We start from the raw sequence: 72,089 nt of genomic DNA, 5'->3' as shown, positions 1-72,089 counted from the left end.
TTAGCTCCATCATGGCCCTCATGCCGGGAGATAGTCTATAATAACTTTGAAACCTAGGATGCTGTAGTCCAGTCTGAATCCCCAGCAGTTGGAATTTGGTGAATGGCTCTTCCGTGACCGAAGAGATCCCAGCACAAGAGAGCTAGGACATGTGTACCTGTGCCATTAGGACATGTGCTGCCAGGGTTGCATTCTAAAGAAAGATCAAACTTAGAATCTCCGTCCCCTCACTTTTGTTTAAAGTTTATTTACTTTGAGAAAGTGAGCAAGAGCACAGGAAGGGCAGAAAGAGTGGGACAGAGAATACCAAGCAGGCTTTGTGCTGTCCGTGCTGAGCTGCATGTGGGACTTGAATTCACAAACCACAAGACTGTGACCGGAGTCGAAATCAAGAGTCGGATGCTTAACTGAGTGAGCCACTCGGACACCCCATTTCAATCCCCTCATTATGAAAGGCCTATGCAGTCAATGGGACATACTCCTTTAGAACATCTATCCGGGGGTTCATGCTCTCTATTTCTAGTGTTGAATTCACCCTCCCTCCTAGATGAGCCCCTTTTGTGACCCCTATTTTTAATGAAATATTAAGGCTCAAACCTGGGAACCATCTTTGCCTTCTGCCAATGTCTGTCTTGTATTGTGTCCTCCCTCCTGGACTTTCCTACTAGTTTTCTACTGGGTCCCTGATTCTCCTCTATCACACCTGAAAATACCTTACAGGTTAATCTTGCAAAAGTTCAATCCTGATCGTGTCATATTTCTTTAAAAAAAAAAAAAAAAGCCTTTGCTGCCTGATACATAAGCTTTAAACTCATCTGGGTCTCATTCTAATCTCCCTTTCTTAGATCAATGGTCTGTCAGTGGAAGGAAAAAAAAAATACTATCTCCAAAGTTGTGGATCTTCAGCTGACTCTTAACAGATGGTTAGAATTCAGCTTGGTCTGGTTGTCAGAGCTACAATGTAGATGTGAAGATTCTTTTTTCTTTTTCTTTAATATTTATTTTTGAGAGAGCAAGCAAACAAGGAAGGGGCAGAGAGGGAGACACAGAATCTAAAGCAGGCTCCAGGCTCCAAGCTGTCAGCATAGAGCCCAAATCAGGGCTCGAACCCACAAATTATAAGATCATGACCTGAGCTGAAGTCAGATGCCTGACTGAGCCACCCAAGTGCCCCTAGATGTGAAGATTCTTAACCACTTCTCTGTCACTTACCATTTGAGTAACCTGGACAGCCACTTCACTTCTCTAAATCTTAATTATCTTAATTAAAAACAAGAGTTCTGAAAATTTTCCTAGATTCTTTGGAACAGAAAAGCAGAGAAAAGCTCGCTTGTGATCTGACAGCACAAAGTCCTCGCCTTCGTGTAGCTAATGTATGTGGTCAACAAAATCTAGTATGATATACTTTGTTCAGATTTTTTTTCTCCCAAGAGAAATTCTGTATAGGTAGTAGCAGAAAGTCTCCTCAGAAGATTTGTCTTGTTATTGAGTTTCCTGGGTGGTTCTGCAGCTTACAAAAAAATGCAGGCCAAGTAGGGACCTATTAGGCTAAGGTTACATAATGTGGTATTTTGACTCTTGTTATAAGAGTTGCATCCAGCTATGCAGGACTTTGGGAAGGGGAGGTGTCCTTATTTGCAAACAAGTGTAGGATGTGCTGTGGGGGTACACATGCCCCTCCAAAGTGTGTTCAAGCCCTAACTCCCAGAACCTCAGACCGAGATTTTATTTGGAAATTGGGTCATTGCAGATGTAATTAGTTAAAAGGGGGTCCTCCTGGAATACAGTGGACCCTCAATCAGGTATGACTGGTGTCCTTCTAAGAGACACAGACACAGAAGGGGAGACCATCAGAAGATGGTGGAGGCAGAGACGGAAGTATTGCAGTCCAAGGAGTTCCAAGGATTTCCAGCAACCACCAGAAGCTAGGACGAGGCAAGGAAGGATTCCTCTCTCTGCATTTCAGAGAGAGCATGGCCCAGCCAACACCTGGCTTTTGGACTCCCAGCCTCTAGAACCACGGGAGAATCAAGGTCAGTTGTTTGAAGCCACCCAGTTTTTGTATTTTGTTATCGCAAACCTTGGAAGTGAATACAGGGACCTTCTGTCAGTAAAGGAACTTCACCTCTGCTCCCCAAGATTCCCTGTAGTTAATAAAAGTAAAAATATCCCAGAAATAAAATCCATTGAAGGAAGAAGATGTCAAGAAATGTGGTTCACCGTTCCACTGCTCCGGGGGAGGGCTGCCTCTGGTGCCACATGTGGTCTGGGCTGGAAACTCCTGTAGTTCCAGACACTTCTGCACAGTGTGGGTACTTTGAGGGGGAGGGGGGGAGAGCATGGGAATGGGAACTAAAAAGGACTGCTTCCCAGGACTAACAATTAGCTAGTACTCTCTGTAACTCTACCAGATATTTACGGCTAGAATTCATTCCAATTGTTCGACGCCCATGCTTTACCAATATTTAAATCCTTTGATACCCTACTTGCTGTAACTAGTAAGTTCAACATGAGACACAAATGTAGTCTGAGCAAGAGCCTGGCTTGGCCAGGGTGTCACTGTAGAGTGCATTAAAGGTCCACAGATCAACCCAACAAGTTTTTGAAAGTGACATCCTGCAGATGACAAGGATTCCAATCGTTCTCTCCCAGATATTTAGAAATACAATTGACACCTGGGGCGCCTGGGTGGTTCAGTCGGTTGAGCGTCAGACTTTCGCTCAGGCCATGATCTCATGGTTTGTGGGTTCAAGCCCCGCATCAGGCTCTGTGCTGACATCTAGCTCAGAGCCTGGAGCCGGTTTTGGATTCTGTGTCTCCCTGTCTCTCTGACCCTCCCCTGTTCATGCTGTCTCTCTCTCTCTCTCTCAGAAATAAACATTAAAAAATTAAAAAAAAAAATACAATTGACATCAGACCAACCAAGTAATCAATCTTCTGGATTCGGATTGAGGTCCAAAGAAGATACTGTACTTCCTACTGATGAGGGGAAGTGGAATTAATTAGAATAAGATCCCTTTTATATTTCTATCTGTTCTCCAAGTTGAAAAAGTGGGTCATAATGGCAAACACAGAACATCGTGAACAACAAAACTATCTACACACTTGGCTGTGAAGGATAAAGTGTTCCAGGCATAACAGAAGAGAAGGTCTATTATTGGAAGGTTTAAAAGAGATTTTTTCTTTTCCCTGAGACCTGTAGTCCGGTTTGTTGAACCAAATCTCTGAATGGACTTCAAATAAAATCTCTTTTCTACAGAAGTGAAGCTATTACTCAAAATCAACCAAGAGCAAAAGAGCCACATTACAGAAATGGAAATTGGTCAGCTGTTTCCATGCAGAACTGAATTCAGAAAAATATTCATTTTCTCAGCAATAGCTTGTCATTAGCTGTAAGTTCTGCTTGGAAAAAGTCAAGTGATGCTAACAGCGCCACACAACATGGATATAAAATGGATGCGGTAGCCACTCCTCCACAAGCGAAAGAGACAAGCCAGCAAAAAGTGGTTGAAAGAATCATTTGAATCCCCCGTGTACTCAAGATTGGCATGACAGTACTTAGCTATTCGTGCCACCTGCTTCAGCTAGGTTGCTGGTGGCATCTGCTGAGAATATTGGCACTGTGGATTTTCTGTATTAAAGCGGGAGCTGTGTGTGTACATAATGATATACACTCAGTAAGTGCTCAAAGAACACTGTTGATGTTACTGAGTGTACAAAGGGGGCTTGAAAGCAGCTATTATGAAGGATGGTAGGAAATGAAGATGATTGTCCTATGCACAAAAAGATTATAACTTTGGGGAGAGTGACAAAACTCGAAGAGTCACAAGCTGGGAGTCAGAATCCTGTAACGAGCACCTCACAGCTTCTGCTGTATTTCTATGCCATGTATCCTGTTTCCGTCATTGATGATCTGAGTTTCCCCATCCAGACAATGAGCACAGAGTAGCCTTTCTATATCCAGGGGCACTGGAACGGTTAAAAGTTCATGTCTCCTATGTGAATTTATCAAAACTAAGAGGCAAAAAAAGTGAACTGAATACAAAGTGAAAAATTATTACTTACCCTTTTTACCTTGTTGGATAGTACTGAAGTAAGAAAGAATGCTTTTCCTACATGTTATTCTTTTTTTTTTTTTTTAGAATTTTAATTTTTTTTTAAATGTTTTATTTATTTCTAGGAGAGAGAGAGAGAGACAGCGTGAGCAGGGGAGGGTCAGAGAGAGAGGGAGTCACAGACTGAAACAGGCTCCAGGCTCTGAGCTGGCAGTCAGCACAGAGCCCGACGCGGGGCTCTAACCCATGAACCGCGAGATCGTGACCTAAGCGAAAGTCGGACGCTTAACCGACTAAGCCACCCAGGTGCCCCGTCCTACATGTTATTCTTATTTGCCCTTTTCAGGGTTCTTTTCTCCTGATGTCTTTTACATGGATACTCACAAAAAACTGTATATTTTTTTTCTCCTTTTCGATAAGAACTCCTATAGATCCTTTTAGGGTAAGACTGTAGGAAAACAGATTTGTTTACCTATTCAACAAATGGCTACAAATTGCTTTCTATACATAAGGTTCTATGTAGCAACTATGGCAGATAGAAAGTTGTTTAGAACATCCTCAATAAGTTAGAAAAAAACTTCAAAAAAATTGGGGGCTCCTGGGTGGCTCAGTCGGTTAAGTATCCAACTTCTGCTCAGGTCATGATCTCGCAACTCGTGAGTTCAAGCCTTTCATTGGGCTATGTGATGACAGCTCAGAGCCTAAAGCCTGCTTCGGATACTGTGTCTCCCTCTCTCTCTCTACTCCTCGACTGCTCACACTCTGTCTCTCTCTCAAAAATATATAAACATTAAAAAAAATTTTAGAACATACTCTTTGCCTTCAAGAGCCAAAACTCCTTCCGGGCATATATGCATGAATACAAATAATGAAATCAAGCAAGTATTGTAATAAGAGCCCAGAAGATTTGTGCAACCAATTTCATAGGCTTTCAGGAAAAAGAAAGCTCTTGAAATTTGAGCTAGCTTTTAAAAGTTGATTATAGAAATCTACATAAAAAGGTGAGTCCATGGGAAGATTCTACCTTTTGTAGAAAAACATACTCGTATGCGCAAAGACTTGGAGGGGACTTGATTTCTGCGGTGACCACTATCTGGTTAAAAAAGTGGGTTGCCTGTAGCTGGCTAGTAGCATAGTAGGCTGGAAAGTCATTTAAGGTTGGTAGAAAAGGGCATTAAATGTAGAGCTAAGCTCGAAACTGTACTCTTAAAAATTATTTTTTACCTTAACAATTATGAAAATGGTAGCCAAGCTACTCTGGCTGAAGGGCTTTCTTCCACTACACTCCCCTACTTTGGTGCCTTTAAGGAGCTTCGTGGAATCCATGGACTCTACAGAGTACCCAGTATTTGATAGTGGGCCAAGGGAAGTCATTAAATGTTTGCAAGCATGGAGATGACACAATTAGAACAGCATATTCTGAATATATAACTGGCCCACTTTTGAATTAATTGGCAGGGTCACACAGGAAAACAAAACAAATGTGTCAGCAGAATGGCATATAGTAAGCACTCAATAAACACATGCTGAATGAATGAGTGACAATAGCAAGGAAAGACCTATAGAAAGATCCCGTTAAGGAATAATTGATAGTATTTGCTGATTAGCGGAGACCAGAGAGAAGTCAGAAGTGAGGCAGATTCTGGGAAATGATGACGTTTAGGGGAGGGGAAGAAAGAGGTATAAATTATAATGCAATGGTTGAAGAGGAAAGGATCATTCTATCATAGAACCCAACTGAAAGAGGCTTTAAAGGAGGGAATGACTAACACAGTCAAACGCTCCAAGAGCATAAGATGAACCGAAGAAAGGTCACTGCACTTGGTCAGCCTCAGAGAGGAGTTTTAAATAGTCCTGAACGGGGTCTGATTATCCTGGATTAAGGAATAAAAGGCTGGGGAAGAAGTGGAAATAACGATAGAGGCCAGGCCTTCGAGAATTCCAGCAATGAACGGAATAAGGGAATCAGACTGTAACCAGATTGTAAGATGCTATTTTCTTTGCGTTTTATAGCCTGAGAGAAGCCTGAGTATGTTTATAGGCAAATAGTTGAAGAGGAAAGAGTTGATGGAGGGGAAAACTGATGGTGAAGAACATTACAGTCCTGTTAAATTTTCTGAGGGATTGAAAAAGCCATACTTTTCAAAGTTGGAGATACAGTTAGTGAAAACAGAGTGGCTGAAATGTGAACCCAAGTCTTATAATTGGACAATTATTGCATATGAGGCTGCAGCTTAAGAAATCCCATGAAATATGCTTTACCTGGAAAAACGCTCCTGCGCACCCAATTAGTCATCTGGCAGCAGAGTGAGCAGCAAATCTTTCGGTTGGCACAGAAAACAGATGTTTACTACCTTGAAACACTGTTATGAGCCATCATAACATTAGGCTGTCTGTACAGGCGCTTGACAATATTGAGCTGTAATGCTTCAAGGAAACTATGCTAACGTCCTCAGACTCTGCATAGAGCAGATTAAAACTCCATCCTAGCCAAGAGGAGCCTAACAGACATGAACATCAAAAGTAATATAGGGGCTCGTGGCTTCCTGGAGCAGAGAAAGGTTAGGTTAAAAACTAAGAATCTGAGTAATATGCTTTAGTTAATAACCATGTATCGGAATTGGTTCATTAATTGTAACAAATGTGCCACACTGATGTAAGAAGCTAATAATGGTGGACTTTGGGTGTGCAGTACATGGGAACTCTCTGTACTGTTTTCCTCAATTTTTCTGTAAATCTAAAACTGTTCTAAAGAAAGAGAAGCTACTGAAAAAAAGCACAGAAACTCAGTCCTAACTGCAGAGCCTAGAAGCCCCACCTTAACTTTAGCTTTTTTTATTCTGTAAGACATGAGCATAAATGCACAAGCCACCTGGAAAAGGAGTGAAGTTTTCTTATACGTAAATACATGTGACCGAAGAATGTTCGACCTGACCCCCAATTTCTCTGCGTTGAGGCTTTCTTATTAAAGGGAGAACTGATCACCCTTTCTGGCTTGGCTACTGGAGAGCACAGAATCGGGTTTGTGGCCCACCTCTGCTAACGCTGATGGCACATGCATGCACTTAGTGCAGCGACTGAGAACACGGACCCTGGGTCAATGCTTAGGTTCAAATGCCACCTCCACCACATTTTTAGCTAGGAAATCAGGCCACTTGCTCAGCCTCTCTGGGTCCGTTCCTCATCTGTAAAATGGGATGATAATAGAGTCAGGAGGGGTGGGAGAAATGGGAGGGGGGTACAAATTTATTTAAAAAAATTTTTAAAGAATCCAACTGTGTTACAGGTATATGACACAATTTCATTGAAAGGAAGAGGGAAAATTGGCCCATGTACCTTAGATGATGAATAGGTACTACTGGACTGTAGTTAATAAAGTTGTTTCCCAGGAGAGTACAGGTGATCATTCTGCCACCACTTACCTGCGTACTGGGATTGAGCAAATAAGCAAATAGATGATAGATAGTGATTAAAAAAAGAGAAAATTAAAACAAAATAGAAATAAGTCCAACTTGAGCCCTTCCTTCATCCTGTGCCCAGCACAGGAGGGCAAACAAGACCCAGCTCTTCTGATGTCCCATTCTGCTCTAACTTTTTTACTTTCGTACTTGATCTTCTCTCTCTGCATATAGTATTCTTTTTGATCTACTGAATTAATTTGTACTCAGGAAATATAAAAAATACTTTCTGCCTCTGAGGTTGCTGTGAGGAGTAAAACCGGTAATATAGGTAAAGTGCTTAGGACCGGTACTTGGTCAGAGCTCAACAAATGTTAACTATTTACTTGTGATATTTTGTGATTAGTCTTATCCTTTGCTTTATGCATTTCTCAGCCCTCATTTTGCCTGTGCCCCAATGTCCTCATTTATTTACTCTACATTCCCTTATTGTGTCCTTTTGTATATATTTCATGAGGTCCCTTTGAGTCTTGAACCATGTTAATCTTTCCTCAGGTAATGGATCATTGATTGTGGAACTATTGATACTTTTCTCATTCTCATTAGTAAATTTTTCCAGTATTTTTTCCAGTATTTATTACTTTATATAATGTTATATATAACATTATAACATATATAATATATGTAACATTATATATAATGTTAACATATTACATATAAAATGTGCTTAATCACTTTCAAGTGTACAGCTCAGTGGTCATGAGTACATTCACAGTGTTGCACAGTCATCACCCATCTTTAGAAGGCGTTCAGCTGTAAAGTTGCAACTCAGTACCTGATCAATAATAACACCCTACTTTCCTCTCCCCTCAGCCCCTGGCAACCATTCTACTTTCTCTGTCTGATCTTGGCTATTCTAACTTCTTCAAGAAAGTAGAATACTACAGTATTTCTTTTGTGACCGGTTTATTTCACTGGCTTATGTCGTCAAGTTTCAGTCACATGGTAGCAAATGTCAGAGTTGTCTTATTTTTTAAGGTTGAATAGTGTTCCATTTCTGTATAACCACATTTCGTTCATCTCTTCATCTGTCAGTGGATCCTTGGATTGCTTCCATGTTTTAGCTATTGTGAATAATGGTGCCATGAATGTGGGTATGCAGATGCATACATATATAGTTCTATTTTCACTTTTGGAGGGAACTGCTATACTGTTTTCCATAGCATCTCTACCATTTTACATTCCCATCAATAGTGAACAAGAGATCCAATTTCTTTTCTTTTTCTTATTTAAAATTTCCTTAATTTTAAAAATATTATTTATTGTCAAACTGGCTAACCTACAATGTGCTCTTGGTTTTGGGGGTAGATTCCTGTGATTCCTTCCTTACAACACCCAGTGCTCATCCCAACAAGTGCCCTCCTTAGTACCCATCACCCATTTTCCCCTCCCCTCCACCCATCAACCCTCAGTTTGTTCTCTGTATTGAAGAGTCTCTTATGGTTTGCCACCCTCCCTCTCTGTTTGTAACTACTTTTTCCCCTTCCCTTCCCCCCACGGTCTTCTGTTAAGTTTCTCAAGTTCCACATATGAGTGAAAATATGATATCTGTCTCTGACTGACAAGGGATCCAGTTTCTGTATATCCTCACCAACACTTATTTTCTGCTTTTTCTTTTTCTTATTGTATCCATCCTAATTCATATGCAATTAATACCTCGTTGCAGTATGATTCACTTTTCCCTAATGATGAGCCCTGGGGAGCACCTATTCCTATGCCTACTGGCCATTTGTATGTCTTCTTCAGAGAAATGCCTGTTCCTTCCCTTACTCATTTATGAATTGTGTTATTTGGTTTTTTGTTGCTGACTTTTAGGAGTTCTCTATATATTCTAGATGTTAATCCCTTATTAAATACCTGATTTGCAAATATTTTCTCTCATTCTGGGGTTGACTTTTTAATCTGTTGATAGTGATTTTGGGGGCACAAAACTTTTAAATTCTCATTAAGTCTGGTCTGTCTTTTTTTTTTCTTTTGCTGCCTCTGCCTTTGTTGTCATATCCAAGAAATCATTATCAAATCACTAGTAATTTTTAAAAATTTTATTTTTAATTAATCTCCACACCCAACATGGGTCTCGAACTCACAACCCCAAGATCGAGTTGCATGCTCCAGTGACTGAGCCAGTCAGATGCCTCTAATTAGTAATTTCTGAACCACAAAAGTACAAATGTTTTATATATGGCTGGTGTTAGGATACAGTTTTGCGCCTTGACATTTAGGACTGAATTTTAATATAATTTGAATATGTGTTTGTATGTACATATTTTTTTCTAAGAAACTAAAATCAACCCGTTGAATAAAATAGTTCATTTCAATCAAAATCAAAATTCCCAATATAAACCACATCTTTTCGTTCAATAAATAAGTTTAATCATGAAAGTCTCCAAGAAGGTATACTCTACTAATTTTACTTTGTGCTAATGGATGTCGGAATTGGCTCAACGTTAACTGTGACCCCTATGCAAAGTACTACTAACCTCTTGATGCTTTAGGTGTAAGGTTTAGTTTTCATGGGGCCAAAAGGACTAGTCCACTTCTTTTTTTAAATATGAAGGGCTCCTACATTGAATGGAAGGGTTGAGTTCATCATTTGATAAACCAAGTCCCATAGTAACTAATGTTCTCTCAGGGAGTCAATGCAGAATTTATTAAAAATAAAATTATTTTTAAAATATGCTGTGGAAAAGCGGGTCTGCTTGACAGTTCTGCATCTTTTTTTTTAAGCTTATTTATTTATTTTGAGAGACAGAGTGCATGCAAGGGAGGGGCAAAGAGGGAGAGTGAGAATACCGAGCAGGCTCGTGTTGTCAGTGCAGAGCCCGAGTCAGGATTTGAACCCATGAACCATGAGACAATAACCTGAGCCAAAATTGAGAGTCAGATGCTTAACCACTGAGCCACCCAAGAGCCCTGACAGTTCTGCATCTTTATTTGATTAGTGGCACGGTTGGTTACAGCAGATACTCTAAAAAGTCGTTTTCAATATATTTAGTATATGCAGAAATCTTTTAGACATCTCTAATTTATTTAGTATAAGAACTGAGGTAGGAAATAAGCTTATTTATTTCTTTCCCAGTGACCAGCCAATTATCTCAATACCAATTATTGCATGATCAATTTTCTCCCACTGGTTCTCCATGTTACTTTTATTTTACTTTAAATTACTTTATTTGAGTCTGTTCCTGGACTTGATGTCTGCCTCACTGGTCTGCTGGCATATTTCTGTACCAGTTCTGATTTAATTATTGTAGCTTTGTAGCCTGTTTTAATATTTTGTATTTTCCATTACAGAAATTTGATTGAACATTTCTTAGGATTGGGGTCCTTTGGTGCACAACACTGGCAAGGATTTAGAAGGGTGGAGATGGGTTCAGGAATACATTTTAAACTTTAAAAAAAAATTTTAAATGTTTATTTTTGAGAGAGAGACAGAACGTGAGCAGAGGAGGGGCAAAGAGAGAGGGACACACTGAATCTGTAGCAGGCCCCAGGCTCTGAACTGGGAGCACAGACCCTGATGTGGGGCTCGAACTCACAAACCAAGAGATCATGACCTGAGTTGAAGTCGGAGGTTTAACCAAATGAGCCACCCAGGTGCTGCCATTTTAAATTTCTAATAGCACAAAGTTTCTCTTTAAATAAGACCGTTGTGATTTTGGAGAATGAATGGTAAGAAATCCTGAATGTTCTGCCAGTGATCTGCCTGCTTGCTCTTTCTCTAATTCTGTCTTCATAGTATCTTGACTGTATTAATGTTGAGCCTAAAATTCTTAATTGTTTGGAGGAGATGAGCAACCACTCCAGGAGGGTTCAGCACCTGCCCTGGTTTTATGTATCTTTGAATCTTCCCTTAACTGTACTCACAGCTCTGATTAGTCAGAAAGGATCAGAAAAGATCGATCTATAAATTTTATTCCATAGAAACATACATGAGTACAAATAATACCTGTTTTCTCTGATGTTGCTTTTCAAAAAATATGTCCTCTACATTATTGTTTTGTTTCCCTCTTTCCTCTTTTCTCCCCTTTTTTTATCCCTGTCAGTTTTTAATTAAGAATTAGGTATTTGGGGGCACCTGGGTGGGTCAGTCAGTTAAGCATCCAACTCTTGATTTTAGCTTAGGTCATGATCTCACCGTTTGGGAGATCGAGCCCTGTGTTGGGCTCTGTGCTGACTGCATACAGCCTGCTTGAGATTCCCTCTCCCTCCCCCTCTCCCTCTCCTTCCCCCTCCCCCCTCCCCCTCATGCGTGCTCTCTTTCTCTCAAAAAAAAACTTTAAAAAAAGAGAACCTAGGTATCTTTCCATTGCTCTTAGTATCTACCTAATTTTCATTCACTTTTATGATCAATTTTTAGCTTTTTACTTCATACAGTAAAAGGTAAGTGGTTTCCATGACTTTCCATTTCTGATAAAGAGGGAGAGACAGCAATCACTGCATAGTCAAAATAGGCTCTGAAGGTGCAGAGCCCAGAAAGAGGAAAGGAAGGAAGGGAGGAAGGAAGGAAGGAAATAAGGAAATATGTCTTTCCTGTTAAGCTGGTTGCCAGGAGAAGTTTCACATCTTTCCAGATGTCAGAGTCTATCTGCCACAGGAAGATGAGCTTTCCATCTGCTGTCTCCCTCTTGCTAGGAAAGATCTCTATGTCTTAAGGACAATTTTCCAGTACATGTCGTGCTCCAAACTGTGATTGTAAGAAAGAGAAGGAGAAAAGTAGGCCCGGCCAAAATGGAAACATCCATGGGCCCCTGGAGTCAGAAGCCCCTCTCAAGAAAACTGCTTTGTTGTAGCCCATTCCTTCCAATGAATGATCCAGTCTCTGAGTAGCTGATGGTGACGGTCCTTTCCTAGGAGCCCTGTTCCATGTTGGTGTAACCGCTCTGCAGAGAAGAACTGACAACTGTGGGTCCCTAAAGAGGGTCAGGCTGCAATGCCAATGAGTGGATGCGGAAAGATGCCTTAGAGAACTAGAGGGGCTCACCTAGGGTTTTTCCATCAGCTGGTAGCTCAAAGGCCGCTTTCTACAGGAAGCCGCCTCCATCCCAATGGGCATCCAGCTTCAGCAGGCCTCTTTTCCAGCTCTCCTCTGTGCTTCCCGGGTACAACTACATCTGTTTCACCTCAGGACCTGTTGGAACCTAGGTCCAGTGACCCTCTCATCCATTTCTCAAGTCCACAGGGGACTCTTTCCTTCTCCCATCCAAGTACTAGCCACTCCTGACCCTGCTTAGCTTCCAAGATCAGACAATGTTGGGCGCCCTCAGGGTGGTATGGACATAGACAGGGGCCCCTTTCTTTCTAATTTTTGCTGGTTGTGCACACACTATCTTCCTGTACTATATACCGTGCATTGCCTTCGGCAAGAGAGGAGTAGTCAGGGTGCAGTGCAGAGTATTATAAAAGATCAAACCAGTTAACAGTTGATACTGACATGCAGTCAAAAGAGAAGACCTATTAGAAAAAGAATCTGTTAGAAGCTCTTTATTAGACTAGCCAATTAGACCTGCAAGGTAATAAGGCATCAGAAGCTTGATGACAAGAAGTGAAGACTACTCAATACAAATTAGACATGTGCTCTAAATCCTGAGTTAGAAAAAGGAATAATTTCAAAGAAACCTCATATCAGCTGGACCGACTATATTTTTTGCAGGAGTAAGAAAGGAACCAAGGACTATTCCAAAGGTCCACAATTGTTGAAAATCTTACTTAACTGTGCTGCTTCCAAAATGAATACGTAGAAATGGAGGCTTGAGAAACAAAATAGAAGATCTGAGAAAGCGTAATCCAATACTTTTCCAAAGAAGGTCAACACCAAAGCAAGCTCTTTTGTCACATATGGCGAAAATAAATAATATAAAACCTCCCTATAATGGGTTTTGGAGCACATTCATGGAGTGGGATTTGGGAGTTTCACTGGATGTGGTACAATGAGTGCAATTGTTGACAAAGTTCTAAAAAGAACAAGAGCAGATTTACTCTACCAGATTCCTGCAGGAATAGAAACACAGAGGCCAGCACTTCAGCTATATCCTCACAGGGGTTTATATTGTACGTGAAGAGGAATCGGTGTTTGCATTTTTGTGATTCCTAGAGCTTCCAGCCTCTCGCACTGGTTTGGTTAGGCAGCACTCCCTGACACATCTCAGCATCTCCATCCCACCTGGGCCGCTGGAGATGTGGCTCCTGCTCTGAAACTCAGGTTCTCTAAATTCCTGTTGGAACCAGAAAGCTGGGGCCTGGGTGGGGCACACAAAGTTCAAACGGCACGAAGGCCACCCTTGATCTCCCATAAAATGTCTCTTCTAAGAGAAGGGACCTAGATGCCCAATGCCGTGTAACTCCTTTGTCTTTGGGTACTAGGTGATTCCAAAGAATCATTTGCTCTTTGACCCAAAGGAACATGACTGGAAAGGGAAGAATGAATGACAGTTGAGCTGAAAGCAGCAGTATTTATTTAAAGACCTGCACGCAATGGAGTAGGAAGAAGCCACTAGAACAGACGGCCCGGAGTATGCTGAGCAAATACCACCTGGCTATTTGTACACCAGTATATCACTCGATACTGAATCCCCTATTGTTATTCTGACTTGTTTCACTCAATTTGGGATTACTGCCAAAATTACAGTCGTTGCTCCTGGGTTGTTCGGAAGATCAAATGAGATAATGCGTCTGAAGTGCTGAATACTGAACCTGCATGTGGTGAGCACCCAACGAAGAAAGAGAAGTCATGGAGCATTCTGCAGCCATTAGAATCAATAGATTAGAAATACACACAACAACAAGCATAATCTTAAAAACCTAGTTGAGTGAATAAAGAAAGACTAAGATATATGACATAGCTGTATTATGTAGATATCACAGGTTTACACAATTTGCAAGAATACATGCAAATAAACAAATACACATGCATTAGACCAATTACCGGGGACAAGATGGCCAGGCGAGCAGTCAGTGAGAGAACAGCACGAGGAATAAATGCATGAAACCAAACCAGGGGCTGGAAAACCTTAACAACGTAAAATGTGCCATGAACTGAGGAGTGTAATTAACTCAACTTCCTGCATCTGAGGTTAAAAATAAAAAGATAATGATAGTTATTATTAATACTCCTAGATCTTCCACATCCTTTCAACTGTAAAATGTTGGAATACCCTTCAGAAGGCACTGTTCTTGAACCTGCCCAGGCAGGGGGGCATTTTCCTCCAGCTTTCTGGGTGATTTAACACATCAGGGAACCAGTATATAAAAAGGCACGGTGCTCTCCTGTGTAGCCATTCTGGACTTCAGAGCTAAATTGCAAAGTCGGTTCTGCACATGTGATTTCATCTATGAAATGAGGGCAAGGTGAGAAACTGACACAGAAAAAAAACGATGTATTATTGTTCCTATCCCTCACAAGCAGAGGGGCACGTGCCTCTTTTTGCCCATTAGTTTAAGGCAAGACCAACTTAACGTGGCTATTCTCACATCCCTTCAAGACCCCACTCTGGTCCAGGGTCTGCGGGGGCCGTTGCACATCGCCCATCTGCACAGGCAGCGTGAGTGACTGTGGCATCTTGGCCGTGCAAACTTGCACTTAGCTTGCTCAGTGCTGACGCAGCAGAAGACGATAGATCGAAAAATGTTTGGATTTCAAAGGTAACAGAAAGAAGCTGGAAAACAACCACTGGCCAAGCCTGAGAGGTTTGGTGGAGACAAGTGCAGAACTGTATTTTTCCGCTGACAGCTGAAAATGAGCCCGGCTTCAGGGCAGCGTTTTTCCTTCCTTCCTCAAGGTTACCTGCATTTCTAATGATCAGCTCTCTCGGGAAAGCAAGAAAATGGATACGGGGGTTTAGTTTGTTGTTGTTCACTGAAGATGTGTTCCCCCCACCAAGTTTTCTGCTTGTAACACTCCTTTCCTGGAGCTGCAGCAGACCCTGTCGTGTTAGTACTGAGCTGGGCATGGACTTGGCAGCACCCGGGGGGACCCTGTTCTGCCGCATCTGACAGTGAGGGCCACGCTCCCCTTGGACTGGACAGCTCACCTCTGGTGCTTTGCCTACAAAGTCCTGTCCCCATTCATCTCTCTCCATCTCTGCCAGCCGCTGCCTTTAACAGCTCATTCTGTTCAACTTTCTCCTCCCACCGGCCGCATCACAGATACCGTGTGTGTGTGTCGTCAGTCTGTGTATACATACGTGTCAGAATCTGGGAGAGGGCGTAGAACTTGAAACCAAAGCAGCACTTTGTCCCACAGCCTTGATTTCAGTCACAATATTTAATATGTCTTAAATTAGAAAGGACATTCAAGGGAGGACATAAAGTCTTGTGCTCATTAGAGGGGATGCGAGTTTTTAAGAGACTCTAAGAAACCTGTCTCTAATCTGTACATAATACTTGTAAGGGTTTAGCCCCCAGGCAGGGATGAGCTCACTGCCTCTGCTATTGGCATGTCTCTCCATGTCTCCTGCACTCCTTTCTGATTTCACCTGCTCTGACTGCTTTCATTTTTACTCCCGTGTGAACAAATCCAAATTTTCTAGTCGAGAAGTGTGCACGCACTCTCTGTCATCAGATGCCATGGTCTTCTGTGAGCATCGGTCTCATAATTAAGAGCACAGGCTCTACAGTCAGGCTGCCTGGGTTTGAATCCTAGCTCTGCACTAATTAGCTGTAACCTTAGGCCAACGACTTCGTTTCTGAGTCTCAGTGTCTTCTTCTGTCAGATGGGGACTATGGTATTGAACTTCCAGGGTTTCTGTGGAACTTAAATAGGTGTAACACAGTGCTGGGCATGGAGGAACTGCCCACTAAGGATTTGTTGGTTTTTCTTTTTTCTGTTTTTCTTTTCTTTTTTATTTTAGAGAGAGAGAGCATGCATGGGGGGGGAGGGGCCAAGAGAGACAGAAAGAGAATCTCAAGCAGGCTGCACACTCAGCGTGGAGCTGGTTGCAAGGCTCGATCCCACAACCCTAGGATCACAACCTGCACCCAAAATCAAAAGTTGGATGCTCAACTGACTGAGCCACCCAGGCACCCCAAATTTGTTGGTTTTCTGGTCTCTTTTGCACACACCCAACAAATATTGCAAATAACTTTAGAGGAGTTTCAACATTACTAATAAACTCAAGTTCTCCAAGTCCAATGGCTGCCTCTCTGCTGCTCTTGCTAGTTCCCTCAGCAGCACTGACCAGCCCCTCCTTGAAGTACTTTACCCTTCGATTCTTGGGATTCCATTATCCCTGGGCGTTCTTCCTACTACATTGGACTGACGTGGAATGACTGAAGACTCTGAAACTGTTTAGCTTCTCCATCTATGTGCTCCCTAAATGATGGCCTGATCCTAGCCCGTTGTTTTAAATACCTGTCATACACAAGAATCTCAGCTCTTCCACCCCATCTCTCTCTTGAGACTCAGCTGGCCACCAACTCATGAATATCTAACACTTCTCAAGTGTGTGCACAACACAGTCGTACTCTCCTCTGCATTTCCACACCAGTTTCTCCCCCAGTCTCTCCTCCGCCAGTTGTGCAGAGAACAGACTTGTGCAAGAGAGAGAAGGAAATTCCTGGCAGGAGTGCAGTCAAGACCTGTATGGAGCTTAGACTGAGTTGTGCAATGGAAAGATGAGCAACAAGGTTCCCAGATCCCCTAGCAAGCCATGGAGCAAGCAGGAAGGTTGCCCTCGAGCCACGTGCCAAAACAGAATGCTGGTGACACAGATAAGGTTAAGAGAGAAAGGCAGAGGGCATCAACGACTGCTAAGCAAACAACAGGGAACGTGTCCTGGGCATCCAAAAAAACATGTGTTTGGTTGCCTACCATTGAATAGGTGTGTGAGAAAGAAGTCTCTTCTTATAAAAGAGGTTTTAGAGAAGCCAAGTTCCAGTTAAAGTGAATAGAGTAAAGCAGGAAAAGGGAAGTCCTCTCAGATCCTTAGAGCCAGATGTGATTTCCCTGTTCTCTAAATCTCCGTGGTACTACATGCATATAGATCCCTTTGAAGATGTCTCATCTCCCCTCCCTTCCCCTCCCCTCCCTTCCCCTCGCCTCTCTGTAATCTCTATCTATACGCAACATGGGGCTTAAACTCAAGAGATCAAGAGGCATATGCTCTTCCAAATGAGTCAGTCAGGGGCCCCAAAATGTTTTTCAATTATAAGATATTTCAAACATGCAGAAAATTATTATAGACTAATGTTACAAATATGTTTACTGCTACACCCAGCTTTAATGTATGTCCTTTGTTCATGGTATGTGCTATGTCATAATCATGTTTTTATTCACTTTATTTCGTTGTATTATAGAAAAATGCTGTGAGGGCAGGGGTCATTCTCCCCTTTGTATCTTAGAAGCACCTTACACAGCACTTATACACAGTAGGTCCCCTTGATATTTGCTGAATTGAAAGATTTAATGTATTCTTGAAATATCTCAGAAACCTTCAGGAAAAAGAAACGTGTGGCAAGCAGGATACACCGTTCTTACAGATTTGAGGAGTTGCAGCTATTTTAAGGTATATTAATTCAGAAGGGATGACTGTAGGTGGAAATGGGACAGGGGCTGCGTCTCGTGGCATAGAATGGTGAGAACATATTTCGTTTGCTGATATCCTTGGCTAATGTTTCTGATTCTGGAATCAAAGCCCTGGGCAACCCAAATCCTAGCTCTCTCAGCAGGCAGTCCATTTCTGTGCCCTCCTACGTACTAAGTGCATTTGATTTATTAAGAAGGATGTTTAGGGGTGCCTGAGTGGCTTAGTCGGTTAAGCGTCCAACTTTCGCTTAGGTCATGATCTCGCGGTTCATGGGTTTGAGCCCCGCATCGGGCTCTGTGCTGACTGCCAGCTCAGAGCCTGGAGTCTGTTTCAGTCTGTGTCTCCCTCTCTCTCTGACCCTCCCCTGCTCATGCTGTCTCTCTCTCTCCTAGAAATAAATAAAATATTAAAAAAAAAAAGAAGGATGTTTAGCCAATAATAATCTACCATCAGCTGTAGCAGGTTTATTAGACAATGTTTACACCTTTTGTTAAGCCCCAGTTGTTGTCTTCTGCCCTAACATGCCCCTTACCTTCTGTGAATCCAGAAAGTATTGCATTGCCTGATGAGTTAGAATTCCTACCATATCCGGGGCACCTGGGCAACTCAGTCAGTGAAGCATCTGATTTTGGCTCAGGTCGTGATCTCATTGCTTGTGAGTTCAAGCCCCACATCAGGCTTTGTGCTGATAGCTCAGAGCAAGGAGCCTGTTTGGGATTCTGTGTCTCCCTCTCTCTGCCCCTCCCCTGCACTCGCTCACTCTCTCTCTCTCAAAAATAAACATTAAAAAGTTTTTTTAATTAAAAATTTTTAAATAAAAAAATAGAGAGTTCCTACCACATCAGTCCTTGAAACACAGCTACATCAATGGCTTCCCAAAACTCCTAGAATTCCCAGAAGAATTTGCTATATATCATGGTAAATGAGACCTTTAATGGCAGTGGCAAGCTTCACAGTTAGGGTGACAATGGCATCTGGTTTGTCCTGGATGGTCCCAGTCTATACCTGTTGTAGATCAAGTAATACCTCTTAATTATCTAGCGTTCCCCTCTCACTCTCTGGGTTTAGATGATAAGGTATATGGTGACCCCAGACTTAGCCTCCCCACCTAAACTTTTCACATCACCTGACTGCCTCATGTGGATGGACTTCTGTCTTTTTTTTTTTCACTTGTGCAATTTCCTGACAAATGGATTAAATAAAATCCTTTCCTTTGTTATAGAGAGCCACACTAGACCTCACAAACAAGGCTTGGTTTTTGACAAGCTTTGTGAACATAACACAAACTAAAATAAATCCATTCACCCAGCTGTTACCATCCCAAGTTGTGCAGATAACACAGCTGCCTTTCCACAGGGAAAGAGTAAACCATCGAAAACAATAGGAACTAAAACTTAAATTACATAGTAAAAATGTTCAACATTTAAAGTCCAGGACTCTGCTTACTGAATTAAGTCAAAACCAGCTTAAACTTTAAAAACAACAAAGCTCCATGATGGTTTCTTATTAGACAAGATCTCTCTCTCTTTTCGTTCATTGGCATCAGCTCCAAAAAAGGAAAAATGACAAATTAGAATAACATGTAGTTATAACTATATTTTCAGCCCAGCAATTTCAGTCCAATTTCCAGCAGTAATGTTCATTAGAATCAAACATTTCCTAGATGGTTTAGGAACACAATGAATATCTGGCACTTTGAGAGCTTATGTGAATACAAATTTAACTTCTTATTTTCAAAGAAAAATGAGATTTAACATTAAAAAAAACTAAAGCAATGTCCCCAAAGCTTCTTTAAAAAAAAAAAAGAAAGAAACTCAACTTGCTGTACACATTAAATAATTCAAATCAATGATCCTTTTAAGCCCTTAGCAATGCATGAGCCAATGGGGGCAAGCAATCTAATACTTCATGCATTTAGGGGACTGCATTAGAAAGTCTTTTAGTCTCTCTGCTTTTATAAATGCAAATGTATGCAGAGCAGACAGACGGGGATCTGTACAATTTAGCAATGATCAAAACTTGTAATTTTTGAAAATGGGACAGATGTCCAGATTAGTTTTATTAAGATGCTTCTTATTGAAGAAGAAACCAAACAAACAATCCAATCCCGCCTCCTCCTTAAAGAGGAAACAAACAATGCTACCACAAATTAGAATAAGTTACGTATCATCTTGTTTCATAGATCCTTAAAGCCGAGAGGCAGCTTAGGGTAGTGGAATAAATACCTATCACTGCATTACCCATTGTCCTGTCCCTATGAGACAGAAATGGGGGATGGGGTGCGGACTTTAAGGACCAGCAATGGGCTCAAGGTTAACTTAGAGGTCAGCTAGATCTCTGGCTCTGTGTATATGCTCTCCTTGAACTACGGACAGGGAAGCAGCCTGGTTAAAAAGGAAACAGTTCAGTAAATATGTGCTGAATAAATAAATGCCTCTTTATTCACTCACATTTGTTAAGTGTCCACCATCTTCTCCAATGTGGAACATAGCTCCCACGGTTTATTGGATGATAATGAGTGCCTAGAAGGTACCAGGCACTGGGGAAATAGTGACGAAAATATAGTGTGTGCTCTCAAATAGCCCAGTTGGGGGTGGGGGTGGGGACAGGTAAATGTATGATTAAAATGGAGTGCTAAGTATAGTAATGAACATATACATGAGGTGCCATGGCAACCGAGATGGGGACTGATTAATTCTGACTGGATCATCAAAAAAGACTTCATTACTATAAACTCTAACTTGAGTCTTAAAAAAACTGCTAGGTGGACAAGAGAAACCACCACCTTCTGGGCAGAAATGAAGTACAAAGTCACAGAGGCAACTGGGAGAGGGCCATTGAAGCTGTGGGCATTTAATTAGACCTTCATCGAAGAATGTCTACATGCCAGGCAAAGTATGCAGCACCTGGGAAATAGTAAAAAAAAAATAAGATAAAGTCCTTGTCATACTTTATTCTGTGAGTGCTAAGAGTTTAAACAGAGGAATGACACACAATCAGCTGTGTTTCAGAACGGCCACTCTGGAGGGAAGGTGGAGGATAAAGGCAGAAGCGACTGGAGGTGAGGAAACCCAATAATCGCTATTTCAATAGCTCCGGGAAGAGATGATAAGGGCTCCAGCTAAGACAGTGACTCTGGGCTGCAGAAAGGATGTCTGGTCATGGAATAAACTCAACCAAATGTGTCCACCATTCAGCCTCTGCTTCATTGTCATACTGCCCCAGTGGTTACAAGGTCCATCTTTACACTGAGCTGGAATCAGCCTCACTCCAGCTGCCATTTGTTGGCCTAGTTGTGCACTCTGGAAAAAGTCAGACATGACAGGTCCTCAAATACTGGGTCTGTGTTCATGCTTGATTGCCACCAGTGAAATTCAGATAAAATATTTATATTCCTCTACAAAGAGAAAAGCAGAGTGAGGGCACGCATTCCAAAAGCTTCCTAAATCCCTGGCCCTAAACATCAGATCGGCCTAGAGAAGCCACATAAGAGAAGACAGTTTAAAAAAAAAATTTTTTTTTAATTTCTGCTTCAGGGGTGCCTGGGTGGCTCAGTCGGTTAAGTGTCCGACTTTGGCTCATGATCTCACAGTTCATGGGTTCTAGCCCTATGTCGGGCTCTGTGCTGACAGCGAGCTCAGAGCCTGGAGCCTGTTTCGGATTTTGTGTCTCCTTCTCTCTCTGACCCTCTTCTGCTCATGCTGTCTCTCTCTTTAAGAAATTTTTAAAGAAAACGTTAAAAAAATACTAATAAAAATAAAAATTTAGGAAAAAATTTTTGCTTCATAGATGATTTCTAGGTTTGAAATCTTTCACTTTACCTTATGAGCTATGCCTCTTCTTGCCTTTCAAACTCAACAAACAAAAGGGAAAGTGTTTCTTTATTCACGAGAATACGAGTTGGCCACTCCAAGGCATGTAGACCTCTGCTCAATAGCCAGTATTTTCCGTGAACAAGAGACAGAAGAGGTCAGTTAATGGTTCAACAATCCAGCTCTCTCTGTTTTTGCATCTTAGAAATTCTACTTCCTGAGGCTACAAACAGAGGCCTACAGTTCTAATAATTTTCTTGGATTTACTGTCTACAGTTTTAGAGTCCTTCAGTCCAGCTCAGTCTCCAGCACCAGAGCAAGATGGTGAACAGACACATGTACTCCAACATCGCAGGCCCTGGTCAACCAGAAGTCTGCCTGCCTGTGGGGCAAGAAGGAGGTCTAGTAAAGGAGGCCAGGGGTTAATATACTACTGAGTTTTGTTCAGGAAAACAGAATTTAAAATTTTTGTTATGAAAGTTTTCAAACATACACAAAAGCAAAGAAAAAAAGTAAAATGAACTCACACATTGCTTTCCTTCAAATTCAACGTTATCAGCACTTTGACATAGTTGCTTCATCTACTCTTTCCCTTTGATCTTTTTTCTCCCTCCCTCCCTGTCTTCCTTCCTTCCTTTTCTTTCTTCCTCCCTCTTTTCCTTGCTATAGTGTTTTCAGTCAAATCTCTTATATCATGCTATTCTACCCCTATATTTCAGAATAATCCTAAAAATGGCACTTTCTTGTATAACCACAGTACTATTACTACACCTGACTAAATAATAATGCTGTAACATCTTCTAATAACCAGTTTCCAGGAAAGTTCTAGAAGTCATAAGGGTTGAGATTTCTATTGCTTCTCTAGGGAAAGGCTATGCCACAGATAGCCTTAATCGATTATCAAGCATTTTTTCTTTATACTGAGCTTACATTTTCATCCTATTATTGCATATTATAGTCATGTATCATGCTAAATCATTACTTTTCCTTTTTAATGTTTACACACCTCAGATATTTGTATACATTTAGCTTGCTTTTCCTTCATCTTTGCTTAGCTGAGCTATACATATTTAATTCTTTTAATCTTTCCTTATGAATCAATGCCATCAGCCTCTTAATCATTTTGGAGCTTTGCTTTGAACTCCGTCCAGCTGGTTTCCATAAGCCTAGTAATGAGTAGCCCAGAACCAGATGCAGCGTTCTAAGAGCAGTGTCACCCAAATCAACCCGTTCCCCATTTCTTCTCTGAATGCTCAGTCCCAAACCACAAGCGCCTTATTTTCTGTCATATTATAACAGAAACAAATGTCTTATTTTCTGCTTTTGTGCCCAGTTGTTTTCTGGCATTACAGCATGTGTTTCATTCCTCCCACTAAACATCTGTGCTTCAGATCACTTTTCTCCAGATGTAATATAAACAGCATTTTGGAACCCAGAAGAGCAAAGACCCAGCTCTGCCACGCTGGCCATGAGGCTCTTGGCAAGTCCCCTAGTATTCAACGCGACTTCAAGTTCTTCACCTAAATGACAAGACTGAGACCTCCCACTTCACCGGACCATTTGAGGGTCAAATATGATGATAGAAATGCAAAAGGTTTATTGACTTTAATGGCATGTGTGTTTGTGTGTGTAGATATATAGACACATATTTAGTATGTTTTAGTACACTTAATATACGAGAGGTAAACTTCTATATTGTCAGCTTTTTCTACTTGCATCAATGGCCTATTGTGCCATTTAATAATCTGTGTTGCAAGGAGTTCTTCGTTTCAGCTCAGTTCTTCCTATCAAAACAATATCTTATAAAGCATGGTTGAAATGTCTACTTTGAATCCATAAACCATAAGAATTTCAGGCTTATCTTTCTCTTATAAATCAGGTATATGGCATTTGCTTCTGTTTTCTCTTTACTGAGTTCTAAGAGTTATACTAAACACTTAACTTGAATGACCTAATTGAGACTTCATAAGTCTATGAAGCAGACGCTATTAATATTCCCACTTTACAAATGAGGAAACTGGAGCTCAGAAGAGTGAATTAATTTGCCTAAGGTTAATAGCTGGTGAAAAGCAGTAGAGCTTGGAAAACCTACAATATCAGAGCCTGTGTTCTGATACCATGAGCATGATTTAATATTTCAAATAAGAATTGGGAATCCTTGACTATAGACCAAATTCAACAAGCCTAATATGTGCCAAGCACTGGAGAAAGTGAGAAGGCATGGTTCTTTCTAGGAGGCTCTTTGCTTAGGGAGGAACTATTAGCAGTTTCAAAAGGAACAAAGCACAATAACTGTCATTTGCATAGACACCTCTACCAATGACCCAGCACCCAAGAAAATGCTACTCTTATACAAAAATTCAGATTACTTCCCTTCAGATGCACTGTTGGATGGCTACTCCTAATCATTTTATCCTCCAATTCCCTGGCTCTCAACTATCTAATAAGTCACTAAATAATGTCAATTTTCCTTTAAACTGTCCATTCAAACATAGATTACCTGATGATGCTCTAGTTCGGAGTTTTTTATTGTCTCATTCGTGAATCAGTGCACCCGACTCCATTCAAACTGAGCTATCTGCTTCCTGTTTCAACCTCTTCAGTTCTTGCCACACATCACTGCCGAATTAATCTCCTTAAAATAAAGCGCCTGTGTAAACCAGCCCCTCCTCTGGAGCTTTACTCATTTCTGGTTTTCAAGGTTCCAAATGGCATAACGCCAGTCTGCCTTTCCAACCACATCTTAATTCAACTGCTCTTCTCCACCTGGACCTTCTCTTCCCTGACTGAATAGGCCTTGTACACTGCCCTCTTTGCTGGAACTACTCTCCCCTCCTTTCTTAACTCTTTGAATATGATCTATTGTTCAAGGCCCTCCTACTCAGTGCACCTATCCTAATCACTAGACAGGTGATCTCTCTCCTCTGTTCTCATTTGGAGATCAACAGATGTTTGCAAAACTAATTATTGCTCCATTAAACATCATTAGCACTCATGGGTATTGGTATTGGACCCTACTTCTCTTTTTATATGTAGTAAGTAAACTAAGTAAGTGAAAGCTTCTTAAAGTTGTGGACTATGTCTTCAAGACTTCTTTTGTATGCTATATATTGTTTTCCCATGCAAAAGTACTCATGAATATTTGACAATTGACATGTTTATATAAAATAAAATCACCCATTTGTCACCTTTAGACAATATGGTCAATTCTGTGAGCCAAAAGATTATTAATGACTTATGATATCTGGACTCTAAGTTCTGTTCTTACTAATGCATTAATGTGGAGTTGGGAAAAGTCACTTTTCTATGTCCTAATTTTCTCACCTATAATGGAAGAATCAAAAGTCAAATGATTTCAAACACCTTAAACACATGAATGCTAATTTATTAAATGCTTTGCCATAAGTCAATGATCGACAGATTATTTTCTAAGGATATAAATTAACTACAACATTAGAGTTTTGCACTCATTTAAGTTCACCTAACTACTCTTTAGATATGGAGATTTATGTCTCTAGCAAAAACAGTGAACAAAATAACCTCAAAACTCTTGCAGCTACAAATGCTGAGGACAATATAAAAGCATTATTTAGGGTTATGCCAGCACTGAGGACACGGAAAGCTGTAAGGGAATGTCAACCCCACCCTAATAGCAAGAAAAAGCTGGGTAACTTTTCAAGTCCGTCAGAGAGGCAAAATGAACTCAAAGGGGTGACCAGCTCCTCTGATGAGAGATGGGGAAACATGAGTTGTCTCACTCTTAGCATAGTACAGAAGAGGCAGTCATCATCAAAGAAGAGGGAAACAACTGAAATTGTAATAAATTCTTGAAGGGCCAAGAGTGACCGTGTAGGGATTTGGAGAGTTCCAGACACAAAAGAAGTCACTTTCTAGTTCTTTTCCATGGGTCTCCACTTGGTGTAGTATAAGAAAGATTGGGGGCAGGGCAGGGCAGGAGACCTGAGAGAGACCCTGTGGGTGGCACACAGGCATGGAACCCACCCACTACATGAACCCTCCCCTTATATGAAGCAAAACCCATAACCTCTGAGGGGAGAAAAGAGGCCCAAGCAACGATCCATTGGCTTTGGTAGAAGGGCAGAAGCAGACGCTGCCTGCCACTGCAGGAAGAGTAAAAAATGAACTTGGCTCAAGATCCTGCACTGATACAAAGTGGAGACCTGTTACCACTGGGGAAAGGGCAGAATTGCTTAAAAAAACAAAACAAAACAACCAAGAAACAAAAACAAACAAGCAAAGAAACAAAAACAAAACAAAACAAAACCCACCCCCCTGAAGTCCAGGAGCACAAGACTGAGGCTGGAGTGAGAGAACCAAGAAATACTTCCTTGAAGCGCACCGAGTAACCAGCAACAGCAGTTCACCCCTGGGAGAGGGAAAAAGCATCAGTCCCATTCCTTCTGTGGCATCAAGATGAAGGACTTGCTGAAATGTGCGCGTGCAGAGAAAAACTGAGAAAAATCATCCCACAATTCACGCCCCCACTAAATAAAACAGCTGCAGCTTACTCACTCCCACAGCAATTAGAAGTCTCGTACATTGATGGTAAGAATAACAACAAACCCAACCTATTTCAACTACTGATTAGACTGCCCTCACATCACACACTACTGGCTGGATAGAGGATGTGTGTCCATTTCAAGATGTAAATAGTATTCACCTCAGTCTATTTTATGCATGGTATTTGGCATTTAATGAAGAAATATGAAACACACCCACAAGTCAGAAAAGAAAAAGACTATGTGACAAAGCAATCAACAGAACTAGACTAAGGTATGACCCAGATGTTAGAACTATCAGGCAAAGACTTTAAAATAACTAATATGTTGGGGCGCCTGGGTGGCTTAGTCGGTTAAGCGTCCGACTTTCGCTTAGGTCATGTTCTCGCTGTTTGTGGGTTCTTGCCCCGTTTCGGGCTCTGTGCTGATTGTCAGCTCAGAGCCTGGAGCCTGTTTTTGTCTGTGACTCCCTCTCTCTCTGACCCTCCCCTGCTCACGCTGTCTCTCTCTCTCTCCTAGAAATAAATAAAACATTGAAAAAAAATTTAAAATAACTAATATGTTAATGGACCTAGTGGAAAAGGTAGACAACATGCATGAACAGATAGGGAAGTTTAGTAGAGAGAGAAAAACCAGGAAAAAAGAACTAATTCAAAATACTAGAATTAAAATCATACTATCAGATGAAGAATTTAACAGGTGTATCAGTGAACTTAAAGATAGGTCACTAGAAGTTACCCAAACTGAAATCTAAAAAAATTTTTTTAAAAAAGCAGAGCTTCCAAGAGCAGTGTGTCAATGTTAAATGAATGATTGAATATAACAATAATTTGAGTCCCAGGAGGAAAAAAGAGAGCATGGAATAGAATATTTTTCCAAAAATGATAATTTTCCAAAAATTATGAAAGAAAACAAAACAAAATGCAAGAAATGCAGAAGCCCCCAAAAGGGTAAATACAAAGAAAAACACACCTAGATACGTCAGAATCAAACTGCTAAAAACCAAAACTAAAGCCTTATAGGCAACAGAGAAACTATACAAGTCAGAAGATAATTAAATGACACTATTTAAGTGCTGAATGAAAAAACGTTAACCAACCCAGATGTATATACCCAGCAAAAATATCTTTCAAAAGTGAAGATGAAATAAACATTTTTGAGAAAAACAGAAGCTGAGAGAATTCATTGCTCTTAGACGTGTGCTAAAAGACATATTAAAGGAAGTTACTCAGGAGGAAGGAGTATGATAGCGGATAGAAATTTGGTTCTACATTAAAAAAATGAAGAACACTAGGAGATAGGTCGATATTTTTTTTTCACAATTTTTAATCCTAAAGATAACTGTCAGACTAAAGCAGTGGTCAGCAAGCTAAAGCATGAGGGTAAATATACTTTATTGGAACATAAACAAATCATTTATGTGTATTGTCTGTGGCTGCTTTCATGCTAGTGGCAAAGGTAAGTAGCTGCGAGAGAAAAACCATATATGCCTGCAAACTCTAAAATATTTACAATTGAGGTTTTTTTTACAGAAAAAGTTGGCTGAACCATGGTCTGAAGTGATAAAGTAAAATCAAAGAACAGCAACAAAAACCCAATATATTACAGGGTTTATATTATATATTAAAGTAGATGAATGAAAACAGCACAAAAGACCAGAGGTAAGAAATGGAAACATACTATTATAAAGTTTCTACATGATAGATGTAATGAAGGTAATTTGTGATAAATTGAAGATGTGGATCATAAATCCTATGTCAAACACTAAAACATTTTTTAAAAGAGGCAGAACTAAGAAGCCAAAACTGAGACATAATGTGTGTGATATAACTGAATACTAAAAAAATACTCAAAAATGAAAGCTAATAAAGTGCCCATCATTCAGTACAATGGAAAAAGGGCGGTATTTTCACACAATGGAATACTAAACAATGAGAATAAATAACCTACAACCATAGGCAACAAGATGGCAGAATCTCACAAATCTAATTTTGAGCTAAAGAAGCCAGATATTGGAGTAGATGTTGCATGCTTCTGTATATATAAAGCACAAAAGAAAATTAATAATCTGTGTTAGAAGTGGTTACCCTTGGTGGCAGGGTGGGAGTCAGTGGCTAGTGACTGGAAGAGAATTTCAGAGGGCTTCTGGTGGGCTGCTAATATTGTTTCTCGATTTGGTTGCTGGTTACACATGTGTTTGCTTCGTGAAAATTCATCAGCCTATACATTTATGGTATGTGCAATTTTCTGAGTAGATATTATCAGTGAAAGTAAAAAAAGAATTACATATTTAAACTGTATTTAGGGGCACCTGGGTGGCCCAGTCAGTTGAGCATCCGAGTTTGGCTCAGGTCATGATCTCACGGTTTGTGAGTTCAAGCCCTGCCTCAGGCTCTGTGCTGACAGCTCGGAGCCTGAAGACTGCTTTGGATTCTGTAACTCATTCTCTCTCTTTCTGTCCCTCCACACTCACACTCTGTCTCTCAAAAATGAATAAGCAAAAAAATGTTTAATTTAAAAAACTAAACTGCATTTAAATATGTGTATTTAAATTAAAACCTGATGAAAGACTAAGACAGCATATAAGAGAGATTTTGAAAAAAAGTTGATATTCTAGAAATTTTCTAAAATTATAATAATCATTAAACAGTAAGCTAAAATAGCCCAAGGAATTCATTATGTGGAAAAGATTCAAGGAAATTCCCCAAGCTACAGCACAAAGGGTAGAGACAGAAAATATGAACGAGTAATTAGATACATAAAACAAAATGAGAAGATGAGACGTAAATCTAATACGACAACTGGATGGAAGCAATGCAATATTCAGAGATGGAGAATTTGGTGAACAATACAAAAATTCGGATTATGGGCTTCTGAACAGAAGAAATACACATTTATTTTGTACTCAGAAGCCTACTATTTCAGAGCTGGAAAAGTTCGTAGAGAGTACTAGCCTGCCCCCTTTGTTTCGAAGAACAGAAAACCAGGGCCCTAAAAGATTGAAGTGATTTGCCTAGTTCAAAAAGCTGCTTAATAGTGGAGACAGAAACTATTCTACTGTTATATTTTAAGAGTCATGGATAAGAAGAACAAGAGAATAAATTCTGACTTCAACTTTCCTGCTATCCCCATTTATAACAGTAATCTGAAATATTTCTGTTCATCAAGAGAATGTAACTCAAGTTGAAAATATGAGGCATTATTGATTCCAATGTCATGTAGTAAGTGTTTAACAAATGATACTTAACGATTAGGTCAGGCTAGGGCTGTCCACACATATTGTAAGGAAACAGTTTCAACTGGACAAGTCTTCTCAAGATTCGACTACAAGGCCATCATAATGATTTCAATACATAAACTATTATATTCCCCTCTTTAAATTTTTTCAACATTTTGGAGTGCCTTTTCAATGACATTTCCTCTATTATATACATAATGATAGAAGGTAAATTACTTTCTTCCTTTGAAATAGAACAACTCACCATATAAATGAACCTCTAAGTGCCCATTTTAAGTCTGATACAAATTTCAAATGGGTCAGAGAAGTATAAAATGCCCTGAAAACCTGATATAAAGCCCTATTTTTTTTTTTTTACAGAATGAATCATTTCTGATGATGGATCAGTAGCTTGTATTAACTTAAGTATTTAAGAAGAAAAGATCTAGTAAGTATAGGAAAATGTGAGTTGATTCCTTTTTCAAATTTTATGATTTTGAATTCAAGCAGAGAGAAAATTTGTATTATTTTAATGCTCATGAATTTTAAAGTCATATGTAAAATAATCCTATGACCACTGTGATGACTTAACACAAAAATATTTTTCAGAAATATAAAAAACCTAAAGTGTAAAAAGTAACTTGGTATGTTCCAGGTTGAAACATTTTCAGGAAGTTCTTTTTCTTGCAAGTGAAACAACTTTATCATGTCATGAAACTTTAGGCCTGGAACTACATAATGAAAAAAACAAAACAGTCGGTACTTAAATACTAGACTCTCAGGAGAAAATAAATTTATCGGTAAGTCTTGAACTTTTCAGAGAATTCTGATCAGTTTCAGCTGTACATGAGAGTTAAGAATGTTTTAAAGTGAAAATACTTTTAACTATTCCTATATTCATAAATCTGACAACTATAAAGGGGGAATAGTTATTAAAATTAGTAAACTTAGTTAGCAAAAATGAAAAACGAACGGGAAGTTAAAAAGACAACATGCCATGAAAATACTTCTACCAAGTATTTACTGCAGAAATAACTCATACAAATGTATAAAGAAACCATTGAGACATTTACTTATATAAATGAACAAAGTATACAAAAAAAGTCACACAAAAGCAAATAAGAGCAATTTTGAACTCTTATCTACTACATTAGCAACAACATATAAACCCCCCACCCAAAGCTGTAAACTTTTAATGAACTGATACACTCAGATGGGGCCCCTGTAAAATGTTCTAACTCTTTGGGAAAGTAATAGGCGAATGTATGACGAGGCATAAAAGTGTTGTTATTCCCCTTAATCATCCCACTCCCAAGAACTGATCCTGATAAAATTGAAAATAACTTCAGGGTTCAGGAATTCGGGTAATGGTTTAAATAAACTGAATATGAAGTCCTTTGATTAAAATAATAATTATCAAAACTAAATACAAAGAGTCTGATAACATGAAAAAATAGTCGAGTAGAAAATCTATGACTTAAGACTGTAATTCTGTAAACCAGAGAAGGGGAAATGGTAATACAGAATTAAAGTTCTGAAGTCACTGCATCAGGATGGTGAGGATTGTGGGTAATTTTTCTATTTGGCAATTTTCTTCAATGCTTTTAATATTAAAAAAAGATATAATCTCTCCTCTCCTTCAGTAAATTATACATGGCAATTTTTAAGTTGAGAAATAGAGCAGAAATGCCCCAATTGTTTTCCAAAACCTAAATTTCGCTCTGTTTAGACCTTAACTGGCAATGCATGATGACCCGCTGTAATCGGGGCAGCCACCGCCACTTCCGTGCGAGACAGGCTGCGGGGCACAAGTCAAGTTGTCAGCTTTTGACCTACAAATTTGTGTGTTTGGTATTTTATGTCAATGTATTGAGATATCAAGCTCTTTTCCTTATAGTTTTGTGTGTCAGAATTAGTTTTAATATTTTCATATAAAATACGTTGTTGATGTGATGAAAATGCTCCACTGAAGCATATATAACCTTTTATATTGAATTTTATTTTGAATTTATATTCAGTTAACTACAAATAAAAGCCCATGACTTTACGTATTTAGAATTTTTGAGTTGGAGCTTGCAAACAAGCAACTACTTTTAAAAGAAAGGGAATCCATAAAAATCTAGAAACACCTCACTTATGAAATTTTAAACTATTCTTCCTTTAAAAACTAGATTTATCTGAATAAATGAAGCAGAATTTGGACACTTCCAAAGACTGGCAGTATAATATATTGCTTTCCCATAACAAAACTCCTTATATATGAAATTTACCATTTTGTGACATTTACAAATTGATGTTAAAAAGGGTTAGGGAACTTTCAGTAAACTATGTGAATGAAAATGTTTGAGAATAACTGTTTCAAAATATTTAGAGCAGAAGAGATTAGCTGGACATGCAGGGCGGCTATCTCAATGTGTATAAATATAATTTGAAAAAGCAAACTAAAAAAATACAACAGTATCACAGGGCTTAATGCCCTAGTATAAATAAACACTAAAAAATAGACAAAAGAAATTTTAAACTGAAGACCATTCCTTAGCTTACTTTTAAAAAACTATGCTATTTAGTAACTTGGTACAGGGCGGTTGACTGTGTGGACGAAATCATGAGGAAAGGATCACGTAGCTGCCAAAATATAAGGCTGTCTGTCCTTCGCGCTCATGGTAGACAGGAATTTAACTAAATATTTAGTCTTCTAGTTACACTGTTAGTGGTAGCAACAATAATTGGGTTTATTTACAAATATTTATTGTAAAAGTTTATTAGTTTCCAAGAGCTAAACAAGCAGCTATTACCTGGTAAAGTATAAGCCTTATCAAATAAATGTTAATCACTGTAGACTCCAAAATGTACGTTAAATAATGGCCTTTTCAAACATAAGAATTTCAATACAACAGAGCCACTAGGAAGCCAAAGTAAAGTCAAAGTAACACCAATTTACATTCACTTTTGTGACGCCAAAGAAACACAGAGCTTGTGTTTCTTTTTCTTTGATTTGAAAATGTGTTCAACTGTTTCCAGGAAAAGACTGAAGAAAGATCAAAATCAGAGGGTTGATTTTCCTGAATCCAATCAAACAACATAATAACATCCTAAAACAACATTTCACAGTGAGGCAAAGAGCTGAACGAGTCACTGCAAGGCTATTTATAATGTAGAGCAGATAAATTGTACACCATAGAAACTGTCAATGATGGACATTTTTCTTCATGCGGAAAAAAAAAAAAAACCATGCGGGGAGGAAAAAAGAAACAGTTGTTCATCTTTTGCACGTAGCTTGCCATCCTGTACCCAGGACTCCAACGTCAACCAAGAAATGATGACAATCCCAAGCCAATCTTAAGATGCCTTAATCGTATCCTCTCCCTTTGTCTCATTTAGGGTTATATATTCACAGCTCAAAACTTGTTCATTAGACTCCTCGGGTTTTGACTTTTTAAGTGCCAAGTCTGCCGGGAGAAGAGACGAGCAATGCTCCAGAGACTGGGCAATGTCCTCGATTGTCCATCTGTCTTCAGGAAGGGCGTGCTCTTCAAGTGTAAACGGTCCCTGTTTGGTTCGGGTCAGCTCGAGGACGTTGGCACAGGAAGACAGCTCTTCGGCAACAGAAGGCGAAAAGAAAAGCCACAGGGTGAACGATTCAGTATTCCACGGTCATCATAATTTTTCAAATGATGGAACAACTTGACCCAAACCTCTCAAAACCACCCCAAATGTAAAACTGTAATAATCTAATCTAAGAACCAAGCGGTTTGAGATTAAGAAACGATGAAGCTGCAAAACAGTATTACCTTACACACTGCTTTAAAGTCTGCAAGGAACTTGCACATACTTTTCTTATTTAACCATGCAGCACGCCCATGAGGCAACTATTAATCTCCTTTGCAGATGAGGTAACCTAACCTGACCTGTCTTGTGCCGACTGCCAGGAAATGGCAGAGCCAGGGCTGCAACTTTCTAGCTGTTTGTAGGACTAAGGCTTCCAGGTTTTTTTGTTTTGTTTTGTGTTTTTTTAAACTCTTACTTACATCAATGAAAGTAACTTTTAGAAAGGCCTGTCTTTCTATCTTATCCCATTTGAGTTAAAATATCTTATACTTGCAATAATGTTGGTTCTTGCCTTCATTATTCCTATCTTCATTTTCTGTTCCTCTCTTTCTCTCCCTCTCCTGTTACAAGCATTTGACTGCAGCTGCTGATGCTGATAATTGTATGCCATAAACCTACGATGCTTTTGAAGCTGACTGCAGCAAGAGCAGTTCCCTAAGGCCGGCACTCAGAGATATGAAAAATAGAAAATTCCCTCTTCCCATCAAAAAAGAGTATTACTCTCTAAATGATAATTCATAATTCTTCTTTATGCTTACCTTTGCCAATGTCACTGACCAAGCTTCTGATATAAAAACCTCCTCCACATTCAACATCTGGAATGTTAACAGTGACATGGTAAATTGCTAACCTCCTATGAAATCCACTTTACATAGAAATGATGCCCCTAAACAAATGTAAAAATGCACTATGCAAACAATCGAGTGATAAAATATTTATGCGCTAAAACATAAATTATTCATCCAACAGCATATGTGTTTGTGAGATTGAAAAGTCAGAGTGTGGGGAGAGCAAACAGCAGAGACTCGTGAACACATTTTAAAACAACTGGCAAGTCCCACCACGTTATTACTTTAGCCTTGTTCCTTTAATAGGTTTTAAATAGTGAGAAATCTCAGCTTTGCTATTAGGAGCTGAACATTTAAAAAAATATTTTCAGATCTGTACACCCTGTTCATTTAATCGGTTTTAAACAGTTGGACATCTCTGCTTTGCTATCAGAAGCTGTAGATTTTTAAGATATTGTCAGATTTATACACTCAAAAAAATACAAAAACCCCCTATCAGGGATACTAATTATGTTTGGGAAAATATACTACATGGAGAGCTGAGTCTATTTAAATGTTCTCTTGGAAATATTCCTGAAGAAACCATAAAATAACTAAGCTTACACAATGTTCCAGAGTGACTGCATATCTAAACATCTTAACACAGCATATTACATGCTTATTGGTTAAGAGCAGGGCTCTGGATTATTTTCACTCATCTACAAGACATCCTGAATTTCCACACAAAAGGACTATATTCCTGGGGTTTATAGTCTTGTCCTACAAATAAAGCCACTTGAGGGGAATTAATCAAAGTTCAAGGTTGGGGACCACTGCTGACATAAAAACTGAGCACTAGGATCAAAGTAGGTATATAATCACTCTTGCACTATATTTGACTTTGGTGAAAAGACAACTCTTTTGGCCTATTACAAGATAAGTGAACACAGTAAGTATTCACAACTAAAATGCAATCAGAAAAATTCAAGCTTCTCGGGGTGCCTGGGTGGCTTAGTCGGTTAAGCATCCGACTTTCGATTAGGTCATGATCTCACGGTTCGTGGGTTCGAGCCCCCATCGGGCTCTCTGCTGACTGCCAGCCCAGAGCCTGGAGCCTGTTTCAAAGTCTGTGACTCCCTCTCTCTCTGATCCTCCCCTGCTCATGCTGTCTCTCTCTCTCTCTCCTAGAAATAAATAATTAAAAATAAAATATTAAAAAAAAAAGAAAAATTCAAGCTTCTCTTCCTTTCATAGATAATATCTACCATGCTAACCCAACTGCTTTATTTTCATGAAATGAGTTATTTTTTAGTATGTTTTCCCCATTATTTGTCAAATATTTTATAATCAGGAAACTAAAGAAAAAAGTGACTTAATTTTTTAACTGCACAAAAAACCCCCACATTCTACAGGAGCTAATACACATTTAAATAGTATGGCAAAGCAAGAGAATATAGAGGAAAACAGTTCTGGGAAATTATCTCTAAAGGGAATCCTAGTTACTAGGCACTGTGAAATTAAAAGCAGTATCACCTTAAGGCCTGAGAATTTAGAACTACAGCTTTCGATTCTTTACAGCTTGTATATGTTCATGGCTTCAGTACTACTTTCTGCAACTGAGAGATCATAAAATTTCCAAACAATAGAAACTAGCACTTTGATTTTTAAATTTATTTCAAATATCGACTATAGATATATTCCAATTGATTACCTGAATTAAAATGTACCCCATATCTACAAAAACACTTCTACCTTACCCATTATCTCCATATTGTCAGGGTCATAGGCAATAACTTGCAGGTAACAAAGAAGGGAGAGAAATAATGACTCCACTCTTAGAATTTCTTGTCCAAAAACTAAAACTGTTTCATTTTAAAAGGGCAAATTAATCTAAATTTTAAAACTGAATGTAAACTACCAGGTACTAGCCAAAATGGAGGAACAAGCATCCATAAGATAATAAAACACAAAATATAAAATTTTGAAAGTCTGTATCTTTTACCTATTCTTTGCTGTTAGAGATCTAAGGTATGTTACTTCCAACTTTATAATAAGATAATAGGTATGTTACAAAATATAGATATTTATATCTAAGATAATAAGAAAAGCATTTAGAACAGCATTTCTGAACTTTCATGTAGCTATCAGTATTTTCATTAAATGTGTTATTAAAAAGATATTAACAAATCCTAACCTTACTTAAAGTCAAGTTTTAAAAATCTCCAACATATGAGGGATCCATTAAATTACACAAAAGTAGCCAAATGCAAAATAAAAGTACATGTAACTAACTACACAGGATTTCAAGGTTTTCCAGCTTACCTAATGTGAAAAATGGTGGCTGGAATTTCTGAAGGGAAAGGCTGTATACCGTAACTGGCCTGGCGGGTTTTGCTTCTACTACTTCACCTCTCTTCATCAAGGTGGAAAGTCTCTGTCCGTCTTTCTTTAATGCAGAATAACTTGCAAGATAATAGAGGGAGAAAGGGAGTGAAGGAGACAGAATAACTCCAGATTACAGCATGGAAAGAAAGGATACCAGCAGCACTTAAATGGAAACTCCTTCTAAAATACGAACTCATTTTTTCTTCTAACCTGTTCCCTAACAGTGCCAGGAATGGGATTCCTAAACAAACATCTTTGAAGTAAAGCTCTAGATGGCACCCAATGAGCAATCTTGTCAATTTTAGCCTTTAACCTTCTCTGTGGAGATGACTATACATGTGTCCATTCACTGGTCTGGGTTCTGGTCACAAGGGCCTCAGCTGTATTTCCTTGAAACAATTTCCTTTACAATAATATTCCTTTTAACATACAATTTATCAACATATCTCAAAACACAAAGAAGCAAATAATCTACAGATCTTAGTTTTGTGTGATAAAATTTTATTAGACCACAAAATCCTTGGAATAGTCCCAGGGAAGAAATTTCTAAAACTGCTCTTATAAATAAAAGATAGATATGTTTAATTTATTTTAACAATAATGATCAAAAATAACATTTATCCATATCCTAGAAAAATTTTTAAACTTTTGTTTGAAGCAAAATTATGAAGACCCATTTCCCTGTAGATATTTCAGTGTTCTTGAAAAAACTCAAGACTTTAAAATAAAAAGTACTATATGCTAAAAGAACTGTCAGTAACTTTTCCTGACACATAATGATACAGCCATTTTTTTAAAATAAAAAGCTATGTGCTTGAAATGGTAATGTGCACCAAAAATATGGTTAAGTGGTAAATCAATATTCTTATACTTTTAATAAATCATAACTTTCATCTGTTTCATTTGTTGCAGAGATTTGTGAAGCATAAGATTCTGGGCCCACAAGAAATGGTCCCAATGCCCCAAAAAAAAAGGGCCCCCTGGCCTAGGAATCACAGCTCTGACACCAGCACTAGACAGAACTGGGCGCCTCGCAGCGATTCTGGGAAGACTGAGCTCTCTGTGTTCAGCCCTGCCCTGGGGCATGTGGATGGAATCCATAAGCACTGGACCAGCACGGATGACAAGCTGTGGCAATGGCCAGGGAGAGACGAGGCCGTGTGGCACTGCCTCAGAGAGTACCGGAAGCTCTGCAGGCTGCCTAAGTCAGGCCCACCGCTACTTGAGCAGGTGCCGGTCAGATTGAAACATGCCTCACCGTACACAGAAGGGAGCCCTTTTTTTTCTCATTAAAGTGATGTTAAACACTAAAAAATAAAAAATAAACATTTCTCCAAATTCAATAATTGAACTTACAGGGGAGGTACCTGCATTATATTCCCAGTAAATTTCTGCAGAATGCCTTCAATATCTTCTTGTGTTATTTTATCTGCCAAAAATGAATTTAAAAACGTAACACTTAAACAACCACAGAAGGATATGTGCTATTTTCACAGCATTGAACGCTCTGAAATTCCAATTAAAAATTTTTTTTATTTTTGCTTTATTAATGTTTTTATTTATTTCTGAGAGAGAGAGCGCAAGCACGTGAGCAGGGGAGGGTCAGAGAGGGAGACACAAAATCTGAAGGAAGCTCCAGGCTCTGAGCTACCTGTCAGCACAGAGCCCGATGCGGGGCTTGAACCCACAAACCATGAGATCATGACCTGAGCCAAAGTTGGATGCTTAACCAACTGAGCCACCCAGGTGCCCCTAAAACCCTTTTTTTTTTTTAATGTTTGTTTATTTTTGAGAGAGAGAGAGAGAGAGAGAGATAGAGCAGGGAAGGAGCAGAGAGAAAGAGAGAGGGAGACACAGAATCTGAAGCAGGATCCAGGCTCCGAGCTGTCAGCACAGAGCCCAGCACAGGGCTCGAACCCACAAGCTGTGAGATCACGACTTGAGCTGAAGTCAGGTGCTGAACTGACTGAGCCATTCAGGTGCCCCTCAATTAAAAATTTTCTAGCAAAATATATAGGACAAATTCTGTCTTGTTGAGATGAATAAAATACACATTAATGAGATAAGGAGGAAGAAAGTCTTATATAGCCTAATATTAAGACTAATTTCTCGGGGGGCGCCTGGGTGGCTTAGTTGGTTAAGCGTCCAACTTTCGCTTAGGTCATGATCTCGCGGTTCGTGGGTTCGAGCCCCGCGTCGGGCTCTGTGCTGCCAGCTCAGAGCCTGAAGCCTGTTTCAGTCTGTGACTCCCTCTCTCTCTGACCCTCCCCTGCTCACGCTGTCTCTCTCTCTCTCCTAGAAATAAATAAAAATTAAAAAAAAAAAAAAAAAAGACTAATTTCTCGGGGCACCTGGGTGGCTCAGTTGGTTAAGCGTCCGACTTCGGCTCAGGGCATGATCTCACTGTTAGTGGGTTCGAGCCCCGTATCAGGCTCTGTGCTGACTGCCAGCTCAGAGCCTGGAGACTGTTTCAGATTCTGTGTCTCCCTCTCTCTCTGACCCTCCCCTGCTCACGCTGTCTCTCTCAGAAATAAATAAAACATTAAAAAAAAAAAGACTAATTTCTCTTGCTTGAATTTTTTCTCCAATAAAAACAATTCAATTATCTTACATACATTTAGTTGGCGCTTACTACAGCCTTTAGAAGAGCTGAGAAAAATGTTGCTTAGCTATAGAAATGGTACTGCGGCACTCAAAAATGGGGAGATCAGGAAAACAAGCAGAAAAATTCACATAAGTTTTTTTTTAAATTTGAAGTATAATTGGCATACATGCTAATATTAATTCCAGGTGTACAATGTAGTGATCCGACAATATACGTTATGCAGTGCTCACCACCGTAAGTGGCACAGAGCAAAACAGGTGAAGGGTATTAAGAAGTACAAGCTTCCAGTTATAAAGTAAGTAAATTAGGGGAATGAAACGTACAGCATAGAGAATATAGCCAACAGTAACTCTGTATGATGACAGATGGTGAGCGCAGTTGTGCACCTGAAACTAATGTAACACTGAATGTCAACTAAAAAATCAATTAAAATTTTTTTCAATCAAAAAAATTTTTAAAAATACCCATAAGTCATTTAAGTTTCTCCACGCATCAAATACTGTAAATAATGTACACACTGTTGTAGACTATTAAGTAGTAACCACATCAAAAACTTTACTTGCTAGTTCTATGTGGCATAAAATGGACACATTTACATTCAGTTCTGTCCTCAAGAAAAGCTGTATTTGTCTCCTTCCATCCCTTCACTGCTTTTGGAATTTCTCTGTTCTCTTTAAACAAACTCTCTCAGGAGTCTGACTTTTGCTCAAAAATAAGCCAGTGCAAAAAGAGAATATACATAACAAGGATACCATGATTACTAAGCATTTCTTAAACAATGACTTAAGAAAATCTGAATGAAGACATAAAAGCTTTCAGTATGTAACTTAACAATGTTTCCAGCCTTGGTTTAATACTCTTTCACGCAAAATATTATTAGCTGTATTATAATCTATAAATATTATTACTATAATATTAAAATCTAGTTCTATAATTTTAACAAGAGAAGACTATAACACATTGAAACTCAGTATTTGGGATTTTCATATGTATAGATGAATAAGTATATTTCCTATTCAATAATTACAGAAACATTCTATAATTTGTTTAAGTCACAGTGAATGGAAAGAAATTACGGTGGTGCTTTTTTTCACTTTGTGGGAAATTTATTTAAACTTCTTATTTTAACACATAGTTACATTTGGTCTTATAAAATAACATTAAACAAAAACTAATTAATGTGCTTTGAATTATCACTGTACCACCAGAATAAAAATTAAAAAACAGCATGGAGTACTGTGCCCAGGGGTAAATATCAACACAGCAAGACAGTCGTAACCTCAGTGCGACCTTGATCCTCAAGTTAAACACAAACAAAAGACCAGAATCTATTAGACTCCAACAGAGAAGAGCTACAGAATGCAAAGGAATTTCTCCAACACCTAACAGTCCGAAAAGACAGTTCTCAGATGCGTATTCATACTGTTTCAATAAACTATTTGTAAAATAAAATAAAATAAAAACATGAAGTATAAAAAGAAAAAAAAAAGATGACGTGACCTGTTCTTTGTCATTACTTCTGCCAGCCTCTCTTTCTGACTTAACATCTCAGGCATTTTGGGTTTGTGCTGTTCCTTCTGCAATTAACCATACACAATTCTTAACGGTTACCTACTATACATACACAGGTATTATCTCACCAATTCAATTCCAAGGCCATTAAAGGCAAAGGCAGCTTTTCTTCTTATATAATGTACACAATTACAGTGGCACTCAACACATTCTTGCTGAATCAGCTGAGGAATGATAGAATGTCAAGGTCAAAAGGACATTTAAAAGTCACCTAGGCCAATCATTCCTCTGAAGTTTGAATCACTGGACAAAAAGCCTATGCAGCAAGTTGGTTTATAGTAAAAGTGAAAATATTATTTTAGAATAAAATGATTCTTTTTTTTATCATATGATTATTATGCTCACTACATGAGTATGTGGTAAAGCATGCTGGCTATCTCTAAATCTTGATATTATTAGTCCAATCTAAATAATAATTAATAAGAATAAAGACTCTACCTCCAAAGGATTTAAAAAGAAATGGAGAATAAAATCTCTAAAGCAATTATATCCAATAACTATCCAAGAGAAACACATTTGGTAAAAGAAGATGGGTATGATAAAAGTGTCATAGGAATTGGGAATTAGAAACTAATAAATCATCAATATGCCAGCAGTATTCATTTAAAATTAATATGTATATTTTTTTCATGGTTTTTTTTTTTTTGAGAGAGAGAGACACACAGAGTATGAGCAGGGGAGGAGCAGAGAGAAAAGGAGATACTGAATCTAAAGTAGGTGCCAGACTAGAGTTGTCAGCACAGAGCCTGAAGCAGGGCTCAAACTCAGGAACCTGAGCCAAGGTCCAATACTTAACCGACCGACCCACTTAGGTGCCCCTGAAATTAATATTTTTAATGTTTTATTTATTTATTTATTTATTTATTTATTTATTTATTTATTTATTTATTTTTGAGAGAGAGAGAGCACACGCAAGTGGGGAAGGGGCAGAGAGAGAATCCCAAGCAGGCTCCATGCTCAGCATGAAGCCCGATGTGGGACTTGATCCCACCACTGTGAGATCATGATTGTGAGCCGATATCACGACTCAGATACTTAACCGACCAAGCCACTGAGGTGCCCCTGATTAATTTAAAAAGTCATTCTCATAAAATTAATACATATAAGATCATGTCACATAGTATGATTTGCTTAAAATTTGTTGACTCTACCAGTGAACTTACAACATAATAGTTGTACTTAACTATGGATTTAATAAAAGCAATATTCAACCATGACAGAGTAACTGTTACTGAATAACTGTTACTATAAGCAGCTGTTTAATTGGAAAATACGTAATATACAATTGTTTTCAAACACTGGACAACAGACAGCAAGGACTATAATCCCTGAGAGAAGTGAAAGAAACAAGCAGGGCCTTTCTGAGGATCACTTGCTTTTGCTTGGAGGTACTTTCTGAACTGTGGTGTGAGGAAGGAAATCCCCAAAGAGCACTGTGACCTTGTTACAGTAGGCAGCTAGGCCGACCTGAGCAGAAGGGGAGAAAGGAGGATGGCAGACAGGAAACTGCCTGGGACCACCCAGTCTCCGCCCAGAGATGGCCTCGTCTGCTGGAGACCAAGCTCTTTGGCTACCTTTCTAGAGTGTCTTTCTTCTTTGCTAAATAAAACCTTTATTTAATTCTCTACAGAGTCTCTCAATTGAATTATTTCCTTCAAGAAGACAAGAACCAAGGAATTTTACAGTCCACCAACCAGTAACAATCTCACTGAATAAAAATCAGAACTTGGAGAAACAGCAGCAGCTGGAATTTGGGAGAACCAAACAGAGAAAGAGATGTCTATGGGGGTCCACTTGAGACCGTCTCAATTCCAAGCTGCCCATAAGACAGCGAGTCGCCACAAAATTAACCAAAGAGCTGCTACCAAAGCTCTTACAAGGTGAAAAGAAGGATGAATTCCAACCATCCAGGGGAAGAAACTTGGCTGAACACCCAGGGTATGTGACAGAGATCCCAGAGAAGCCATATTGGAGGAGCAGAGCTAGTCGGGACCTAAAAAAAGGTCTACTTTAGATCCACACTAACAAGGAATCTACACAGTGACTCGAATCAGTAAGTTTGGCAACACTAAATGACTTAAGACCAATATTTAAAAATTAACTCCATTACTCTATACTAAGAATGAACAATTAAATGGAAATTTTTAAAATTCAATTTATAATAGCATTCAAAAATATGAAGTATTTAAGGATTTCATATACAAAAGAAATGAAAGATCTACATACTGAAAACTACAAAAATATGTCTGATATTTCAAAATAAAAAGGTTATAAAGGAATATTATAAACAACTCTATTTGAAAATTTAGGTGAAATGGATAAATTCCTAGGGTAATATTATCTACAATGACACAAGAAATAAAAAAACCCTAAATTTTATACTTAGAAAAGAAGTCCAATCCATGATTAAAAACCTCCCTAACAAAGAAAACCTCTGATGTCTACCAGTAAATACTACCAAACATTTGAAAAAGAAATAATGCCAATCTTACACAAATTCTAGAGAATAAAAGAGAGAGAATAACCCCCCAACCTATTTTATTAAGTCATTGTCACTTTGATATTAAAACCAGTCAAAGACATTAATAAGAAGGAAAAACAGAAGGTAATCTCATTCATAGACAAAGATGCAAAAATCCTAAACTAAATATTAGCAAACTAAATCCAACAATTTATATAAAGGATACCAGATCATGATCAATTTGGGCTTACTCTAGAAATGTAAAGTTACTTTAATATTTGAGTAAGGAGAAAAATCAACAGCTACAGAGAAAGTATCTGATGAAATTCAATGTGTGCTCATGATATTAAAAAAATAAATAAATGAAACAGTTGGGGTGCCTAGCTAGCTCAGTCAGTAGAGCAGGTGACTCTGGATCTCAGGGTTGTATGTTCAGGCCTCACACTGGACACAGAGCTTATTTAAAACAAACATAGGCACCTGGGTGGCTCAGTCAGATAAACGTCTGGCTTCACCTCAGGTCATGATCTCGGGGTTGGTGGGTTCAATCCCTGCGCTGGGCTCTGTGCTGACAGCTCAGAGCCTAGAGCCTGCTTAAGATTCTCTGTCCCCCTCTCTTTCTGCCCCTCTCTCTCTGGAGTGCGCTCGCTCTCTCGCTCTTGCTCGCGCTCTCTCTCTCGCTCTCTCTCAAAAATAAATAAAACATTTAAAAATTGTTTAAATAAAAAATAAAACAAAACAGTAAACTAGGTACAGAAAGCAACTTCCTTACTTTAATAAGAAAGCTATAAAAAAACCTATAGAGAAAATATATAAAAAATTAGATTTGCTCTTTCAGATATAAAGATCTAGTCTAAAACCATAGCAATTAAGATAGTTCAGTGTTAGCACAAGAATAGACAGACTAGTGTGACAAAATGGATTCCAAACAAACCCGTATCTATAAACGTGACCAAGGAGGCAATGCAGTAGGGCAAAGTGCTGGGCCATACAGGAATATGCATATAGGAAGGGGGAAAAGGTGGATTATAGATGTAATGTGAAAGGCAAAGTAATAAAGCTTCTAGAACACAGGAAAATATCTTCATGCTTTTGGGGGAGGTATTTTTTTTTTAACCAGGTACCAAAAGGACTGGGCTAATCACAAAGGAAAAGACTTAATAAAGTGAACTAAACTTAAACTAAAAACTTCTGTTTTCCACAACACAATTAAGAGAGGTAAAAGATAAGCCACAGAGTAGGAAAAAATATCTGTAACACATGTAACAAAAGAAGAACACATACCCAGAGTATACAAAGAGTTTATACAAATTATAATTTTTAAAATGGCAACTCAACACAGAAAGAAAAAAAACCCCAAAAAGCAAACGGGCAAGAGACCTGAACAATACACAAAAGAATATGGCTAAGAAGCCAAAACACATGATAAAGTGCTGAATCCCATTAGTAATCAAATTACTATCACAATGAAATACCACTACACACTTATCAGAATGGCCAACACTAAAAGCCCTGTAAATGCCACATGTTGCCCAGGACGTGGAGCAAGTGGAACTCCATTTATTAGTGGTGAAAATCCAAAGTTATACAATCACTTTGAAAACTGTTGATAATTTCCAGTACAGGAGGATTACCCTATGACCCAGCAATTCCACTTGGGTATATATCCAAGAGAAAGGAGTATGTGTTCACCAACCAACAGGTACAAAATACACATAGAAGCTTTATTCATAAAGTCCAAATGTCTATCAACAGAGGGATGTCATATATGGAATGGGGCTTGGAAAGAGTTTCTAGGAATCTTCTATTTCTTGACTGGACTGGTAGCGGCATGGAGGTTTGCTTTGTGATAGTTCACTGAGCTGCAAATTTAAGTTTCATTCATTTTTCCTTGTGTAATATTTTATAATAAAAAGGTTTAAATACGAATAAAAGGCACCACAAGATGACTAATACCCATCGACACAGCAGGTGTGCTAGAGTGGGTGCTTTAGTTGTTTAAATTGCAATCTGAGACCCAACTGAACTCGTCAGCTTCCTCCAGGAAGTGCGGGCAGCAAACCACAGTGCACGAGGAGCCATTCCCAGTAGCTACATGAGCTCCGTCCACTCAAGAAGACCTTGGTAACATCCTATCTTGGGCCCTAGGAGTTGCAGTGTTTAGAAAAGAGGATTAGCATGAGATAGCACTTTCCTTTCACATTTCTTGCCTCCCAATAAAAAAAAAAAAAAAAAAAAACCCACAAGAGAGAGAGAAAAACCTATTCTTATCACACGAGCAGTCAAGCCTTCCCAGAAGCTTGGCCCGCATCTAAGACAGCCTGGGAAGCCATGGCCCTCGTGTCCTGGGCTCAGTGAAGAGCAGATGAGCACAATGAAGCCACGTGTCCTCAGAGATGCCTGCAGCAATCCTGCCTAAGACTTAATACCCGGATGGGGCCAAGAAAAGAGCAGCCCAAGGTAGGAGGAGGCTCTGCCTTCTGTGTGACTCAGCTGCCATCTCGCCGTCCTCTCCTGCCTGCCTTATTTATCCATACTCCGTGCTTTATTTTATTCTACATGCCACAGACTGTCCTAGACACCAAGGAAAGAGACATGGTCTCAGCCCCACAGTTTTGGGATTAAGACGCAAATGTGTACTTACAAATGGTGAAAAGCTATTTAGGGATAAAGGAAGGTGCCATGAAAGAAAAGAAGGGCCCTATTAATATGATTTGAGCTTTGAGTCTACGGAGCCACTCCCGTTTTCTTATTCTTCGGCGCTAACTTTCAGGTATCTGAAACAACAGCTAAAAATAGCGCTTGTGTAGCTGGAACAAAAGTGACGTAAGAGCATTCATTTGCCACTTACTGCATACGGCCTTAGTTCCCTGACCCCTGTGTCAGTTGCTCTCAAAAAGTCAGTTAAGAACTGCATCTTGATTGTTACAGTGACGTGGTAGGGTGGCAACAGCAGCTGCATTTCGTCACCGGGGACTAGGGATGGCGGACGTCCCTCCACACGCAGGACAGGCAGCACAATGAACTGTTCTGTGCGCTACATAACTTCTGGATGTCTGCCAGATAGTCATGTGGGTGAAAGCCTGTTGATAATCACCTGAGGCTACACTCTCAGACCATTTTCCATTTAAACACAAAGTCTTTTTGTCCTGTTTTTCATATACTGAATTCTCCAATCCTGGGCCATCAACACAACATACCTGTGTCAGTGTACACTTACGGCATGCGTATCTGTAAGTGTCGGCATCTGACTACTTCATTGTGACTGTTAGTGTAGTAACAGCTGCGCATTTACATATCAACATACTTATTCTATTATGAATTATTTTTATTTCTTCTTTATATTCTGTTTGTTGTACTATATTGACTTTTTTCCTAACATGTAGGTAGGGGAGAGTATCTCTGAATTTTATTTCAAGATCGTAAAGAAGGCGTTATAACATATTGGTATTGGTTAGAGATCTCAGTACTGGGTCTCAGAGGGTTGAGAACATGAGTCCATCCAAGTTCTCCGTTAGACAGAAGTTCCTAAAGGACACGGGCTAGGTCTCATTTATCTTCCCCTGGGTACCTGCTATGGCAGTTTAAGTAGATGACAAACATTTGCTAATTTATTTAAATCACAAAGAAAACTCGTGTCAATAAGCAAAACCTGTTGAGCTTTCATTTTCTGGGACTACAAATACTATTCAATAAACTACAGGGAGGTCTTTCAGGGCCTGAAGAAAGTTAGTTTTTCCATGACTTAGTTCAACATACAATCAGATGATTTTAATAAACTAAGTTTTCTTTAAAGTAAGTAAGGTTACAAACTGCACAGTACAAAGTAGAGTTTTTTTTTAAACTCCGGGGCGCCTGGGTGGCTCAGTCGGTTAGGCATGCAGCTTCAGCCCAGGTGATACTCTCACGCTTCTTGAGTTCAAGCCCCGCATCAGGCCCTCTGCTATCATCACAGAGTCCCCTTCAGATGCCCTCCCCCCTCCCGTCTCTGCCCCTTCACTGCTCATGTGCTTTCTCTCTCTCTCTCTCTCAAAAATAATAAATCAAAAAAAAATCACTTAAACTCAAAAATGCTTTAAGAGCAGGAAGGAAGTGTATGTTTAAGTACATTTGACTCTTTTTTTTTTAATTTTTTAAAATGTTTTATTTATTTCTGAGAGAGAGAGAGAGAAAGAGAGAGAGAGAGAGAGAGCGAGCATGAGCGGGGGAGGGTCAGAGAGAGAGGGAGATACAGAATCTGAAACAGGCTCCAGGCTCTGAGCTGGCTGTCAGCACAGAGGCTGACACAGGGCTCTAACCCACGAACCATGAGATCGTGACCTGAGCCAAAGTCGGACGCTTAACCGACTGAGCCACCCAGGTGCCCCATAAGGACAGTTGACTCTTGAACAACACAGGGGTTAGGGTTATGGAACCCGCATGAAGTAAAAAAGCCTACGTATCACTACAGATTCCCCCAAAACTTAATTACTAAGTTTGCTGACTGAAAGCTTTGCCGCTAACATACACAACTGATTAACATATATTTTGTATGTTATATATATTATATTACATATAGCTTATAGTAAGCTAGGACGTTACTAAGAAAATCATAATATAAACACATGAACGGTACTGTACTGTATTTATTTTAAAAACTCATGAAAAAAAAGGGGGGGGGGGCACCTGGGTGGCTTAGTCGGTTAAGCGTCCGACTTTCGCTTAGGTCATGATCTCGTGGTTCGTGGGTTCGAGCCCTGCGTCGGGCTCTGTGCTGCCAGCTCAGAGCCTGGAGCCTGTTTCAGAGTCTGTCACTCCCTCTCTCTCTCTGACCCTCATCTGCTCACGCTGTCTCTCTCTCTCTCTCTCCTAGAAATAAATAAAACATTAAAAAAAAAAAAAAAAACTCATGTACCTGGGTGCCTCAGTCGTTTGAGCATCCAACTCTTTTGATTTCAGCTCAGGTCATGATCCCAAAGGATGGTGGGATTGGGCCCCACATCAGGCTCTCTGTGGAGTGTGGAGCCTGCTTAAGATTCTCTTTCCCTCCACTTTGCTCTTGCTTGCTCTCTCTTTCAAATAAATAAATATCCATGTATGAATGGACCCACACAAGACACACTGGTGCTATTCAAGGGTCAAATGTATTTTCATCACCTTAGTCCTATTCTAGTACCTCCTACTCAATGAACTACACCATCATGTGACCAGCTTTAAAATCTAGAAACCTAGGTCATGGTTGACAACATCCTCTTCCTCACTACCCTATCCCATCAAGAAGTCTTATCAATTTTCTAATTATATAGGTGCTTTATATACTCTGGAAATCTGTGACATCGTCCTACTGCCCTTTGCCTCTTTAAAAGCTTTCTGATTGAAAATTGTGGTTGGATTTCCATTAAGTGAGGGTCTGCTATTGTTTCCTAATAATTTCAAGGATAATTCAACACCTGTTTCTTTAAAACGTCAACATAAATCAGTGATTTGTCTTTTGATTATGCTGCTTGATTAATCAAGTAGGATCCTAAGTTATATATAAATCTTATCAGGACAAGTGAAGCTACTCTGACCGGGGAGGAGGTTGGTCTAATTACTGGGGCAACACATAATATATAGTGAGGATATTTGACACAAAAACTTAGGAAAGCCAGACGCTGGACTGGCTAAATTAAGAAGAGGTAACATTAAACACAAGCAAAAAACAAAACAAAAAACAAACAAACCCAACATGGCAGAAGGCCTACAAATAATTCACGACTGATGACATTATAATGTAGGTGAACGGACTGTGCAAAATGGCAAGGGCTGCATTACGAAGAGCACTGCACTCTGAGAGTTGCTAGGAAACCATCTCACTTATCTATCCTCACTTAAAGTAGGAAGAGAAGGAATGGAAGAGAAATTAAGGTGGGGCCCAGTGAGTTGTGTTTTCCTTCCAGAGAAATAGCCTTCCCTGCGTCATATTTCTTAAATACTGTGAAAGCACAGGAACATAATTAGTTGTAAAGCACTAAACTTGGTGCATTTCAAAAGCTAAGAAATAACTGCAAAATAAATAAACAAACCATGCGAAGACACAGATAAAATCTAACAAGGCAGTTTCTCTCCTTTTTCATTTACTAGGGAAAAGGTCCTTATTCCTAGCTATAAATGTTTTTTTTGGCAAGAGAATTATTGGGAAGATTTCTGAACATTAAAGAAAACCGATTATAGGGAAAAAGGCAATTATGACAAATGATAAATCTTTATTAACAAACCCATACCAAATAAGCAACAATGTGATCAAAACTGTCAATGGTATTAACCTAAAGAAATGTACTAAGAGCTGTAACAATCACTGGTAATATCGGGTAAAAGATTTATTTTTAAAATTCTGAATTCACAGGGGCACCTGGGTAGCTCAGTTGGTTAAACATCTGACTTCGGCTCAGGTCATGATCTCACAGTTTGTGAGTTCAAGCCCCGCGTCGGGCTCTGTGCTGACAGCTCAGAGCCTGGAGCCTGCTTCAGATTCTGTGTCTCCCTCTCACTCTGCCCCTACTGTGTTCACACACCGTATCTGTCTCTCACAAAAATAAACAAACATTAAAAAAAAATTCTGAAATCACAGACACTTTGTCTAAATGTGAACAAAGGGGACTATGTTAGACAAACGTCATACCGTAAGGCTTTTCTTCTGTTACTTTGCCCGTGGAATCTAGAGTGTCGGTGGCTTTCCCCAGCTCTCCAATGGCCGTGTACCTCTGGAAGACAGGAAGCAAAGGAGAAAAATAGGTCATCAGGTAAAGAAAAACTTATGCAGGTCTTCAAGTTTTATATACAGAATTTTACTAATACCACCAACTTGAGACAAAATAAAGACAAAAATAAGAGACTGCGGCTGTTTTGTTAATTTGTGACACATGAGAAGCACTTATATAAACTGGGGAGGGCTCGCGAACTTCCCCCACCAGCCAACATGACAAAGAAGAGCCTGATTTTACTGACAATCACGGCTTTATGACAAACATATTGTTGTTACGAGCCAGTTTCTAAGACCAGTTTTATACCGGGCAGTTTTGATTCTGGAAGGAAAATTTCAGACATACCTATGAGGAGAGAGATGGTACAATAAATCCCCACGTGGCCACCGTAAGACCCAACAATTTTACCATACATACCATTAAAATTAACTTTAAAATCCATCCATTTACTACTTCTTATATGAAATACTAAGACTAATCTTAGATACTTGATTAGATATTTAAACAAAAGCTAAATATGCAGAAAGTGAGCCAATTAGTACAGGAGAGCTAGTGTCCTTAATATTACATGTGTTTTCTGAGTAAAGAGAAATGGCTACTTCTCAAGCTCTCTGAAAGGAAAAAACAATCACTTCTAAGAACTGCTCATTATTCACAAGTGAAGAATTAGAGCATTCATAGTTAACTGAGGACTATTTTACTTCTCACCTCAGGGCACGCTGGTGTCACATATTGTGTCTACTACTTTCCTTTGGTCAAATTCAAGTTTTATTTGGAACATCACATGAAGCAGTAAGAAGAATGCGAGGAATATAATTCCCACTGAAAAGATTCTGTAGTTATGTGGACAACTGTTTAAAGAGGAAGCTCAACGTACTTTGCAGAAACATACGCTTATTAATGACAAATTTATTATGCTAGCAAAGGAACCAGAGACAAAAAAGAGAAAAATATTAGAACTTGAAATTCCCATGAACAAGCATTTTATACCAGCCTAAGGTTGCCCATGGATGAAATCACCTTCTATTACATAGCTCAAAATAATTTTTTTAAACAATGTAATACAAGAGGGAACGTTCTAATGCATTTGAATTAGCTTTCTAAAAATTTCGGAGAAAGACAAATGCCCTATGATTTCACTCATATGTGGAAACAAAATAAACCAAGAAAAAAAAGAGACAAACTAAAAAACAGATGCTTAAATATAGAGAACAAACTGGTGGTTACCAGAGGGAAGGGGGGAGGGGAGATGGCAGAAACAGAAAAGGGGATTAAGAGAGTACATTTATCATGATGAGCAGAGTGATGTATAGAATTGTTGAATCGAATATAACACTGTATGTTATACTTGAAACTAATATAACAGTGTGTGTTAACCACACTAGAATTAAAATAAAATTTTAAAAGTTCAAAAAAATGTTATTAGTATCGACAAAAATTAGTTTCTTGTAAGTGAACATTCAGTCTCATCACCCGAAATGCTCTACTCCTGCTTCTGTATTTCGGAACAGTCAACCTGGATTAGGCATACCATGGAGAGAAGCATATACAGCAGGGAGAATGGGAAGAGAGTGGACTCAAAGGTCTGAACCCTGATTCCATCACAAAAAGTAGGTTAAGTTAGTCTTTCAGGCTGGAACCTTGTTTTCCTGATCTTAAAATGGAGATAATAATAGTACCTCAGGAGAGCTTTTAGAACAACAGTACCTGGCCACAGGAAGCAACATAATACTATTATCATTAAAAAAAAAAAAAAAGATACAGAATGATTCACAGTAACAGTGGTTGGAATGACTCATCTGGTTATAGTGAGTTCCCATAAGAAACAAGAAAGCAAGAAAATGTTCTGATTTTTGCCTTAATCATCTTAGGTCTAGTTGCATAAGAAAAACAGTGCAATCTATACATCACTAGAAATCATAGCTGTTTTCTAGTTCTCCTTGAACCTTGAAAATTTTTACACTATTCTATGTAACAAGTTTTAAAAGGAACCTTTTAATGTTGGAACACACTTTCCAAGTATGCAATCCTCCTTCTCATCTCTGGACTCCAGGGGTTCTGGTACATGCTATTTCCCTACCCTTGAGCTTCCTGTCTTCTCTAGGAATCAAACCCAAAACCCTGTTATCTTTCAAAGTCACTCTACTAATTCATCTCAACTTCTATTCACTCACCTGGCAGCATAGCTAAGAACAGGTGTTCAATACATAAGAAGAAGGAAAGCCTATATCAAACCCACATTGTGTATTCATTCATTCATTCATTCATTCATTCACTAGTGTATTCATTCAATCATGTTTCTTAAGGATTATGAATGTACAAAATATTCTCCTAAGTACCTGTGAGAGATAGGAAGATATATACTGATCCTTATCTTCCCAAATTACAAACTGTTAGCTTGGACTCTGCAATGCTGTTCTACTGGGTTTTTTACTAGACGGAAACATGGTAGCAGTTTAATAAAAAAGTTGCTGACATACTTACATACATGCTGGAGAAGTTCTTATCTGTGCAATTCTTCATATTTCACCATAATTTTGGGCACCCACATTGCACCTGCCTAGTTTCAAATCCTTCCAGGTTTTGCAGTTACACTGAATCTGGCTACATGCTGGATTCTTCTAAAGGGAAATAATACTTAAACCAGCAATTCTCAAACACTGTGGTTTTAGAACCCCTAGAAACACCTGGAAGTTACTGAGAAACCTCGGCACAAGTGTTTTTTTCATATGAGTTCTATCTGTTGATACTTACTCTATTAGAAATTAAAGCTCAACAATGTTTAAAACACTAAAATACATGCACACATTCCATTAAGTATCAGAGCCACCCTATCATCGGGTAACCTCTGAAAAACCACAATATACCTGTGTGATTGCAAAGCTATGAGAACAGTTTTGACTTCAACAGACCCCCCCTCCCCCCCCTCCCCCGAAAAAGCCTCAAAAGTCCCTGGACCACACTTTGTGAACGGCTGGTCTAAATCATAGCTGTTTTCTAGTTTTCCCTTGTCTAGTTTTCAATTATGTTGTGATAATTGTCTTTTAATTCTAGTCAATGATCTGCAAACTACTTAGAAAAATCCACCCAGACAGTTAAGCCTCCTAGTGAAACAAAACCTCACCACCAAGAAGATATGGGTTAGAAGAAAAAAGACATGGCAATGTATATATTTAACGCTACCATTTTATCCTCTGGGATCTAAAGTATTTCCGTTCACTGGCCTATATTCTACACAGAGACAGGATGCATACCTGGGAATTCTGAAATCTATGAATGTATTCATTACAACATAATTTGACTACACGAAAACAAATGGAGGTCCTGTGAGATTCTTAAAGAGGTGTCCACTGAACTGTGTGCTCTTTGAGGTTCATGGTTTCTCACTGACACAAGCACTACTCTCTTCTCTACCTCACCCATCTCCAAGCTCCCTGACCCCACAGCAAGGTACTAGCTAGACATAGCTTTAAGAGCTAATCGGCTTTTGTACCCTTCAGAAGAAAGGGAAATGTTTTTGTGTTACAGAAAGATAATCATGTCCATCTCAAGTAGGCAACTGCTTTTTTGAGGCTTATTTTGAAAGCTTGTGATTCAAAGTTTCATGAACAAACAAAAGAATATTATTTACGATGAGGCAGAAGATTTTTTTAAAAACCTACCAAACCAACATGTGACTTTGTTTTTTTTGTTTTTTGTTTTTTGTTTTTTTCTAGGAGAGAGAGAGAGAGAGAGACAGCGTGAGCAGGGGAGGGTCAGAGACAGAGGGAGATACAGACTCTGAAACAGGCTCCAGGCTGTGTGCTGACTGTCAGCACAGAGCCCGACGCGGGCCTCGAACCCACGAACCGCGAGATCATGACCTAAGCGAAAGTCGGACGCTTAACCAACTAAGCCACCCAGGCGCCCCAACAACATGTGACTTTGAATGTCTTCATTAAAAAGGCACAACTCTTCATAGATCCTAAGTGTAAGCCCTTCCAATTTTCAATATAGTACTTATGGAATATATGAGTATTAATAGAGTGTAAAGACAAGGTACACATTGGACCAGCCTCCGGAGAAAATGTCGGAAATGCACAAGTCCTGGAGAGTTGGATTTTGTTTCACAGTAGCGATATTAAAATCACACCTCAGAGTTGACATTGACTGGTTAACCTAAAGATGCCACTGTATACGTGGGGAAAGTTACGATCTTTTGAACACATCTGGGGTGGAAAAGTTTGGATACCCCAATAGTAACACTTTTTTAATTGCTGGAGGCCTACAAAGCTGCTTCCTGAGGAAACACTGGCCTCAGATGCCTACAGGTATCGCTTCGGTTTACCTCCACAGGGATAGGGGAATAGCCTTACATCTGGATAATGCCAGTTAGTCTTTAAATGGCATCAGTGATTTCATACTCTGCTCATGTGGTTTCTAAAGCACATATACAAGTAACTGGCTTTAATCAGCTGATCCTTCCTCTTTCTGACAAGGGCCATGTTTTGCCGAGGCTACCAGAAATCAAAGATCCGGAAAAAGAATGAAATTGACAGTACTCAAGGACTCCAACAGAACTCACCCAGATAAAATAAATGTCAGGGTCTGTGGGACATGTAGTTAGAGATGCAACAGGTCTGGAACTCAGGACAGAGACGCGGGGATACGTGAAATACCTGCGAAAAGTGACATTATTGACCCTTGAATAACAAGGGTTTGAACTGTGTGAGTCCACTTAGATGCAATTTTCCACAGTACAGATGTGTAAATGCATTTTCTCTTCCTTGTGGTTTTCTTAATACCACTTTCTTTTCTCTAGCTTACTTGAATAATACAATATAAATACATATATAAAGTATGTATTAATCAATTGTTTCTGATATCAGTAATGCTTTTGATCACCAGGAGGGTATTAATAAGTTAAATTTTTAGGGAAAGTTATATGGTGATTTTTGACTGTGTGGGGGTCAGTGCCCCTAACCCCCACATTTTTCAAGGGTCAACTATAATAGGATTTATCGATCAACTTCTGAATACAAGGCATTATACAGAAAACCTAGAGGCTTTATATACACATTATACATGTACACACATGTACACATGTACACACATGTATATACATGTACACACGTATATACATGTACACTTTATACACAAAAGAAAGCAGAAAATGACTCAAAAGAAACATGATAATTGGCAAAGCAAAGAGCACGATAAGATAGGAGAGGAAGCAACGAAGAATACAGAGAGGGTCCCTTAAATCTTACACTGATCTGAATTGGAAGGAACGCAAGAAAGAAAGTGGGTGGTCAGAATAGTCTCTGGTCTTGAAAGAATGGAACAAAATAATCCGATGGCATAAAGATTTTATTAAAAAGGTCAGCACTCCACCCATTAAATGATAGTAGCTGTACGAGGTGGCATTATGTTGAAATGGATTCTAAGGATGTTCCTCGGTTCAGCAGGAAAGAGTGTGGGGCCACGTTCAGTTAACAATATCTCTAATCACGACTGGATGGTGAGGGAAGGATGTACTGCGATATGGCTGTCATGTGAACATCGAGTATCTGCCATCCAAGAACTAAATAATTCTACTCTTGAGGTAACTCCACCCTACAGCTACTGTAAGTCTAATTTTTCTAGTAGCATTGTGATGTGAATAAAATTCATCATACAAGTAGAAAGTGGAGAAAGAGTAAACATTGGGTCAAACTGTAGGTCTGTGCCTACCTAGGCACAATTACAGGCATCAATGAAGTAGAAAGAAAAATATCCAGAGGACATCATATATACGGTTTAGGCTGTTTGATTAAACTTTTGTTTTTTATACGTGTATGTATATATAGGGCCACAATGTAGAATGAGTTTCTCACTGTGGGTTTTGGGGGAAAAAATGTTTGAAAGCAATCTCTGAAATTGCTTCCAGTGATACAGACAAAATCTAGTTTCAAGAAATTTATTCATGGGGCACCTGGGTGGCTCAGTAGGTTGGGCTTCTGACTACGGCTAGGTCATGATCTCACAGTTCATGGGTTTGAGCCCTGTGTCAGGCTCTGTGCTGACAGCTCACAACCTGGAGCCCTGCTTTGGATTCTGTGTGTCCCTCTCTCTCTCTGCCCCTCCCCTGCTGTGCGCTCTCGCTCGCTCTCTCTCTCTCAAAAATAAAAATTAAAAACTATTTTAAAAAATTTATTAACAATTTTTAACTACTTTTGATAAAAATGTTAATATTCCACATAGTTAAATTCAAATGACTTATTTTTTAACAGACACATATCTAAAATGAAAAGTATAAGAAAACAAATAGCTAACAAAATAATAATGCTTATTTTTGAAATGTGAAGCACCCAAGAGCTAGGTTTCCATAATAAGATGCACCTGGGGTTTTCTATTTAGGATACAGTAATTCAAGGATCAGTGATTTCACTGTATAACATTCTGCTTTCCTAAGCTGAATACCAAAATGGTTTGTGATAAATAAAGCCAAAACCAGAGCCAATAATATATTTACATTTCTGGTCATATTTCTAGAAATATTCCTGAAATTTATATGTAAAACATTTCAATAGCGTATTTGTAGTTTCGGGAGGAGGGGAGAAGTGAATAATAATTTTTTTTAATTTTTATGTTTTATTTATTTCTGAGAGAGAGACAGCATGAGTCGGGGAGGGGTCAGAGAGAGAGGGAGATACAGAATCTGAATCCAAGCTCTGAACTAGCTGTCGGCACAGAGCCCGATGCGGGGCTTGAACACACGAACCTTGAGATCATGACCTCAGCCAAAGCTGGACACTTAACCAACTGGACCACCCAGATGCCCCAATAATGAATATTTGAAAAAGAACAAATCCTTAATGTGAACATAGCTTTTTTGTTATTATCATAAAAGTGATCTGTTCATTGTAAAGATTTTGTAAAATACTAAGTAATGTGAAAAAAGAAAATAAATATCTTCCATAATCCAGTATCAAAGTAACCACTGTCTATATGTTGAATTTAAGAAACAAACATTAAGCAAACGGCAAAACCCTGTATCAGAAACATTTCTAGACTCCATGTGTAAGTATTTAAGCACAATGTACATATTTACCAAAACAGTCAAACTCTGCCATTCCAACACAATTTCTGTAGTCTGTGATTTTTCAACACCAACATTTTAAAGGTTAATGCAGCAAGCCACACTGAAATGTTTCCATTTACCTAAGGTATTAAGATCCTTTCCAACTGAAAGATACATATTTCTATTCCAGTTGATAACTAAAAAAGGGATATCAAAGACAGTGTGTTCTCTAGGGCTTTTTATTTTAAGAAAAGCTTACTTAGGCCACTGCCACTCAAAGTGTGTTCCATGGGCCAGTGTCTACGAGATAAACTCAGAAAACGCGGCTGTTGAGAAGCGTACTTAGCAACCTGACACTGCCATAACATTTAAACTATATTTTACAAAAGTCATCAAGTAGTCTGCAACAAACTGGAAAGTTTTCTTTTAAATGGTCTTTGCCCATTATATATATTTTAAGAAACAATTTTGACAAATTCACTTTATCAACTATTAAATAAAAAGTTAGTCTACGAGAGAAACTCAGAAAACGCGGCTGTTGAGAAGCGTACTTAGCAACCTGACACTGCCATCACATTTAAACTATATTTTACAAAAGTCATCAAGCAGTCTGCAACAAACTGGAAGTTTTTTTTTTAAATGGTCTTTGCCCATTATATATATTTTAAGAAACAATTTTGACAAATTCACTTTATCAACTATTAAATAAAAAGTTAGTCTAGGAACTTGCTGAAATACATCTCTACCTAGTGGCTTATTAATCTTCCCTCCATAGGCATTTTCACTGGCCCTCAGCCCCAATCAGTATTAGAGCACCTCACTGCTGACTAGAACACAGGTATTATTGTCTCCTGGAGAGCTGGAAGAGACACTGGAGGGGATCAAAGCATTTTTCCTAAGGAAAAACTGAGAGGCCCAGAGAGGTGAACCCCTTTGACATGCAGACTTCTACCCTCTGGTTGAATGCCTGAAGCAACACACAGATTTACAGAGTTTCCTACCCCTCTGAATAACCCTTTCTCTCTCTTGGTGAATGATTGTACTTATCATCCTAAAGAAGCCTCACTTTTCTTTAGTAAACCTTCTTGTAACCATTAAACAAGGCAAGTCTTTTGTTGAAAAGTGCATGGGTTACAAAATGGTATTGTGTCTATAAAAATTCCAAAGTTAAAGAAAACCTGCCAATAGATGTCATGATCTGTAAGTTCTCTTACATCGAAGAAACAGATTTATATAAAAAGACAGTATAATTTTTTAAAATTATAGGTATTGCAGAATTTTTGCTTCTATAAATCAATCTTCTTTTCAATTAAGAATTTCCAATTTATAGGGGTGCCTGGGTGGCTCAGTTGGTTAGGTGTCCGACTTCAGTTCAGGTCATGATCTCATGGTTTGTGAGTTCAAGCCCCACATAAGGCTCTGTGCTGACAGCTCAGAGCCTGGAGCCTGCTTTGGATTCTGGGTCTCCCTCTCTCTCTCTCTGCCCCACCCCCACTTCCACTCACATTCTGTCTCTCTCTCAAAATATAAACAAACATTAAAAGAAAAAAAGAATTTCCGATTTATAGTTTCAGCATTTCAAATCTCAGATATCATGACAGGTAATTAATGTTCAGGAATGCACATAGTATTTTTTAATTGATCAAAATCCAAAACATAAGTCATTAAGAAAAACATTCAAGAGAAAAGAAAAGCAAAAGTTTTCCAGCATTCTTACCTTGGATCCTGACAACATACTGGTCAACATTTTTGTTCCCCTTCCGATTCCAACCACTGTAAATCAAAGAAAGAAATATTACGACATGCTATTCTGAAAACTAGGTTTTTAAAATATCTATATATTTTGGTCACAATTTCCTGGAACATATAATAAAAAGTTGGAAAGAACATCTATTCAGCATAATTAGAGGGCTCCTCTTACTCTAATCAGTTTAATTTGTCATGCAACTTAGAAATTCTAAAGAGAAGATGGGTGACACATGTTTTTCTTCTCCAAGTGTTAAACGTGATGGAAGACTCAACCTAGACAGTTAGATCATGAAGTTTTAGAAGAATCTCCAAAGATTCACTGGAATTTTATATGGGCATCAGTGAAAGATACATGGCACAATTTAACCACAATATAAAGCCTTTGACAGAGTTCATTATCAAGCAAAGCAAAAGCCATCATCACAGCTAATGAACCATTTAGAGATGATTAGTGTCCAGTAGTATACAATCAAGAAAACAGAAACATAACAGATCAACATAAAGAAGAATCCAGGGTAAAATGAGAGCTTGAAGAACGTATATTCACACAGACCATCTATTAAGTACCACAATGCCTACCTATCTCTTCTATATCAAATTCTATTTATCCTTATGACAACACATTCCACCAGGTGAGAATGATGGTTAACAATCATTTCTGCACTTGAGAGCAAACAGATTTTTGTAATAATTGAAGCATTTCTCATCAATGGATACGATTTTGTAAAAGAACACAATATAAACATCACAATTCAGAATTACAAGAAAAAAAACAAGGAGAAATGATCGGCAAGCTGAATTATTATGGACATTTACAGTGAGTTTACCACGTATCAAATTCCAATCTCAATGTTTCCCATTCATTAGCTCATTTAATCCTTATAACAACCCTAAAAAATAATACAATTATCCCTATTTTATAGATGAGACAGTGAAACTCTAAGAACCTTGCACAGAATCTCACAACTAGTATATAGTGGAGTTAAAATTCAGATCAGACTGTCTAACTGTAGACCCCCTTCCTTTTCATCCTTCTGCCACTTGACTCATCCAGACTTTCTTCCCACTGTCATGAGCCTGAATTAGCCTAAACCACAACCAGTCTGATTGTTCTACATTCTAGCCCTTTCTCTTCCAATTCATACCATTTCATAACCACTTCCGATAACCTGTACTGCACACTACGAAGCCCCCAACAATACTCAACAGGGTCCCCATGCCTATGGTACCAACACTTTTTATTCAAAATTCATCCTTCAAAACCTAGCTCAAGTCTCAACCCCTACATAAAATCATCTAAGCTTCTAGGGTAGAGTCATACTAGCACAAAGACTAAGATAAAAAAAACGTTGTGCCTTTAGTATCCTCTGTTGAGCACACTGCTCTTTAAATGACAGCTGCTGCCGCCCAGGCACAAACTTTGTATAATAATAACAAAGATCTGGGGTGCTGGGGTGGCTCAGTCGGTTGAGCCTTCAACTTCGATTCAGGTCATGATCTTAGGCCTCTTGAGTTCGAGCCCTACATCGGGCTTTCTGGTCAGCACAGAGCCTGCTTCTAATCCTCTGTCCCCTCTCCCCACCCCTCCCCTGCTCATTCTCTCTCTCAAAAATTAATAAACATTAACAACAACAAAAACAAGATCCAATGCAATTTTGTTCCATTTAAGACTCCCCAGTCAATATTTTTGGAGCAGCTACCACACACACAGTCCCAAGAACAACACTTTCAATGAAACAGAACATTTCCTGACTTTGAAAGAGTTTATAACCTTATGGGGAAAATCTCATACAAATGAGAGAAATTGCAAGTGCTCAAAAAAAATGGTTCATGAATTAATGATAAGAGCAATATGATAATATATGATTAAGAGACAAAATGAACACAGAATAATTGCTGTAGGAGGTCAAGGAAGGGAATACTCTGAACACCTACCAGATAATGCTTCTTTCAAGCATTTCAAACAGAGTTTGAGTTGCCTTAAAGGATGTTTAGAATCTGAACATACAGAGAAGAGAGAGGTTCTAAAAAAGGAACGGACTGCACACATTCTCAGATACAAGGATGAGCACAGTGGCTTTATCAACCAGAGTGCAGGTGTCTTAGAGTGGGCTGACATGTGTGACTTCACCCTGGTTGAAACGCTGATTTCTCTGCTAGTTCAGTGATCCAGAAGGGTAGATTTTGAAACAAGAAGGCATCTTAAGGTTATCCAGCTGAACCTTCCCATTCTTCATCCAAGAAAACTAAGGCCCAAAAGACCTCTGTGATTACACTGGGTCCACCCGGATATTCCAAGATAATCCCTTTGTCTTAAAGTCAGCTCATTAGCAACATTAATTCTATCTGCAATTGTAATGCCCCCTTGTGATAGATCCGAACATACGCCTAGATTCTGGAGATTTTGACGTGGACATATTTAGGATTTTGAGAATCTTGCAAGCCTTCTTTATAGAATTATAGATCATATATACTATATGTAATATAGGGTAACCGAATTATAAATCTAAATTTCAGGTTATATCTTAAATTGTCAGCTAAAGTCTTAAATCTGTACCATTAATATTACAAAGGAAAAAAAAATAGCAAAAAACAGCCTATATGTTGAAAGTAAAAGTATATTTTTTCACACAGGTTCGGTTTTGTTTAAAAAACCTTTTATAAAGCACTTTACCAAGTAGGGCTATATCTGTATGCTATAAATATTTTAGAGGTATGGTAGATATTACCCCTTTCAAGAGATAAACAAATGGAGATTCAGAGAGATTATAGGTTTTCCCAGGGTAGATATACTTAGTAAATAAAGCAGCTAGACCACGGACACATGATGATTAGAACCCAGTGTTTATTTCACCATATAACCAAAATCAACTTCTAATAGTCTCCAGAACTACTAATTTAGACAATGAATATCCTTTATTCTGTGACTAAATACCTACATTTTTTGAACTTTATTCCTCATTGAGAACTACAGGCATTAGAAGAACAATTAATACATTTGACATATGCACATATTATATCATCTTAAAAGTCCCTGGATGATCAAATATAAATTCAGTGTCCAAACAGGAAATTAATTCCAATGCAACTACTTCCACTCACACAAATCTTAGCCAAATGCCTGCCATTCATAATACTAAAATGGAAATTTCAACAAGATCTCTTAGCTTGGGGTAAAAGATAAACTTATTTATTCACTGCCCTGAATGTTCCCATCCTCTGCATACCAATGAGTAAAAACCACCAGAAACTAATACAATCGGTCCATTCATAAATACACAGCAGACCCTATCCTGGCTCTTCTTATATTTTGGTGTTGTGCCTTGGAAAACAGTGGAACAGAATGGTTACAGCAAATAAACTTCAACTTATGGAGAGCTGAACTGATAAGAACTGAGAAGCCAGTGGTAGGACCAATCGATAAGAATGTGGTGACTGTTGGTAATCCTGCGATGAGCCTGGGAGGCAGCCAGGAGGGCCAGCTATCTGCCATGCCAGGATAGGGCAAAAGCTTTGGAACTGAGCATATCTGAGTCGAAATCCTGACTCTGCCAAAAGCTACAACAATGCACGATCTCTCTGGGTCTTCAATTCTTCTTCTGTAAAATGATGAATAATAACATCTACTTTAAAGGATACAATAGGATTAAAGTACATAATTCATGATGCCCTAAACTGAAGACGTCACACAAAGTAAATTGTTCAATAATTTATCATTAGTTATGGCAAGAAACAATAACTTGGTCAGAATTTGCCTATTCAAGTTCTCTATTTCAGGAAAATGGATTTCCGAATGTTTTTTAAATCTATTTAAGCCTTAGTAAAGATATTTTTGCCAACACAAATGAAATAAAAACTCTTAAGTTTAGAAACTGCAAGCTCCTATATTGTTTCTAACTTTCTTGAAAAATAGAATTTTCAGGGCACCTGTGTGGCTGTTGGTTAAGCGGCCGACCTTGGCTCAGGTCATGATCTCGCAGTTTGTGGGTTCAAGCTCCGCATTGGGCACTGTGCTGACAGCTCAGAGTCAGCACAGAGCCTGGAGCCTGCTTTCAGATTCTGTATCTCCCTTTTCCTGCTGGGTCTCTCCTCTCTCTCTCAAAATTAAATAAACATTACAAAATTTTTTTAAAAAAAGCAAAGAAAAATAGAATTTTCTTCACCAATTTTATCCTTTTCTTCTAAATAAGCATTCATTTCCTTTGGAGAGCTTAGATTGAGTCTGTTGTTTGTATCTAATTTTTTAGCTTTAATAAAATGGAGTGGACACTGTAGCACAGTATTTTATAAACCACGAGCCACAACTCATTAGTGCATCATGAAATCAATGTAGTGGATTACCAATTAGCATATCATGAAGTCCATGTAGTGGGTTACCAACATTTTTAAAAAATGAAACAAAATAAAATAGAAAACACGAGACCATGTAAAAAGTAAGTATTGTCCTATTGAAGTTTTTTTCTAGGATGTAGGGACAGGAATCCCAACTTCTATATTTTTGTGACTATGGATACAGTTATACAAAAAGTTTGTACAGCATACACTATGCAGATACATACTTCAACAGTCCCTAAAGGTAAACGTTAGAACCTCTACCAGATGCGTAATAAATAAATAAATAGGGATGGATTATTTTTCTCCTGTCAATCAATTCTACCTATCTGCCTCTACAAACAGTAAAGTGCTCACTGTACCCCTCCAAAAGAAAGTGTGACTTCCTCTCAGGAACCAGAAAGCCCACTTTCCCAAAAGAGCTGATCTCTGAGATTAAATGTGATATAGGCAGAAAAAAGAGCCAAATACTTGTCAGGAATCCCCATCACCACCCCCAGGCTGGAAGATTCAGAAGCGGCTAAGACTTACAATGTAACATAGTCATGTTACACGGCAGCATCAAATGGGAAAAGGACACCAGAGAAATTCACCCATTGGTTTCCTTATTCTCTCTTCCACCTATGAGTGGGGAGACACTTGAGCACACTCCTACCTCCAAAATAGAAACAGCAGTAAGGTGTGCAATGTTCCCACTCCGGGAAACCTACCGGAAACTCAGGACCTGAAGTTCGTATTGGAGAGGATGGGAGGGATGGTCACTCAGGCACATCTGCTTGGGTGGAAGGACGAAATTCCAGCCCGAAAAGGAAAGCAGGTGTTCAGCATCAACCACACTGTTCACACCAACAGCTGAGGCACAGCAAAAACACCCTTGACAGATAGAGAGGGGAGGGGACACTCTCAAAATCCAAGTTCCCAGGTGCCTGCCAAGGGCAAGCCTTGTGAGCAGGGCTTTCTAAACACAGCGATTTCAGACCTGCTCTGTTAGCCCTTCTTCACACATACAAACCTTTTCTCAAAGTCCCATCCACACACGAAAGTGGCTATTTCTAATAGTTTCTACTAGTTTGTACCAGTTCAGGGCTTCCTCAGAAATTATATAATTTATATAATTATATTTAGGTATTATAAATCCAGTAGATCTAACATACCCCAAAGCAGACTGAAAATGGCAGGGCTTTAGTCAATCTTATCTGTTCTCAATCAATCTTTCTTTTCTTTTTTTTTTTAAAGTAGATTTTGAGAGCGAGAAAGAGAGAGAGAAAGCGCACTTGTGCACAAGTAGGGGAGGGGCAGAGAGAGAGGGAGAGAAAGAATCACAAGCAGGCCCCAAGCTGTCAGCACAGAGCCCTCAGGAACCTTGAGATCATGACCTGAGGCAAAATCAAGAGTTGGACGCTTAACCAACTGAGCCACCCAGGCGCTCCAATATCTTTCTACAATAAGTGATAGTTACATCAAATTTCCATTCATATCTCTTACCCAGAACTCCTCGGGCAGCACTGTCTAGGGTCCCTCCATGTCCAATTTTCAAAGTCTGCTTTTTCCTTTTGGTCCATTCTGGAGAAGGCATTCCAGCTTCTATGAAAGTAATTGGGATGAGAAATGGCAATCAGCAAGACAAATCAAGTAGGATCTCTATAAATAAGGGGGGGGAGGATAGATGGAATACTCAAAACAAAAGTACTGTACAAACTTAACAGATTAAGATGATAATATTACTAGCAAAGAACAGACTCAAAAATGTACAGACACTCCCTAATTACAATTATAAAGAAATAGTTGTGTAGAACCTAGAATTCATTTTTTTCCATTTTTAATTTTTTAATTTATTTCTGAGAGAGAGGGAGACAGCGTGAGCAGGGGAGTGTCAGAGAGAAAAGGAGACACAGAATCTGAAGCAGGCTCCAGGCTCTGAGCTGTCAGCACAGAGCCCGACACGGGGCTCGAAACCACGAACCGCGAGATCATGACCTGAGCCGAAGTCAGACACTCAACCAACTGAGGCACCCAGGCACCCCTAGAATTCATTTTTGAAGGGAAAAAAATTTTTTTAACGTGAGCAAACATCCAAGCTAACCCTGAAAAACCTAGTAAATTCCTAATGATAGTGAGCTGTTAGAGAATGATGAAAAGAAGTTTGTTTTTACATAGGCAGCTAGTTTTACAAGTCCGCAATTTCATTTCTAATTCTTTTCATTTCCTGGTATTCTTTTCTGGTGCCCCCAGTTACCTAATGTTGGGAGTACCTCTCACAAGGCTACTACTTAAGAATATTAAGTTCCCAAAGGATCTTCACTGCCCTTCGCTCCAAAGCAAAATCCTCAATATTCCTTCACGAAGCTAATCTCAACAAAAGGTTATGTGGGAAGTGACTAACAGGTTGCCTCTCAACCTCTGAAGCATTTAGATTTAAAGAAAGAAAATGGCAACCCAGCCCATCGCGTCCTCCCAGTATAAACGGAAATAATGTTATCTGACCGTGCTTTGGAAACCACAAGACACTCTAACAATAAATTATTATTACTAGCATTATTAGTGTTATATATATCAATGTATTGACATAATATTGGCTACTGAAGTTCAAATGAGACAGGGCAAGAGCAGAACAGCTATATTGATCTCCATCTCCCAAGCCCATCAAACTTCCCTTATAACCACAGACACCGAGAAGACAAATAAGAGAGCCAAAGAAAATGCAAAGTGGGGACAGAAAAAGGAAAAGAAGGAAAGCTGAGCAATAATGGAGGAGCCAGATTAGAAGGCCAAAAGACATGCTGGGCTGCTTGGCCTGACAGAACACCGTCTGTCTGGAACACAGTCCTAATGCCACCCTCTGATTACATCACCATGCTTGGAAGGGTACTGCTGTAACACAAACCCATAAGCATAGGCCCACGCTTCGAACCCTTCACCTTTCGCTTGTAATGCACTATGGATTTCTCATCTGCAAGTTTATAGAAGACTTCTGGAGAACTCTTTGTATTTTTCAACTTGACACTCCTTCGAATATGAAGGCCCACAAATATGCTTCTTCCCTTTGGTTCCAAATGTGCCTCTTTCAAGTTCAATGACACACCACCTCTACTGTATTGGAATTTCACTCACCCTACTGGTAACATTTATGGAAGAATGTTTGTTAAGGTCTTTTCTAATGTAATGGGCCTTAAAAGGATTCAGATAGACAAAGAAGAGCAAGGATTATGAATCAATATAGGAAAAGGCCAGAAATGTTAGTAGAGGCTATTTCCATTAACGGTGCTCTACATGAGTGGGTGTCAAACCTGGCTAGCATCAGAATGTGGTGCCTTGGAATCTGTATCTTTTAGAATCTTCCCAGGTAATTCTGACAGCCAGTTACAACGGCTTTTGGGAAAGTCTGGTCTAGCTAACATACATATAGAATAGGCCAACCAAGGCAATATAGAAATGGAGTAATGAGAATATCTGCATCTGAGTGAGCAGCTTCTGGAGGACAGCCTACCAGTGGCCTTGAAACAATGTTTTAACCAAGTTTCAACAAGAAACTTCAGTGCCCTTGAAGGCAGATTAACCAGAAGGCCAGGATATGGCTTCGATCCTATCAGAAATCTGTCTGAGCCAAAGGTGAGCTAACAAATCAGGCCAAATGAAATTCCTTCCTTCGACATTCCCTGTATGACCCATTCTTACAGGTAACAAAGTGCAAGGAAAGTAGCCAGAATGTACCTATTGCCATTAAACATTTGAATCTGCATTGTGTCCATTTTAATTAACAAATTCCTATAAGAATGATTTCTTTTGCATTTAAAAAACGTAAAATAAAGTTTGCCAAGGGACTCTAAACAATGTTAAGAAGAAAGTTCCTGTAGTACTGTTTTTTTAACAGGGTCAAGTTCAGGGCAGCCTTGAATTGGCTAAATAGTTTTACCACCAAAGGCTGCAGAAATGTCTATGCTTTGAGCTCGGTTAAAGGAAAAGACAGTATCTTTCACCTTCACTTCTCTAGAGGCTAGCATAGATCTGGCTTAAAAGGTAGGTATCCAATAAATCTAAGGTTCCTGGATGCCACTGTCTGAAATAATCTACTGGGCTGATGAACTGAGATCTTTCAGGCTTTTTTAAGACTCCCTCAGCGCACGTGAAGAAACAAAAAGAATGCTCTTCAGTTAGTGTGTTCCTCAAAATGTGATCCACAGCCTACCTACACCAGAATCACCTAGCACAACCTTTTAAAAACGGTTTCCTGAAAATACCCCTGAACCTCAAAATCACAACCACTGGGTTTCAGGAACCTGCATTTGTACAAGGGGCTCTAAATAATTCTTATGCCCACTATGTGAAAACCACTGCATTAAAGTCTTGGTTAATTAAGTAATATCTGCATTTCCAAACCATTTTTAAGAATGCAACTTTGGGAGAAGAGAGCCAGTTCTTCCTTCAGGAGCAGCTTATCCACGTGAATCAAAGCAAAGGCTCCTGGGCGATCAGATTACAGAATTATTGGTCGGCCTTCCCAAGGGAAGAGGTTTATTTGTGTAAGTGTAGGGTTTTTGTGTTTCGTTTCTTGTTCTTCCCTTGAGAACGACAACTGCCAACTAGGCTAGACGAGTTCATGTCAGGGCAAGTCCAAGTTCGAGATGCCCCAGATTTCTGTCCAGAGCTAATCCAGTGGTCATCCTACCCTTTCCCCTCCTTTTATTTACGGAGGCACAAACGCGCAAAACAAGCCCATTGGCTCTCTGCGGCTTCCAGCCTGGTCCCCACCCGGGCTGCGGTACCTGCTAGCAGCTTCTCCTTCAGCCGATTCAGCAGCTCGGCTGAAGTGGGCCCTTTGGGCTTGTGCACGGCGAACACGCCGCTCAGGGACAGCAGCTTAGTAGCCAAGGCGGCCTTGGAGACCGTGGCTTCGGATCCGGTCCTGGCGGCGGCCACAACCGCCGCGGCTGCAGCCGTCGCTGATGAGGTGGCGGCCGTGGCTGCGGCTGTTCCTGCAGTTTCAGGGACCTGGGCTGTGTCTGTTTCCGAAGACGACGATACCACCGCCGCCTCAGCAGCTGCCATACTTTTTCAGCCCAGACCTGTTTTGTATCTGAGGAGTCGCACGCTAATGACGCAACAGGAGTGCGCCCGACACCCCTCCATCTTTCCCGTACTTCGAAACTGTGTAGATGGGAGGGGCAGTCGCAAGGGCCTCTGGGAATTGTAGTCCATGGCCTTTTGCGGCAGGCTCGGGGAGCTGTGCCTTCCCAGGGCTCTAACGGGAGTAGTTTTTCTCCTGTACCGCTATGTGCGTCTTAGGTCGGGTGAGTTGGGTTCTGCAAGTGTAATTTGGAGTTCCAGTCCTAAACTGCTGAGCCCAAACACAGTCTATGTATATATTCTGTGGGCATCGTCTTTACATCCCATCTGCCCAGAACTAAGAGGACCCAGCTTCCAAGAATAGAAAACTTGAAATGGTTTTTGCTGCGGTTTGTGAAGAATCATGGCTACTTCGGTACACTGCTACATTCGATGTATGGTGCTCTTGGATTCATGATTCAGAGTTAAAATACACCTAAACGTAAGCTCTATTAAAGAAAGGAAACTATTCACCTGTTTACTGCTGTGCCTCACACAGAGTAGGCGCTTAACTAAATATTTGGAAATGAATAAATGGATACGAGTTCTTCAGATTCCCAAAAGAAACTTCTAGGCCAAGCCAATGCTAAATCACGTGGGCTAATTTTGATGCACTCCTGTCCACCTCGCCCCCTATCACCACCACTGTAATTCTTAATAATTTAAAGATTTTTAATATCAACTCTTCCGTGGATTGCATCCCTCAGTAACACATTGCTTAGATATCAGAAGGCATTATTGCAAGTCATAAAATCACACTTTACTTTTAATTTGAGACTTTCTCTCAGGAAGTTATTTACACCCCCATCAAAGTTCAGGAACTTTGTTCTGATTCTGGCACAAGGCAGAGTGGAGAAAAATTCTTCATTCTACCTCTACTTCAGTGGTATTATGAGTATTGTTGAATAGATAAAATTTGTCTCCATTGTTTCTCCAAGTTTTCTTACAGCCACGCTTTCTGCTCGCCGTTCTGTTGTAACTTAAAACCTAGTTTACTGGGTTGCCTGGGTGGCTCATTCAGTCAGGTCATGATTTCATGGTTTGTGAGTTCAAACCCTGCTTGAGGCTCTGTGCTGACAGCTTAGAGCCTGGAGCCTGCTTGGTATTCTGTGTCTCCCTCTCTGTCTACCCCTCCCCTGCTCGTGTTCTCTCTCTTTCTCTTAAAAATAAACATTTAAAAAAAAAAGCCCTAGTATACTAATGATACCTCTTTGCTACTGAAAGTTACCAAGTATGGAACTTGCCCCATTCACTCAACAAATACATGAAAGAACAATGTTCCAAATATAGTATTTATTTCTATATCATCATCCTTCCCCAGTTCAATCACCAGACTCTCTTAAATCTTTGGGGTACACAACAATGCAAATGTACTTAATGCCACAAAAATGTAGATTTACAAATGGTTAAAATGGGAAAGTTTATGTTATGTCTATTATGCCACAAAAAGAAAGACCAAAAAAATCTTTGGGGAGTCTTTGCAAGGTGGGAAGCTGAATTGGAAGTGGAAGTCACTCTTATGGTCTATTCTAAAAGCCTAAACTGAATGCAAACATAATGCATAGGAAGGCCCTGGAGGCCAGAAGAGAATAAAGAGAGAGAAACTGAGTGCTTTACAGGTCCCATGATTACCCGATTGGATGTTTGAGCCTGCTTCAAGAGTTTTCCTTTTCTAGAAAGATACTACGACTTCAGAAGGGTTAACTACACCCTAGGGAACAAAGCTGTCTTTAGCCTCAGCACAGATTTCTGTGCTCTCCTCTTGGCAAGAGCAGAGATCCAGTGACTTTAAGAGAAAGTTTAAAGCAGGATTGAACAAAAACAACTTGGAGATTACAGAGCCCTTTCCCAGTGGTCTAGACATGAGTAAGCTTCCCTAATTCTTTTGTGCCTCCAGGGTGGAGAGAGTAGAGGGAGGAACGAAATAGAGGTGAAAAATAATGCTTCCATTGGAATTTTCCACAATGCCAGTGCAGAATCAGATTTAATTTGATGAAAGGAAAACAGAAAAATGAATATTTCTTGCACATTTTATTTCTGGAATGCTAGGGAACAGCAAAATTAATTCTCCTCTATCAAATCTGTATCCTTGTCATCAGAAGTGTCGAGCTCTAATTTTCTGAGGTAACCAACATCTCCTACATTGGGCAAGCCTTAAATTTACAAGTTATCTTAACATGGGTGCGAGTTAGGATTCTTTAGGTGGGAGTGACAGAAACTGATCCAGTTTAAAATTTATCAAGAGGATTTTAGGAAAAGCGTTTATAATATACAGGAATATTATGCAGAACCTGCAAAGTTTTCTCTCAGTTTCTCTCCCCCACATCTTCTTTCTCTGCTACTCTCTTGAGTCTCCATGCTTCTCTTTTGCTTCTAACAGACTTTGGGTTTTTTCTACTTCTCACTGCACAGTCTTAGTTTAAACCATCCTGCTATCATCTAATGTGATATCTAATATCATCTAATATCATCTAATTCCAAAAATTTCCTGGCTGAAGTCCCTCCTGGCCACAGACAGATCATAGTGCTTCTCTCACTTTGTCACTTAATCTTTTCTTGTTCACATTCCTGCTTAATTTTTCTCATAGCACATTTTATGTGACATACCAAATATTTCCTTATTGCATTTAATGTCTTATTTCCTCCATCAGAATGTATGTTCCGTGAGGGGTTTTTGTATATTTTAATCATTGCTCTGTCTCCAGAGCCTGGAATAGTGTCACACATAGCACTCAATAAGTCGTTGTTGAATAACTGAATGAATAACCACGATAGCTCCAGCAAAAACCACGAAGGGGAGTTAGTGCCGGTTTCCATTAAAGTAGAGTGCTGAACACATACAATAGCTTACCTCAAGTGTAAAACAAGTGCAGCTTACCTCAGTGCTTTTATCTCCGTTGTTGTATATGTGTGGAACTGATGCAAAGAGAGAATACAATCACTTCATGCTAAATAATAAGGCCCCAACTTTCTAGACCAGCTTCTATGCTCCCTCCAACCCAGTCACCTCGCCAAGGGTTGTTAATTAATGAGGCTTAAAAATTGGTAACACTTTCAGGTTTGATTCTAAATCTCTCACTGCCCCCACCACAGTTGCCTTCCTGAGGCTCTTCTTTGATCCTTGACATAGGCCTGTGTGCCTGGGAAGGCTGTTCTTTACAAAGACCTCTCCAATTGTTGTTCATCTGTGCGAGTTCCCATAGATGTCAGAATCCTAGAAAATAGTGCTGGATGAGAACTTGTAGACCATATAGTACAAGACCCACATTTAAGAACTGAAACACAAAAGGGTGTTCCTGATAACCAAGAAAAGAAAGCCGAAGATGCTCTGATCTATAGCATGGCCTTGAGAAAGGCACGTATTTTTTTAAAGTTCAGAGAACAGACGGACATGTTTCATAGCATGAAATTTGAGAGACCTGGAAAACTCACCAAGCGCACACACACACACACACACACACACACACACACACACACACCTTCTGTCTCTGCCATTTCATTATCCTAATAGAGAAAGAAATTATTGTAATAGGGAAGGTAATTAAAGAAACCAGTGGCTGGACTCTGCTGTGAACTAAGGTATCTAAAGGAAATATATTTATCATTTCTTTAGAGGTCGAATTCTAAAAAAAAACAGTTTTATTTTCTAAAGTATAAAGATTTTAATGTTTTAATTTTGATCATAGGTTTCTTTCATATGGAAAAACGATAGTAATACTTTAAAATTTTTAATTAAGCAAAGAATTTTTTTAAAGGAGTAGATGATAAATAACTAATACTAGATAGTATCAAAAACATGCAGGAAGGAGTAAGGCCAGAAAAGTTAATGTCCAAATGATTTGGGAACAGAAAAAAGAAAGAAAGAAAGAAAGAATTCCAGAAACATTAAAAGAAAATAAAAAGAAATTTTTAGAGAAGGTCAAGAAAGATTGATTTAATGCTTGAGGCCAATTGGATGACAAAGCTCAAACAAAATTCCTACTTTGCCTGTCTTCTCCATTGAGATGATTTCTGTATGAAAATGGGAAAAGTCAGCAACTGATGAGAGGAGAATGAAGTTCGTGAGGGCTGAAAAGTTTCGAAGAAGACATTTCTACACTACTTGAGATTAGATCTCCTAGTCCAGAAATTATATTTTGGGGTCAGCTTGCAAAAGA

The 72,089-nt window shown here is 39.1% G+C and overlaps 1 protein-coding gene across 1 annotated transcript; it reads right to left on the bottom strand.

The window, feature by feature from the left end:
- Nucleotides 1-30,589: 30,589 nt before the first annotated feature.
- TRUB1 (TruB pseudouridine synthase family member 1) lies at nt 30,590-67,900 on the bottom strand. Its single transcript, XM_039237659.1, has 8 exons — nt 67,593-67,900; nt 64,315-64,413; nt 58,466-58,521; nt 49,625-49,706; nt 37,703-37,775; nt 36,284-36,423; nt 33,953-34,009; nt 30,590-33,181 (listed from the first exon to the last, which is right to left on the bottom strand). Exons 1-8 carry the CDS (start codon nt 67,873-67,875, stop codon nt 32,925-32,927), a joined length of 1,047 nt encoding a protein of 348 aa, XP_039093590.1. The 5' UTR covers nt 67,876-67,900; the 3' UTR covers nt 30,590-32,924.
- Between the last annotated feature and the right edge of the window lie 4,189 nt (nt 67,901-72,089).

This window comes from Hyaena hyaena, unplaced genomic scaffold (assembly GCF_003009895.1).
Source record: "Hyaena hyaena isolate Hyena2069 unplaced genomic scaffold, ASM300989v1 scaffold_128, whole genome shotgun sequence".
Lineage (NCBI taxonomy): Eukaryota > Metazoa > Chordata > Mammalia > Carnivora > Hyaenidae > Hyaena > Hyaena hyaena.
Note: the sequence above shows the minus strand (reverse complement) of the source record. Positions and strands in the feature narration are given on the sequence as shown.

Coding starts and splice junctions, on each gene's coding strand:
- TRUB1 (XM_039237659.1), bottom strand. CDS start 67,875: ATGGCAGCTGCTGAGGCGGCGGTGGTATCGTCGTCTTCGGAAACAGAC. Junction 58,522..64,314: donor TGCTGCCCGAGGAGTTCTGG/GTAAGAGATATG, acceptor TTTGATTTACAG/TGGTTGGAATCGGAAGGGGA. Junction 33,182..33,952: donor GGTCAGTGACATTGGCAAAG/GTAAGCATAAAG, acceptor CTGTTGCCGAAG/AGCTGTCTTCCTGTGCCAAC.